The sequence below is a fragment of the Artemia sp. Qi Xiang Cuo genome, chromosome 13 (assembly GCF_049724085.1).
Source record: "Artemia sp. Qi Xiang Cuo chromosome 13, ASM4972408v1, whole genome shotgun sequence".
Classification (NCBI taxonomy): domain Eukaryota; kingdom Metazoa; phylum Arthropoda; class Branchiopoda; order Anostraca; family Artemiidae; genus Artemia; species Artemia sp. Qi Xiang Cuo.
In genome coordinates this window covers 56,894,081-56,958,710 of record NC_142806.1, presented here as the reverse complement: position 1 = coordinate 56,958,710, position 64,630 = coordinate 56,894,081, and the positions used below count along the sequence as shown (strand labels likewise).

Genomic DNA, 64,630 nt, shown 5'->3' with positions numbered 1-64,630 from the left:
ATTATAACGACCACAGAGTTTCACCCTCAAATCCTCTTCCAAAATCCTCTTTTAAAATTTCTCTAACTGTTTCACCGAAATAATTCCATAACCTGTCTAAAACAGTTTCGCCCAAATAATCCCTAAATGTAATTCAGCGTGTTCCTTTTGTTTTTGGCATCTCTGCGCTAACGCATTTCAAATTATTTGGAAACCTGATTCCCGCGCTAAAACAATTCATCGCTAAGATATTTCTTGGAGAATTGTTTCCATGGCAATGTTTATTAATATCTTTTGGAGTTCGACCAGTAGAATTGTTTCCGAGGCAAAGACATTAATGACTTGGATCTATTCCTGGAGAATCGTTTCTAGGCTAAAATTTTTAAAGTCTGACAGATGATGTCATTGGTTGATTGATCTGTCAAGAAAGGGGAATTAATTTGTTGTTTTTAAAGGGAATTATTGATTCACGATAGGGGAATTGAGGTCGACAGCACAGGTGTTCCAAATTTCTGGAAACTCATAACATCCACTGAGAGCCTGCACTTACAACAACAACAACATATAAATCGACCTTGACATTCGCTGAGAGCGTGCACTTACAACAACAACAACAACAACATCGACCTTGACATTCGCTGAGAGCGTGCACTTACAACATCAACAACATCGACACCTTTGGAAATTTAGGTCATTGACACACTTTGATTACGCAATCAATTTCTCAGAAATCCATTTCCCCTAGGGACTCTATGCCCATATTTGGTGTGCAAAAAGTTGTAGGTGGCAGCAGGGGTGAGGGGTCGCGCTGGTACCCCCCTTTCTACTTATATATCTCCCAGACATAGCCTATAACGTCTACCCCAGGCCCTGAAGGATTGTGTCAACCCCGGAGTTTTTGTTATATGATCTTTGAACCATTTTGAAAAAAATACCTCTCTCAAAGTTCTTATCGGATGGGTTTGAGGAAAATAGGGCATGGAAGGGGAAGGCTAGTTGCCCTCCGATCTCTTTTGACTCTTAAAAATTAAACGACAACTTTCAATATAACAAAGCCCTCCGCGAAGTTTGTGCGAGCATCCCTTCCATAAGAACCATATATGTCCCCAGAGCATTACTTACAACGCTTGCCCCGGGCCCTGGGGAGTTGCGTCGACACAGGAGTTTTTCTTATCTAACCTTTGAACTATTTTTAACGAAATAGCTTTCTCAAAATACTTATAGGGCTTGGGAAAAAAGGATTTGTGGGGGAGGGCTAGTTGCCCTCGGATATCTTTTGACTCTTAAAAAGTAAACTAAATTTTTCAATTTCCAATCACATAAGCCCTCTCTGAAGTTCATACGAGCATCCCTTTCCTAAAAACCATATTTAAAAAAACCGGAGTTTTTGTTATATGATCTTTGAATTATTTTTAACAAAATGGCTATCTCAAAATTTTTATCAGATGTATTTGAGAAGAAAGGGCGTGGGGGGGGGGCTGGCTACCCTCCGATCTCTTTTTACTCTTAAAAAGTGAACTAGAAATTTCAATTTCCAATCAAATGAGCCATCTCTCAGGTTCATACGAGCATTCCTTCCATAAGAACCATATATGCCCCCAAGGCATAAATTACAACGCCTACCCTCGGGCACTGGGGGCTTGTGTCGACACCGGAGTTTCTGTTATATGATCTTTGGACTATTTTTAACAAAATGGCGCAATTTCTATTCGAACGAGCCCCCTTTGAAGTTTATGCGACGACCCCTTTCATATGCAGTGCCTCTGGGGAAAAAAATAATAAGCAATAGTAATAAATATTGGAGCCGTATGGCTTTTACTATAGGCAACCCTATAGTGTTGCCTCTGATATTTTATCCCAATTCCCGAAGAACGACTGCTGAAACACAAGCACCGTTGAATTTGAACAGGAAACTTTTTTAAAGCACTAAACAACTTTAACGCAATTGGCAAGAGGGTGAACCGGCCCTCACACACTAACTAATTTCTGTTCGTTCTGGATTGTAATGTTGCTCCTTACTTTTAGTTGAAAAAACTTGTTTTGTTATAGTAATTTCGAAATGGTAGTTAAGTTAAACAAACCTAGTTAAGTAAACTTTCAAACTTTTGATGATTTTGATGTCAATCAAGTGTAATGCAATAAAGCCAATATCATCCCACAATGTAATCTTTATTAAATAGTTTTCGATTAAGTTGATAATTGATATGAACATACTTTTATTAATTTTGAGTCAAAAGCATGTACTACGATAGGGGAATTATGGGGTTCTTTTTGACCCCCCCCCCTGGTAGTCAGATAGTTCATGGTATTAAACGGTTGGCAAAAAATGATCATCGTCAATAGTTACCATAACTCAAAGACAGCAAAATATGAAACGCATCTCTTTTTCAAATTTTGGAGACAAGCGAGTAGAAAGTCTTACGAACCAAACTGTTATGCAGGATCTTATAATTGTACATTAAGTAGAAAATAGAGACATATTAGTCATTTTTTTAAATTTTCAATAGGTTTGAATTTAGTTTCAAATATTTCAGAAAGTTATAATTTATGGCTCACAATTTTAAATTTATCAGTTTTAGTTTTTCGTCTCTTTTAACCATTATACAATTTAAGTTGTCGTACTATACCCTACGATCCCAAATTCAATTATTATTTATTAAACCAAATTATATAATTCTGTTTTTTATTACAGCGCTTCCAGTTTATTCTGCAGTCACCTTAAGTTCCAATAATACAGCGTGGAGTCAGAGCATGTCCCGACATGCTATATGACATGCTTCAAAATACAACAGGATTTCTAATACTCGCAATTCCCTTGTACGCTAAACTCGTCATATGGTATCAAACAGTTCGGGGTAACAAACTGTGAGTAAGGAGTGATTCGGCTCAATAGTTACCAAAACTCTATAAAACGGAATTTTGACGTCAATAGATACATCAAAAGAATCAACTTATCATGCTGACTCTAAATATATAAGATTCATTAAGTTTAGTGTTACCCATCAAAAGTTACGGGCCTGAGGAAATTTACCTGATTTTCGAAATAGGGTAAAAACGCCCCCTAAAATTCAAGGAATCTCAATGACACCATCACACCATCAGATTCAGCGTACCAGAGAACCCTACTGTAGAAGTTTCAAGCTCCTATATACAAAGATGAGGAATTTTGCTATTTTTGAAAGAAGACAGATCAGGGATGCGTGTATTTGTTTTTTTGTTGTTGTTTTTTTTCCAGGGGTGATCATATTGAAATAATGGTCCTAAAAGATCGGTAGAGGGTTCTTTGGAACGGAAATTAAAAGTTCATGTGCCTTTTCTAAGTGACCAAAAAGACTGAAGGGCAACTGACCCCCTCCCACGCCCTTTTTCCCAATGTTATCTGATCAAAATTTTTAGAAAGTCATTTTGTTCAGTATGGTTTAAAGATCAAACAACTATGTCTTTAGGAGTAAGATGACCCCCACAATCCGTGGGTAGAGCCCCGTAAGTAATGAAATTTACTCATTGTTTACATATAGTATTTGTTATTGGGAAGCATACAGACATTTTTCAGGGGGAAATTTGTGCTTGGGGTGGATTTCCATCGGGAAAATCTTCCCTGCCGAGGGAAATTTGCAGGGGGAAGAATTTTGCGGGGGAAATTTTACACTGGGGGGACTGGACACAATTCATAAACAAAATTATTTTTCATTGTCTTATACTCTCTCTGCCAAATCAATTTTGCATGTGGAGATGTTCCGGGGGAAATATCCGGTGGTTATTTTCCGCGTCTTTTGATTTCCGGAAAAAAATTTCCACGGAAGGGGACATTTCCGGAGTTATCAAGGAATCGATCAGATTAAAGTCTTTTTCAAATGAAAGTATGCTAAGGACAATTTTTCAGGCTGAATCGTCCGCATTTTCAGTGAGGAGGGAACTGTCGGGAGGAAATTTTCGGGGGGGGGGGGACGAATACACTTTACGTTGGATGTAATTTCCACGGATGGGTTTCCCGTTAGGGAGGGGTATATCTCATGAAGAGTGAGTCAGATTTACCTGCATTATTTGAAAAACGACCAGAAATTAAATAAAAAAGCGTTTTTTTTTAACTGAAAGTTAGGCGCAACATAAAAACTCAAAACAATTGGAAATTATTCCGAATATGAAGGGTTGCCCCGTCCTCAATACCTTGCTCTCTGAGTTAAAGTTTGACTGTTCACAAAAATTTTTAAGAACGGCCACTGAAACACAGACCCGTTTTAATTAGAATAGGAAGCTTTTTTTAAAAGTGCTAACTGCTTTAGCGTAAAGAGCAAGGTATTGAGGAGGGGCAACCCTTCATATACGGGATAATTTATGCTTGTTTTGAGTTTTAATGTTGCTTCTTACTTTCAGTTAAAAAAACTTTTTTTTATTTAATTTAGTTAAAATGAACCACAGGCCATCTGGAGCTTCAACGAGTAAGAGAGAGATGACTGAATGGATAAGTAAAACATATTTAAAGTCAGACGGAAAGTTGATCCTCCCATCGGAACGTTTCCTAGTTACTTCGACGTGCAGACAGTGGATGGGGAGAACTGGTAATAGGGGAAACCCAAGTTTACCTCTGAAATAAACACCCTACATGATCTTACGTTATCCAGAGTATCCAGCGAAGACTAAAGTTAATTACAAAAACGTAAGTTAATTACGTATGCTAGGCTGGATTTAAAGCTTTGATACTTCTAGGCCCAAGCGTTAATGCTGCTCCATTTTTGCAACATTTTCTGGGAAAACCCCGGGAACTTGGGGATAGTGGAAATACTTAATAGAACGCAACTGATGAACCAAAAGTAACGAAAGAGAGAGGTGATACCAAACTCTCAACTGCCATACTTGGGAGACATCTCACAGTTTATAAGTGGTCACGGAGTTCCTGTGTTGTTTTAAAATCACTTTTCTGTGAATAGGCTGCGCGGCAACGGAGTGCATCTGGCACTTTGACGATAAATCATAGTAGTTTAGTTTTTGTTAAGAAAAATATCACTCAGTGATAATTTATTGTGCCCCCTGGAATTACATGCCCCTAGACGCGGGCCTATTTGTAAATCCTGGCCTGTCCATATTTGTGGATATACTTATTTGTGGATTTTTTTTCTTAAGCTAGCCCAGGTGATGCAAGCATTAGACAAATCTCAAGAAGAATCTGCATACCTTTTGGCGATTCGTTTGGAATGAAACTTGGTTTTTCAGTTACAAACGAAAAAGCCTTTAAATTTTCAGTAAATTCTAGGTTGTAAGGAAATAAACTTACTTAACATAGAATGCAAATTTTAATTAATCCAAATTATACTTTTTTTTTTTTTTTTTTTTTTTTTTTTTTTTTTTTTTTTTTACTAGGTAACGCTGCACTGTCAGTGGCCCTAGTAGTTTTAGTTCTATTTATTTTTTAATTAATTTTTCATTTTAAATTAAGAGCTTAAATTAAATGTTAATTAGTAATTTTGATAATAAACTAATGTTAAATCCTCAAAGTCCCATAGTATATTAAAGATCATAAACTTTGAGGACCTGACTAAAAGCTCGTAAGTATGTCATTTTTATGGTAATAATAAGTTTTTGGGTTAACCTCAATTTACAATTCCATCTTTTATTATTTTGCCTTTGTGAAACTAAGGGTGTTAAGATCGAAAAAAAATCCCTAAAACTTATGATAAATAAATAGGATAGCCAACTCTCCCCCCTCCCCAAACATTTAGACCCAGGGTATTTCCAATGGTTTACGCGGTTTATTTGACCCTCTTTCCACCCAAGCAGTAGAGGAACTGGATTTCCTAGGTCCCTTTTAATTTTTAATATTCTACTCCTGCTATGTTTAGAGGCTGTAATAGGGTTAAAAGCAGTTCAAAGCAGTGGTGATACTACATTACTTTGAAAGCTATGGAATATTCTACAAAAGCCAAAATAGTAGACTATAGTTAGTAGGCTATAGGCTATAATTATAAAACGTATTTTATTGCGTAACATTAATAACATAAAAACAGCATAACTTCATCATTTAATGCACGTTCCTGTTGCTAACTTGTAATAATTCAAATTTTATTCTTAGCAATTGTACTTCATTGTGTAAGCCATTCTTGAAAATATTTCTTACTAAACATATACATTATTCCCAAAAGAACGGTTCCTTACTTTAATGACTCTTACAGAGGGGTTCTCAAGGAAATATATAAATAAATCAGGCGCGCGCTGAGGATTTTCATAGAGTGAAGCATATTAAAAGGAAATTTTGAAAAAGGGATAAGCTATACAAAAATTTGAATTAGTAAAAATCACGTGATCTTGGGCAGAGACTTGGCTTGAAAACTCGTCCCTGCGTAAATGGACAAAATTAGCACTAATAGAAAACTGCTTTTAGAATACCCTACACCACCATGATAGAATTTGTTTAAATTTTAGTTGGTTGAGCTTATTTTTAAAAATAAGTTTAACATTATTCAGGAATAAATGCTGCATGGCTCACTTAAGAATGATTTATGATTATTCACATGAAAATGTGCGGTAGCTGGCTCCACCAAATATAATGCTGCCTGGAAATTAGTGGAAACCTAGAATTTAGTTGCAACGTAATGTGGCTGCTGGCTCCTATCAGGACAAAAACCTTGGAAAGTTTTCAAATAAGGATCCTGTTTCAAAACAGGATTATGAAATTTTAAAATGTTACATTCATAAAAAAAAATACAAAGAAGGCCTAGTAAATAGTGCAATTTGTATGTAAAGTGGCTGAAATAGCGTATCTAAAACACGGAAAACAACTGAAAGCAAACCATCCGCCATAACTTGTACTACTTTTAGGGATATATACCTTGAATGACCATTTACGAAAAAAGTTCTGTAATAGGGTATGGCTATATGTCCTCCCATTTTTTGTGCTGGTATTTTCATCACCAGAAAGATAGCTGGAATCTTTTAATTTAAGGTGCCCAGAATAATGAAACTCTAAGAAAAAGAAAAATTTATTAAATTGAATACTTTTTTACTTTTTAATAGATATGATAAATTTGTTTTTACGACAGCCGTTTTCTAAATATCTGTCCTATCGTGCCTTGTCCATGGGAAAAAGCGTATCTGGTCCCAACTTCTATAAGGACTTATATGGTCCCTCCTCAAACGGGCAATCAAAGATAAAAGATTAAAAATGTAAATATTTCTTATACCAATTGTGTAATTATTTTATTTGTTCTAAAGGCGTGATGATTTAACTTTAGCGGGCTATATCAGTTATTACAAGTTCTAAGCTGAAGTCAATATTTGAAAGATTAACAGGGAAGTTGTCTTAATGGGGAAAATACTTTGTATTAATCTTTTAAGGAGACATAGTAGAAGACATGAAGAGAGAAAATCTGAACGCATTGATATATTTCAAACTGTTGCTTCAATCTCCGATGGCAATTTAGTCACCTTACATCTGAATTTACGTTGTATTAATTCAACTACTTTTTGGTTGGAGGAAACTATCCTTAGATTTTTCTTTCTTTAGATTTTCAAAGAATAAAGGGGGTATTCAAGATGCCTTTGCTTTGGTAAATATAAGCTTTAGAAACGGACGGGGTGGAGATACAAAAGCAGACCCCCGTAGTTCCAGTTGGGAGACAGAAGTCTATTGGTAAAATTTCTTTTTTTTGTATTTAAAAATTGTTGTCTATTAGGTGATGACGCTCAGTATTTGTAACTGTAGGGTTGGTTGGATGTTAATAGTTCACCCACTGGTGATGGTGATGATGGGAAATATTGATGACTTATGTGTAAATGTAATGATTCCTAAGTTTCAAGAATCCTCCTAGCATTCTTACTTCCAGTCTTAAGTTGTAAAATAAAAAGTTAAAAAAAAAAATTAAATTGAGTTAATTTGTATTGAATGTTATGAAAAGAGTAGAAAGAGTTAATAAGTTTTTGTTTATGATAAAAGACTGTGTGACGCTGCTCAAGTCACAATAGTGGCTTAATAAAACGTCATACAGTCTTACCATTTCTACGTTTGCTGTTAATGTTATTTAAAAAATGTGTTGTAAGTGCCAGTTATGTATGATGTATTATTAGTTGAAAATAAAAGTCAAGTCAAGTCAAGTCCAGCCAAGCATATTAATTTATTCTATATAATTCTTAACTTTGCAAAGTAAACGTTCTTTATCGTTGGAACAGTGATCTTGAACAATATTCCAATTTGTTTTCTTGTATAATTCTTCACATGTTTTGAAACGACGTAAAATTTTCTCAATTTACACGCTGTTTTCTTAGCTTCAATACCTGTGGAAAGACTAAATTTCAGTTTTATCACAATTTTTGTCTAATATTGATTGAAACTTTGTCTAAAAGGATTTGTTTCTGTTCTTGCTGAATTGTTTGTACCGCCGTTATATTGTTGAAACTGGGGATCTCGTTCTGGCCCATTTAATACTGTATTATAATCTGGTGGATTATCAATATTTGTTTCCTGGTAAGTTATTCTGCTATTGTTTATCTCTTCATCTTGCATTTTAAATGCTTGGTAATTTTTATCAGGGGGATCAGACATCATAATTGATGTATCCCCAGCCATTGGTTTATAGTCATAAACGTGTCGAAGCATCAGTAAGGCTGGACAGTATACTAAATTGGATATGGCAATTCCTATATTAAGAGCGGTAAACCCAATAGATTCAACAACCCCACCAGCAATGAGTGGTCCAAAAGCGTAGGCCAATGAATAGGAAATGTCAGCTATTGCATAAATACTACCGTATACTGATACATGACGAACATCGACAAGATAACCGAGAGTAGGTAACAGTGCTGTGTCAATTAAAGCAATACCAAAACAAATTCCACTAATTGGTATCATAAGTCCCCAATAAGACGTGCAAAACGGAACTATAAAGCAGCAAAGCCCTTCAAGGGCCAATCCAACAGCGGCAAATAACCATTGATATTGTGGACAGGACTCTGCAAATCTAACAGTGATCACCACACCAAAGACATGTGGTATGAAAGCTGGAAGCCAAATCATGCCCATCTGCCATTGTTCAATATGAGGCATGGTGTCCATCATCCAGACAGATATCGTTGGTTCTAAGAATGCAAGGGAAACATTTGCCATAACTAAAGCTCCAGAACAACATGCAATATAAGGATCCATCAATAATTTCCAGATTGGTGTTCCCTTTTGATGCGGTCGAGGCTCAAAATCGTCTCCTTCTACTCTATGGAATCCTTTCGGTCTCATTACTAGTTTAAGCATACATCCATCAACCAAACAAACTAAAGAGAGAACAATGAACGGAAATTCTTTTCCACAGAATTGGTAAAGAAATGAACCAAAGGGAGGGGCCACTAAACAACCAAATGATATAAAGGCTAGAGCAATACCAAGAGCTCTTGTGCGCTCATGTTCTTCAGTAAATCGATCAGCTATCATTGCAAGTCCAGAAGTATCTGCGAAAGCAGACCCTACACCTTGTAAACTTCTGGCGAAGAAAAGAACACCATAGCTTTTTCCACAAGCGAAGACTGCTGTTGAGAAAAACATTATAGTGAGTCCAACCATCATTGGGGTCTCATACCCAATTCTATCTATTATTGCTCCTGAAAAAGGGTTTATACACAGTTGAACAAGTGCTTTAGAGGCAAAAAGAAGCCCAATTGCCGTATCTTCACCTTCATAAACAGTAACACCGTTGATAATTTTTGTTGTTATATTGCTAGGAACGTTATAGCTGCCAGATGAGTTGCTATAACTTAAAGGGGCTTCAGTGACCACCTCACCCCCTTCAATATGTGTCATCCACATACCTTGTTGTCTCAGGTAATCAGGGATTATCGGTACAATAACCATGTATAACATATTATCTAACAACAGAGCTATTGAAACAATTACAAGCACTAGTTTTCTTTGTGTCACAGGATCTTTAGTTCTTTCCATCAACATCTCCCTAATTTCGTTCAAGTCCATATTAATAATCGGAATAACTATGTGTATGCCCATGATGAGATAATCCACTTAACTCTCTCCTTGAAGTTTGTTTCTTTTGTAAACTCCCTCAAGTCACTCTCAATCAGCTTTTGTGAGGTTAAGATCTCTCTCTTTTGACTCAAGGGCTATTGACCTTAGTAAAGGAATTTCTAGTTTCCACTTCAACCTGGAGTTTCTGGTACTCGGCACGTTTCTCATTACATTTTCTAAGAAGAACAGATCGATCGTTCTTATTTTACCTCTAGGGCGTTGTTCAACCCTTCCTTGTTGAGCGAGGGACCTGAAATAAGGAACTCCATTAAGTTTGAAAAAATTAGAATTCAAAGCTTTAAAAAGGATTTTCAAGTCCCTCGCTCTCACAAAGGCTTAGGATAAAAAGGGATTTGTTATTTTCTTGACCTTTTATCATGGGTCGTAGTAATTCATAATCGAAGCGTAAAAAAATAAACAAAACGATATTTTACAAAATCCAGGTGTGTCTGCTACACCTGATTCATGTCAAAATTGTTTATCATATTTGTTTTCCTTTTCTTTCTTTAGTTTAGTTTCCATCATGGAGCTGTATTGGCGTGCTAAGGGTTCTTCTGCAGGGACCCGTATTAACATACACGAGTATTTCAAATCCGTTAAAACTCACTCTGTGACTAAGTTGGAAGGCGATGTTATACAATTAAAAAAAATATGGTTAATAAAATATAAAAATTACTAGACTTCATAAGTTATTCCTGTTTTATTTTGCTTTTCTTGCTCTTACTTCTGAGTTTGCGTTATATCTGCTATGTGGAAATAATTGTGTCTCATCAATCATAAATACAATAGTTGTGTGTGATCAAAACAGTGATAACCTCTAAGGAAATTTTGTTGTGTCGCAAATAGCTGTATTTGCCTAAAGATGCGATGTGAAACCCTAGGGCTAAGTACCGTTAACATAGATGTTCAACTTGAAAACGTAAAAACTAGATGACACTTCTACAGAGTTGGTGGGGTATATTTCTCAGTAAAATTGGCAGCAATCCTGGACTTATCGCCCCCAAGAACTGAGGAATACTCTTTGAAATCTAGAATAAATTGATTAACTGCTAGCCTCTTTACTACAGATAAGATACTTAGTAGGCCTATATCTAATATTTACCGTGCGCGATGCATGCTATTGTCTTGTTTACAATAATATCTCCATAAAAACTATATTTTCCCTTCCAGACATACTGAAGCTCAAGTTAAAAAAAAATGAAAAAGAATGATGAAAAAAACCCTAAAAGAATAAATAAATACAATACATATATATATATGTTTCTGTCTTTCTCTGTGTCTTGTAAAATATACTATATTGGCTATAACATATAGATTTGTTTAAGATACTGAAAAAAGCTGACATTTTCCTTCGATAGGAATTACATCTCCTTAGTTATTCCTGGGATAGGAATAACTTAGGAACTTCCTGATTCGATTTTTCTCCTACAGAAAAAAATTAGTCATGAAAAATAAGATATATTATTGGAAGCATTTTCATGTATTTATACCTAAGTGCGAAAAGAGCGGCTCCGATTCCCTTAGAAACAAAACTCTTTCTTTGGAGTGATTCGATTCTCCCTGCGGGATCATTACAGAGTTTTTACTAATTCCAATATTACAGTAGGATTTTTATTAGGGTTTTGGCAAGAGAAAGGATTATTAGGGTTTTGGCATCCAACAGAGAAAGGATGATTAAAACTATGATTAGATTAAAGGTAGTTCTTTAGATGACTGACTTGCTCACCAATTTACTAGGTATCAAACAGATCGCGGTAACGAATTGTCAGCAAGGAGCGACTCGGTCTAATAGTGACTGAAACTCTGAAAAACAGAATTTTGATAACAATAGACATATCAAAAGAATTCGCTTTTCATGCTGATTCCAAATATGTAAAACGTTAAGTTTAATCTCACTCATCACAAGCTACTAGCCTTAGAATATTCGCCTGATTTTTGGAAAGAGGGGGGAAGCACCCCCCAAAAATTCAATGGATCTTAATGAGAATCACACCATCAGATTCAGTATATCAGAGGACCGTAGTGTAGATGTTTCAAGGTCCTACCTAAGAAATGTTGAATTTAGTTGTGTTTTTTTTTTGTTTCTTTTTTTTTGCCTGAAGAAAGATCACGGATGCGTGTTTATTTGATTTGTTTCCCAGGTGTGATCGTTTCGAGCCATTGGTCTTCAAGAGAGAGGACTCGATCGAACGAAAATCGAAAGTTCTACTGACCTTCTCAAATGACCAAAAAGATTGTAGGGCAACTAGCCCCCCCTCCCACACGCCATTTTTCCCAAAGACGTCATACCAAAATTTTTAGACAACCAATTTGTTCAGTATGGTCAAAACGTCCTATAACTATGCCTTTGGGGATGACCCAAAAGGCATATGCCTTTGATGTTGTGCAATTTTCCCATTGTTCACATACAGTAATGATTATTGGAAAATATTCAGATTGACAAGGGGGGGGGAATAATTTCAAGGGAGATACTCTACGGCTAGAATTGTACGTGAAGTGGAAAGTTTCCGGAGGAAATTTTACACAGGGGAAGGGATGGGGATTTCCTGGCATGATTTGAAAAACAGTCAGAAATTAATTAAAAAATAAGTCTTTTAACTGAAAGTAAGGATCAATATTAAAGCTTAAGACGAACTGAAGTTATTATATATATGAGGGGGGCTGCCTCTTCCTCATCCTCACCCTCTTCCTTTACGCTAAAGTTTGACTTTTTGACACACTTATTTAAGAAAGACTGCTCAATCACAAGGGCCGTTGAATTGGAATTATAAGTATTTTTAATAGCTTTAAGACTCTAGCGTAGAGAGCTACGATTGAGGAAGGGGCAGCCCTCGTCATTTACGAAATAAGTTATGTTCGTTTTAAGTTTTAATGTTGCTCCTTACTTTCTAACGAAAAAACTTGTTTTTTCTTATTTAATACAAAGTAAGCATAACAATTTTTCTGTTAGGTATTTTGGTAAAAATGATGGAAATTGATAGTTTTACTGATTTTAGTCTTTTACGAGCTCTAATTCTTACAAGAAGTTTTGCTAGAGTTAAAAATTCCAACACACTCGAGGACATCCTGCGTTCTATTTGTGCGAATTTGGATTATGAAAAATAGATTTTTGACAGACTGTTATTTTCAACTGTAATTTTTGACCTAAGAAGAAGTAAAGCGAATTATTCCTCTATTTCTATTGATTTACGTCAAACTTAATAAGAAAAATAAGCATGGAAATGCCTTGATGTGGTGCTTTCAGACTTCACCGTAGCACCTTTCACTCTTGCATAACTTAAACTTTTATGTTAATAAGTTTCGTTAATAAAGTAATAAATTTTATTATTTTCTCATTCATTGTCCTTGTATTACAACTACTTTCTAGTTTGGCTGCTTTGTAGCAATCTTGGAGTAAATCTTTTTTATTTACTTTGTTCTTGTAGTGTTGAACTAAAACTCTGTTTTTTTTTTGTTTTTTTTTTCTTCTTCTTCAGTCGGCAGAGGCTGGGAAGGCATCATATACTTCTTCAATATAGTACCTCAAAGGCAACAAGGCCTCAATTCTGCTCTCCCACCATGTGTTACAGATTGGTTTTACTGTAAGATTTGAAACGTTATTAAGCAAAACGCTCCATCTGTGAGTAGAACTTGAAAATTTTTTTTAATATTTCTTGAATTCTGCTGAAACAATCTACTGCGGCATTACCAAAGAGAGCAGCATCGTTAATTACAAGGTTCAGTGAGTGGTTTCCACATGGTACGTAAAACGCTTGAAGATTTAAATCACAGATCCTCTTCTGAACTCCAACATGCTTTCCTTTCATTGCAGAACCATTACCTTATCCCTGGCCTCTCATGTTATTTAAAGGAATGCCTCGTATTCACAACTCTTTTAGTAATACTTCTTTGAGGCCTTCGCCAGAAGAATTGGCAATAGGAATAAAGTCCAAAAAATGTTCCCTAATGAACATAACCTCATCCGCTGCAATTTTGATGAATCTCACTACCAATGTCATTTGCTCTCTGTGTGGCTGACATCGGGAGTGGAGTCTAACAAAATAGAATAATATTTTGCATGCCGTAGCTGCTCTAAAATGTGGTCTTGTATCTTATTCGAAAGGAATTAAACAAATTCATTCTGTACATTTTTGGTCAAGTAGTGAATATTTGTTTCTTTTGAAGTAATCTTTCTGAAATGTTCGGCCATAAACTCATCGAACTTTGCAGCGTGTTCTACGAGCTTTAAAAATTCCCATTATTACGCATGAAAAGAGTATCATTTTCCCTTGAAACGCAAGCCCTTGAACTCCTAAAAACTGTATTATACATAATAAACGTTTGAGAACTTGGTTCCATTGTTCGGTTTCAGTACGGATAATTCTTTCATTCTCTTCATCAATACTTTTGTTCAAACGTAAGCATAGGGATAATTCTCGCCAAAACTGACAATTTTTATGTGGGCTGGGGACTTTCCGTGCTAGCAGCGCTTTTGATTTTTTTCCATCTTCTATCAAATGCTACAATTTTTATGTGGGCTGGGGACTTTCCGTGCTAGCAGCGCTTTTGATTTTTTTCCATCTTCTATCAAATGCTACAATTTTCATTTCCTGTTATATGCTCCCGAAGGCTTTTTACTACTCGACATAATGTATAACTTGTTTATAGTGGGGCTTAGCACTGATAAATCACTATACAGCAATACAATTCATGTTGGTCAATCAAGTCAATGTAACGAATGCAGTGTGAATCTGAGGTGAAACTCCGATTCAGGATCTTGTGGATCTTGTGTCAAACTAAAATGCTTCTTTTCAAAGGCAAAAACTGTTTTAGGTCGCTTCTAAACTTATTATTTTTAACATTGGCATATTTATTGACAGATTCTAAACTGCATATGTTTCGTTCAGATATGAAACAATCTGAACAATGCGTGTAGGCCTATACAACGATGTCTAAACGCGTCTGTGAATGTATGAGGCATATTTAACTGTTAAATTAACCATTAAAACTGATTCAAGTTGATAAGTAAGCTAAAGGTAAAGAATACGGCATTGGACTTTACAGTCCCTACCGGCGGTGCTGATCTTGTAAAGCTGGCCTGCTTTACAAGAACACGTATCTATACTAGTCTTCCCCCGTTCGCTTGAGTACAATGTGGTCATCAATCAATTTTGTGTCTGGGATATAATATCTACTAATTTTGTGTGAGCTTGTGCAAATCAGAACCAGAACCAATACACGATAAGAGTGACTTAATGTAAATTTAGTCGTCGGCGTTATGGAAGTGCTTCATTCGATCTATAATTAGGCCTACACTTGCCCTACATAAACAAGACTATCCTTGAAAATTTTGAAATTAGTGCCATAAAATCACAAGCAACTGACATGCGTTGCATCAAGAAGGGTTGTTCTTGCTGAGGCAATTTCATGCCTAAAAAATCACATTATTTTTTAGGTGATGTAGATCGGTTTTGGAGGCTCTGCAGTTATCTTATAATTCTTGTCTTGATTAAGTCACATGGCACCCGGCGGCAGTCATGGCACCCGGAGCGCAGGTTGTAGGATCCCAAGAAAAAAAAGAAAAGAAAACAACAACATGGCAATGAACAGTGTGTAAACATTGACCCTTCTAAATATAAAGCAAAAGTCCAAAAAACATATTTATTGTGCATCAAAAGAACTTAGTTTTTATACTGCTAAGAAATGCACAAAATTCTTGAGCTTAATTTACTAATTAAAAATTTTGTAGTTTAAGAAAATATGTATAATTTTAAAATAGGAAAAAAACGCCCAAAAAGGAGTTTAAACATGATGAAAATTACAAGATCAAACTTAAAATGCTAGAGGATCGTGTAAATCAATGGCTCCCAAACCTATATGCTTTACTGCCTTACTTTCAGAAAAATTATTGCTCAACAGCCCGTGTAAATTAATAATGTTGAAGTTTGAATAGCAATTAAACAGAAAGAAACGTCTATTAATCGTTCCGTCTTATTCCTAAAATATATTAAAGAAAGATATGAATGAGAAACATCAATGCTGGAAATTCTGAAGCTAATTATTGATCTCAGAATGAGAAAGGTAGAAATTATCTTATAGAGGAAGATGAGTCTGTTGCTCTGCTCATTCAGCAGTCCTTGGCTTTAATTTCTTCAGCAGTAATCTAAAATCACCGAGATTTACTATTTGCAATTCATCTGTGATGCACCTGTTGTAATCACCACTCCCTTGAATTACTCCAGTGCCCCCAGGGGCTAGTGACTCCAGTAATTCACTTTTAGAATCTCAGGTATAAAGTGAGCGTCTATCCCCTATCTATAGAAATGTGATATTTTGGTTTTTTTTTGAAGATAATGGTCATGAACTAAAATGGTCATAATGTATGATTTTATACATTAACCTAGTTCCCTGCTGCATTCAACTGTATTATAACTGATTAATTAGTGAGGAATCCCTAAAGATATTTTTAGGGGTAAAAATAATTTTTTAGGGGTAGTATACCTTACTACCCCAGTAAGGTATTCATTTTGTAACTAGCACAATAAAATCCTTAGAAAGAAGACAAAAACAAAAAGATTCTAAACTTTTTTGCTCGTTTATTATTGCTCTAAGATTTCGATCCCACTATCTGAAATATTAGCATCAGGGAAGTTTCTAACAGATGTCTGCCACCGCTACAGATTACAGGATAAGCGTCATCCTTACATCATGCATGCATTATGGTGATAGGTCTAGATGCCGAGGATATGTTTGAACAAAACTATGAGGTTAGACACGAGAAACTTCCTACGCGCTGTTTTTCTAGATACATAGAGCGGTAAACCAGCCCGATAGATTAGCTTATGCGATGACATTTTTCATGTTTAGTTAGATTTTGATCTGGCAACAAACTGAAAGCGATCTACTTGTAGTAAACAAATGAATTAAGTTCAAAAACTGCTCAGTCAAAAAGATACTAGTTAAGAAAGTGGTAAATACGCCATATATTATATAGGGAAGATGCTTAAGAAACTAGTAAAACGGTTTTTTTTTTTCAATGAACAATTAGATTGGAAACTATTGTTTTTTGGGGTTTAGGGGGGAAAAGGTACCTAGGTTGGGTTCGTTTAGGTTAGATTAGGTTACGTATTTAATATATGCTGTGCTTTACCCCTCCTTCCCCTATAATGTGCAAATATATAGCCGAAATTTGTTTCTAAACTATTATATTTTCATCCTATTTTATTTGATTTCATTAGCACTAGCGAAACTTCACTTATCACGTGTTTACCGCATTCTTAACCCGTACCGTCAAAGATTCCAAACCATTTCCTTTTTTTAGTTTTTTGCTCTGCATTGCAAATTGATTTTGTAACGTACTGCCTTTTGAATTAACACAACTGAGCTGTGTAAGTGGTACTAAACACCAGTATTTGATAACTTTTAAAAATGGATTTAATCTACTTTGATATTCAGTCATTCCCTTAACTTGTAGGCAAACTATAATCAACTTTGAATAATTAAGGAAAGCCTTGGATAAAAAAAAAAGTAAAGTAGAGAATACGGCATTGAACTTTGCAGTCCCTTTTAGATGTGCCGATCTCTGTTTTTGGGCCTTTCAGCCAGGAAGTGCAATGGGGGGAGGGCAGTCATCTTGTACTTTCGCATACCCTTCCTGTTTACCGTGCCCAATTTTTCCAGGTACCCATTTAGAGCTGGATCAACTCTGGCTGAGCTTGCACAGTCACGCCAAACACCCCAGTTCACCCCACACCCCAGACACAAAGACTCAAAACCTTTTCCTACCGGTAGAATTTCAAGTCTAGCGTGCTAATCACTCGGCTAGGAAGCCTTTGACACACATTGCGCAAATAAAGATGTATTACAAGTTTTACTGCTAAAGTACCAAGGGCAGTGAAAATGCAATCAGATTGTTTGAATGGAAACATACACACCCAAATGTATCTTCAAAATAAGGAAATATTGCGGAGTCGATTTTTAAAGAAAAAAACACCATGTGCAGTTATGCTGTTTTTGCTAATAGGGGGCACCGATTTATAAAAAGGACCCTGGTGGAACATTTTAAGCTAAAATATATGGCTCAAAACAGCTTAAGAAAGCGCTGATTCTATCTGAGGATGTGGTTGTATCTAGGAATCAATAGATTGTTAATGCTTGAATTTCTGCGACGGGAAGCAACGTCACATCAAACTAATTAATTCTGCTCACTTATTTTTTCAGGGAAAACGTGTCAACACTGACGAAAATGTGGTACTACTCTAAATTTTTCAATTTGAAATAGAAAAAATAAGAATCTTAAAAAATCACTGTTTTCCAGTAGGAATAGACCGCGTACGTGTCGATTAGGAAAAAAATGACGGAATAAAAAACACAGAAGAGAAAACAAACAAAAGGGGATTTATAAGGCCTAAAAGATATAGGTTTTTTATGTTGATATTCTTGTCACCCAAAAAGTGGCACATTTACATTAACAAGAAGAGAAAAATCCTAGCAATGATTACGCAACACAAAATTGTTCAGTTAGTTGGTCAGTTTCATAGCTCAGCAACAGCCATTCATCCTTCCGGCGGCATAGTTATTATTGATGTTTCAAAAGCGAAAGTATGGGTTTCTCGTGGGCCCATAAACGAAATTTAATTATAGTGCTTGTGGATAGAGATTGTGAATGAGAAGTAGTAAAAAATTAAAAGATGGCCTAGTTTTGTTTCAGTGTGATTATAAGCTTTAATCTTCTTTTAAATATTTCCTGTTTATTAAACATGTTGTTGTTGCTAAGAAAAAGTTCACCAGTGGTATCTTATGAAAAATCACAGGGTGAAGTCAAACCGATAAAATTTTGAGCTGCAATCGCGCCCATTAACGAAATCATGGGGGGAGATGAATTTACTTTTCAAGATCTCGCGGGGTTTATCTTTCAAGATCTCAAATTTCTTTATTTATGTTCAATATTCTCAGACAATATATTATCTGGGTGTTCAAGTCAAGGTCGTATCCAGGGGGAGGGTAAGGGGTTTGAACCCCCCCCCCCCCAAATGTTTGTCCGACTCGTAAAAACATAACAAAAATGAACATTAATCAACTTTTGATGCGTTTTTGTACCCCCCTCCCCCCTCTCGACCCGGAAAAATCCTGGATACGACCCTGGTCCAAGTATAAAAAAACAGAAGTTTCGAAGCTTATTTGTGGAAAATCTTATCAATGGGGGTGGGGGTCATACTTGTATTACCCATACTCTTCTCGTGGGGACCCATACAAGCTTAGCTGATGGGCTTTTATGTATGGGCATTATTATGTGCTTTACATATTGCAAATATTCAAATGAATGAATGTTTGCGTGTCCAGCATATAAGCTCAACAATTTATAGCCTTTTTACTATGTAAATTCTAGCTTCAGATTAGATTCCAAACTCGACAAAAATCTGAATCAGTTTCAAGCTGAAATTACATACACTCGGTCTTTATTGCTATCTCTTAGGAGGTCTTGAGCCAAGCAAAGCTCCATCTTCGAACTTCTTCTCTATTTGCCGGTCTTCAGCTAGTACACGGAGACTAAATTGGTGCAAGACTAATGTTTGATAGTGTGCATAGTTTAAAGACACTTACTAACTTCCTTTATTTGTGCTCTGTTGATAATTCCCCTTATGAGAAACCGAAAAAATCTCAGTTTTCTGAAGTGTAAGACCCTTGCTCATTCAAGGTCCCGATAGCAACCATCGACGACCTCAGAAGAACTTGTACTAACTTCTTTTGGATTTGGCGCATCTTGTTTTCTATTGGTTGAACTGAAATGTGACGTCGTTGTAACTCTCTTCTATTGATTCCCAAGGAAAAGTAAGGTTTAGAATTTGAATTTCGTGGAAGATTTTATCAGAACACGTAAATATGGAAATAGGTTTTCCTTTAAAGTAAACTTTTCTAAATTTTCAGTTCTTGCCTTGAACTGATTTTATGCTTGAATTGGACATATTTTTTTCCGATGTTGGTGTTGATCATAGAAAATAAAAACGTTTTACTAACTTTTATAACATTTCTACGTGACGTTATAATCTTTCTTATTTTGCTTAGTAGAATTTTCTAAGTTTCAAGCTTTTGTCTTAATAAATTTCATACTTGAATCTTTGTGAAAAATGTAGAATTAATCCCAACATTTTGAATTTGAAGACGCGTTATCGTCAGTGTTTTGATTCAAAATCACGTATTTAATTTATATTCAACTAACCCTTACAACTAGATTGATTTGACAATTATTGACAAATCATCTGAACCACCAATCGCATCCAGTTGCTAAATTACCACTTACTTGGCAATTATTTTTGTTAAAGTGTTAATACTGCTACCAAGATCCACTGCTTAGATTTTTTCTTACAGTCAATCCACTTGTTTAGGAATCAAATTAATATTAATTTTACATTATGATTGGACTGAAAACAAAAGCGAAGGGGGACGTTAAAACATTGATAGAGGAAAAATATCATATCTGAAGGTTACAAGTTAAAATAGACCAAAGCTAATACAAGGATAGGGGATTTATCCTCCATTAACATATTGTTCGTAACACTATAGTTAAACTTGTCCCTCCCTGAGTATCGAATACTATTCAATTAATCCAGCCAATTAGTAATTTTGATTACTGTGTAAATTTTGATATTTAATACGCTGATAAGAATTTTGCTGTATCAATCCAATTGAAAACGCGTCTTATTTTCAGAATTTCAGTACAATTTTTGTTTGCCTAGTCTTTAATCACTAGCAATTTGGGCACAGCTTTTTGTTTTTTTTGCACGGCTTTTTTATGCACAGCTTTTTGTTTTACAGTTAGTCAAACAGGTACCTAAAACCATTCTCAGTCAGTTCCACTGGAAGGCATTTAAGAGATTTTCTCCTTCCTAGCGAAGCACTCACATTTCAGAACTCGGAAATATTTCAGAACCCCAGAAATCCATATTTCCGAAACCATATTTCAGAACCACGGAAATATTACCGGGACCGTCAAATTTTCTTACCTTGATTTACAGGCTTATTTTCTTATTCTTTCAAACTTTTTTCAACTGAGAAAAAATAACACCTCGCTATTCTAATTTTTACATCTTTACTGCATCTGTCATCTTTACTAATATAACTACCCGGGTGTGTGAAGTTATCAACTTGATCAGTTTTTTTGTCACTCAACATCTAATCTTCACCTTTATTTATTCCTAGTTTAAGTGACTTAGACTTTTTAAAATTAATTTTCAAACCATTTACTGTATCCTGAGCCCTCAAAACCTTCAGACATGGATTCATTTTGCTTAGACTTTTATCTAGGACGCTTAAATTATCTATATATGCCAAATCTAGGAAACTTTTACCTCCCCATTTGATTCCAGACGCTTCCATATTCTTTGCTGGGCTACTTAGGACACAGTCCTTCAAAATTGTCCGTGTAAACGGAGATAGGACACATCCCTGCTGAAATCCTAACTAATCACCGAACCAACTACTAAAATAATTTTGTATATGTTTCAATCTTTTTTAGTTAAATAAATATTTTGATTTTCTGTATTAAATTATGATTTATCAATACAGAGCTCAGGCAGGGCCGAATCCAGGATTTTTTTAGGGGGGGGGGGAAAAATAGATTGATCCGACAAAAAAATTTAGGGCGGGGGGGGGGGTGCAAAATAGGTTGATCCGATAATCTTGCGTTAGGAGCAAGTTTAATTAACGCAAGCTTGAGTTAATTAAGTAAATTACACTACTTTAGACTGAGCTAGGGGGGCGCCCCCTCGCCCCCCTCCTGGATCCGCCACTGAGCTCAGGACATTATTTCTTTCAACCCATACAACACACTGTAATGAACAATTTATGCCCAAAACAACCCTCTTTCAAATATCAAATCGATTTTAGCAGCCCTCGTGGTCGTAGTTTTAGGGCGATATAGACAGGAAGAATGCATTGGGCCCTTCAATCAGGCAAGACCAAATTTGCTCTGAATCTTCAATTCAAAATGTTACAATATGCTCACCTTTCTCTTCAACTTTTGTCAATCAGCATCTGGGCCTGAAATATGGCATTTAGATGTGTGTATTTGCAAAGGCCCTTGGGGTTCTAAAATTGTTGCATGTGGAATTTTTATGTGGTTTAAGTTTCAGCCAGATTTTTTTGTCTATATAATTCCCGATTAACTTTTTCATTCTAGTTAGTCTTTTGCATAAGCCGTGTTTGTTTTAAAAATGTTTTTTTTTTATTAATATTCTTAATATTTTTTTAATATTCTTAACAAAATATTTGTGCGGTCCTATGTTAAAAGATTGTATAATAAGCCCATATTTCTTCGAAGTTGTATTGATGGATTATTTTATATAAAATCAACAACTTTTCATAAATTTGGGCCTCACTCAGGAAGTTGGATAGAGGTCATGCTGTCCTCAGGTTATAATATTCGGTTTAAAATTTTTGTGACTTTATTAGCTACCTTAAAATTTTAGCTTGATAATATGTTTGTCCTCGAGTGGTCTAGGAGGAGGAACATTGCGATGGAGGGGGCCTAGCTGAGTCTTAAAAAAAACCACCAACTCACTAGCGTTACGAAAAAACGGCATTTCATGTTTTCATAGGTAGAAGCTTAAATATATAGTGAAGGGGTTCTTAGGCATTCAAACTTTGATTAGACAATTTTTTCAACCATAATTCACCTTTTCGGAGGGTTTTATACTTTTTCTGAAACTATGCAAACTTTCTTTTGCTAATAACTTTTGATGATTTACGTTAAACTCTATAAAATTTGCATACTTAGAGTTGGAATCACCATGATAGGTCAATTTTGTCCTTTTTATTGTTTAAAAACGTCTGCTTTGAAAATCTCGGTTACTATTGGAACTAGTCGCTCTTTACTTACAGTTCGTTAAATCGAACCGCTTGATTAAATCCATTGGTTAATCTAGGAAAGATGTAAAAGAAAACAAAACCATTTGCAGTCTGAAAAAGTATGTATCTACTTTGTATATATTTTATATTCTTAGTACACAGATGACGTTTAAGGGTGTAGAGACCTATCAGTGTAATCTTGAAAATATTAGACAACACTCCAGCATAGACAGATCCAGCATATATAACACTCTAGGATGCAGATCCTGCATATTCTGCATCTTTCCTCTACTGGATAGCAATGTGATTGATGCGTGCCGCAACATTGAATAAAAGAGAGTATTCACTGAATTTTTTTAATTTATGTTATTTATGTGTGTTTAATCAAAAAAGAATGACACTGGTGCGTTATATGGTCGCTTTTATATACTAACGAGAGACGAAACCCGACAGACTGGTTATTTCTCAATAGCGGTCTCTTGAAATGGAATGCTAAGAGTAGTTTTAATTGCGTTTAGGATATTTAAACTGTTGTTTTTGGGGTTTAGGGGGGGAGATGCCTAGGCTAGGTTAGGTTACGTATTTAATATATGCTATGCTTTACCCCTCACCCCCACTAATGTACAAATATATAGCCCAAATTTGTTTCTAAACTATTGTATATTCATCCTATTTTATTTAATTTCATTAGCATTAATCAAATGTTTGTTATCGTTAGGGTTGACTCTGATTTAACTTATTTTCAAACTGATATGGACTATAAGTCTCTTGTTTTTGCTTTTTATATTTGGGAAAAAAAGAAATTATTTGGATAGTAGATTAAAAATAAAACAACATGAAAAAACTTCTTTAAAAAACACCAAACAATCACAAAACAATAAAATTACAATATAATAACTAAACGGATAATTCTTGTATATTTCTAGATAGCCGATTAGTTCTTTTAATCAGTCCTGTTCATTAATCCCTATTTGTTAATTACAGTTTTCCTCTTTCCTTAATACGATCAAATGACAGAACAAAATACTGTATGGCATATATCCAAATTAAGAAAATGGTAATAGTCTCCTCCACACCTTTCCTTTGTAACATTTCTGATTAGAAACACCCTCAATGTTCCCCCTTAATTGGCCGCTATTCAGAAAAGTCTTTTCAGCTAGTCAAGGCTAACTAGATAAGCATTACATCGTGACCTTAAAAATCGGGACTAAAGCAGATAGCTTTTCTATTACTTTCTCTTCTTCCTTGAAGTAATGCGTGCAGCGATAGCTGCAACCTAGTAAAGGCCGAACCACGGCCCATAGTAACCCAATGTTTAAGAATGCGTTTAAAAATAGAAAAAATCGTCTAATGAGAAAATTTTTAATTATCGTTAATAGTCTTAAATAAAAAAAAAAAAAAAAAAAAAACTAGTTGTTTCAACTGAAAGTAAGACGCAACGGTAAAACTTAAAACGAACAGAAATCATGCCTTATATGAAAGGGGCTACCCCCTCCTCAATACCTCGCTCGTCAGGCTAAAGTTTCTTAGTACTTAAAAAAGCTTCTTATTCTAATTAAACTGTCCTCGGGATTCAAGAGTCATTCTTAAAGAAGTGGGACAAAGAGTCAAACGTTAGCGCAAAGAGCAAGGTATTGAGGAGGGTAAAACCTCCAAACAAAAATTCCTCTATGGAAAGTTCCTCCTGGGTAAAACTCACCCCCAGAAAATTTCCCTCGAGAATTCCATCGCCACTGAAAATTACCCCGGAAATTTTCCCGTGGACGTTTCTGCCTGGAAAATGCTCTTAAGCCCACTTTCATTAAGAATAGATTTGCTTTTATTTAGTCCTGCCGAATATACTTCTTCCGTAGAATTTTTTCCTCGGAAACCTCTACTCCCTTATGGAAAGGTTATCCCGTGGAAAATTCCCCCATGGAGAATTTCTCCCGTGGAAAATACCCCCCCCCCCATCTAGAATTGAGAAAATTTTATATAGGAATTCCTGGTAAAATTTCCCCTGAAAAATTCACCCCTGGAGCCTCCCCAGGGGTCAGTTCCAGGAGAATATCCACTCACCCTGCAGAAATCCCCCCCCTGAAAAACATCCGTTTTCATCCCGATAACAAATACTATATGTAAATAATGGATAAATTAAATAACTTACATCCTTTTCCCCAGAAGCTTTGGGAGGGGGGAGATTGTGTCATCCCAGAGGCAAAATTATTGGACCTTTCAACTATGTCAAATAAAATGGCTATCTAAAAATTTTGATTGGACTACTTCGGGGGAAAGAGGCGTGGGAGGGGCACCAGTCCCCCTCCATTCTTTTCAGTCACTTAGAAAGGACACATGAGCTTTTGATTTTCGTTCGGTTGAGGTCTCTCCCGATGTTCTACGTTCGATGAGATCACCTCTTGAGAAAAAAAAATTAGAAAAACAAAAAGGATAATAAATACGCATCCGTGATCGATATTCTGGCAAAAAAAACGAAATTCCACATTAATGCAGATAGGGACTCGAAACCTCAGCAGTAGGGTTATCTGGTTCACTGAATCTAATGGTGTATATTTAGTAAGGTGTTTTCCCTTTCTCGGGGTATTTCCCACCTTTTTCGACAACCACACTAATTGCCAAGCTCGTACCTTTGATGAGGAACATTAAACTCAATGAATTTTATATATTTGGAATTAGTATAACAAGTAAATTCTTTTGATGTAGCTATTGTTATCAAAATTTAGTCTTTTAGAGTTTCGGTTACCATGAACTGTTTGAAAATGTTGTTTTGTGTAATTTTGACAAAGATCCTGAAACCCCTCGAAATTGTGTCAGATCTAAACAAAATTACACAATTTATATTATCATTGTCGAAAACCCTGTTCGGGATATTTACATACCCCTGAACTTGAACAGGAACCTTGAAGAACAAGAAAAATTGTTTTTCTTTAGCTGACGTGTCTTTTCTTTTCTTTTTTCTTCTCCACTAGCAGGGCACTGGAAAAGCAAAGAGACTAATAAGAGACTAAGAGACCAAAGAGACTAATAAGAGACTAATAACTCATTTAGAACCTAAGTTTTATCTCTAATAATTTTTTATAAAATAGACTTGATAACAACATCATAACGTACCATATGGGATCTGAAAAATAAAATTCGTGTGCCATTTTCACAATGGAAAAGCTGGGAAGCAGTGAAACATTATATACACATTAAGGGTTTATTTTAAAGCTAATTTTTATCTCTAATCGCTTTTTATAGATTTGACTTGATAACGCCGTCCTAAACTGTCATATGGCATTCGAAAATGTACAATGGGTGTCATTTATGGAATGAAAATACTTGGGAAAATTAAAAGGGTACTATCATTATTTCCATGGTTGAAAAACTTAACCCTAAGATTTACAATCCCACTCTTCTATATTCCCGCTCCCAGCCCCTTAATATTATTCATAAATGATCTACTGACTAACAGAGCTAGAAGACTACTGAAATATGATAGAGCTGTTTAAGGGCTCATTTAGAAGCTAACTTTTTAAACTAATCACTTTTTATAAAGTCGGCGTTATAACGCCAACAGAAAGTGCAATATGGCACCAAAAAGTGCGCATATAGCACAAAAAAGGGCTTTTTCCAATGAAAACACTCATAAAAAGAAATTGTTCTAAATCTAGACCCGAACAAAAAATAGGTTAGGACTTAAAGGGAGGCACCCCTCCCTTCAATTGTCGTTAATGGACAGGGTACGCAGGTAACATTGTAGAGATTCAAAGGCTCAATTCAAAGCTATTGAATTAAGGCTCAATATTCAATAAAGGCTCAATTCCAAGCTATTGATCATTTCAGCGAGCTTTTTTCAAATTTATAGTTGAAACTACATTAAAAAGCAGTAAAAAGCAGTGACAAAACGCCGTCCTAAGCTGTCATATGGCATTCGAAAATGTACAATGGGTGTCATTTATGGAATGAAAATACTTGGGAAAATTAAAAGGGCACTATCATTATTTCCATGGTTGAAAAACTTAACCCTAAGATTTACAATCCCACTCTTCTATATTCCCGCTCCCAGCCCCTTAATATTATTCATAAATGATCTACTGACTAACAGAGCTAGAAGACTACTGAAATATGATAGAGCTGTTTAAGGGCTCATTTAGAAGCTAACTTTTTAAACTAATCACTTTTTATAAAGTCGGCGTTATAACGCCAACAGAAAGTGCAATATGGCACCAAAAAGTGCGCATATAGCACAAAAAAGGGCTTTTTCCAATGAAAACACTCATAAAAAGAAATTGTTCTAAATCTAGACCCGAACAAAAAATAGGTTAGGACTTAAAGGGAGGCACCCCTCCCTTCAATTGCCGTTAATGGACAGGGCACGCAGGTAACATTGTAGAGATTCAAAGGCTCAATTCAAAGCTATTGAATTAAGGCTCAATATTCAATAAAGGCTCCATTCAAAGCTATTGATCATTTCAGCGAGCTTTTTTCAAATTTATAGGTGAAACTACATTAAAAAGCAGTAAAAAGCGGTGACAAAACTTTGAGGTCTAGGTTACCTTTGGTTACTGTCTTAAATTAAATAAAAAAATAAGTTTTTTTAACTGAAAGTAAGGAGCGACATTAAAACTTAAAACGATCAGAAATTACTCCGTATATGAAAGGGGCTGTCCCCTACTCAACGCCTCGCTCTTTACGCTAAAGTTGTTTATTGTTTTAAAAAATAAAGTTGTGAGACAGAGTCAAACTGTTGGGCTCAAAACCCCTTCGCCTTCCCAAGGCCAGAACATAATTTGCACTTTACTGAAAAAAATATAAGTGTTTTTACTTTTATAACTTTAATATATATAATAATATTAATACTTTGATTACTATTAAATTAAAAAAAACAAGTTTTTTTTAACTGAAAGTAAGGAGCGACATTAAAACTTAAAACGAACAGAAATTATTCTGTATATGAAAGGGGCTGTCCCCTCCTCAACGCCTCGCTCTTTACGCTAAAGTTTTTTATTGTTAAAAAAAATAGAGTTGTGAGAAAGTCAAGCTCCTATCTACAAAAATGTGGAATTTTGCATTTTTTGCCAGAAGAAAAATCACGGATGCGTGTTTATTTGTTTGTTTGTTTGTTTGTTGTTTTTTTCCCAGGAGTGATCGTATCGAACGGAAATTAAAAGTTCTAGTGCCCTTTTTAAGTGACCAAAAAAATGGAGGGCAACTAAGCCCCCTCCCACGCTCATTTTTTTCCCAAATTCACCCGATCAAAATTTTGAGATCGCCATTTTGTTCAGCATGGTCGAAAATATGATAACTATGTCTTTTAGAATGACTTAATCCCCCGAAGTCCCCGGGGGGAGGGCTGAAAGTTATGAACTTTACCTAATGTTAACATATAGTATTGGTTATTGGGAAGTATACATACATTTTCAGAGGCGATTTCTTCTGGTAGTGGCGGGGGAGTGGGTCGGGGGTTATGTGGGAGGATGTTACCATGAAGGAATTTTTCATGGGAGAAGGGACATTGCTATGAAGGGGGCGCCGAATTTCCCAGCATTATTTAAAAAAAGATGAGAAATGACATATAAAAAAACAAGTTTTTTAACTGAAAGTAAGGAGAAACATCAAAACTTAAAACGACAGAAAACATTACGTATATGATTGGGTTCATCCCCTAGTCAATACCTCGCTCTTTAAGCCAAAGATTATTTAATACTTTCATAAGAGCTATTTATTCTAATTAACGGCATTTGTGATTAAGGGGTCATTTTTAAAGAATTGGAACAAAATTCGAACTTTAGCTTAAAGAGCAAGGTATTGAATAGGGGGCGAACCCTCTAATATACGTATTAAAAATATAAGAATATAGAGGTTCGTTACGTAAGTTAATTCGTAAGTTAAGTATATTTATTGCTAATAAAAACGTTCGTAAATAAAATTAAACAGGTTGCGAGAAAGCCATTTAACCAAATAAAATTAAAATTAATATTCATTTTTTTTTTATTATTCATGTACGGTTAGCCAAAATCAAAACCTGCATTAATTCAAAAACGTTCAAAAATTAAACAAAAAAAAACAAGTTTTTTTTTAACTGAAAGTAAGAAATGACGTTAAAACTTAAAACGAACAGAAATTATTCTGCATGTGAAAGGGGCTGTCCCCTCCTCAACGCCTCGCTCTTTACGCCAAAGTTTGGCTTTCTCACAACTCTATTTTTTTTTAAACAATGAAAAACTTTACGAATATATGACTCCCCTTTCCTGGAAATGTCCCTTCCCCCAAGGAAACATCCCCCATGAAATATCCTCTGACGTACGAAAGGGGGCCATGTTGCCCTCCAATTTTTTCTGTTACTTAAAAAGGATACTAGAAATTTTAATTCCAGTTCGAATGAGCCCTCTCACGATATTCTACGAGTACTGGATCGATAAGATGACCCCTGGAAAAAAAAAGAAAATACGCATCCCTGATCTTTCTTCTGGCAAAAAATACAAAATTATAAATTTTTGCTGATAGGAGCTTAAAACATCTACTGTCGGGTTATGTACTATACTGAATCTGAAGATTTGATTTTCATTAAGTTAATCTTAAAAGCGATCCGGCTCAATGATGACCGAAACTCTATAAAACGAGATTTTGATACCAATAGATACATACAAGGAATCAGATTTTAATGCTGAATTCAAATATATAAGTTGCATCAAGTTTAATCCAACCCATCAAAAGTTACGCGCCTGAGAAAATTTGGCTGATTTTCAAAAAAAGGGGGAAAGACCCCCTAAACGTTATAGAACCTTAATGAAAATCATACCATCATATTCAGCGTATCATAGAACCATACTGTAGAGGTTTAAAGCTCCTATCTACAAAAATGTGGAATTTTGCATTTTTTACCAGAAGAAAGATCATGGATGTGTGTTTATTTGTTTGTTTGTCTGTTTTTTTTTTGTTTTTTTTCAGGGGTGATCGTATCAACCCAGTGGTCCTAGAATATTGCGCGAGGGTTCATTCAAACGAAAATTAAAAGCTCTAGTGCCCTTTTTAAGTGACCAAAAAAAATGGGGGGCAACTAGGCCCCCTCCCATGCTCATTTTTTTCCCAAAGTCATATGATCAAAATTTTGAGATAGCCATTTTGTTCAGCATGGTCAAAAATATGATAACTATGTCTTTTAGGATGACTTAGTCCCCCGAATTCTCCAGGGGGAGGGCTGAAAGTTATGAACTTTACCCAATGTTAACATATAGTATTGGTTATTGGGAAGTATATAGAAGTTTTCAGGAGGGTTTTTTTCTGGTAGTGGGGGGGGGGTCGGGGGTTATGTTGGAGGATCTGTCCATGAAGGAAGTTTTCATGGGGGATCAGAATTTAAATATAAAAAAAAACAAGTTTTTCAACTAAGAGTAAGCAGCAACATCGAAACTTAAAACGAACAGAAAATATTAGCTGTATGATTAGGTTCACCCCCCTAGTCAATACCTCGCTCTTTAAGCCAAACATTTTTAGTACTTTCATGAGAGCTATTTAGTCTAATTAACGGCCTTTGTGATTAAGAGGTCATTTTTAAAGAATTGGAACAAAATTCGAACTTTAGCTTAAAGAGCAAGGTATTGACTAGGGGGCAAACCCGCTAATATACGTATTAAAAATATATGAATATAGAAGTTCGATACGTAAGTTAATTCTTAAGTTACGTATATTTATTACTAATAAAAACGTCCGTAAATAAAATTAAACAAGTTTCGAGAAAGCCACTTAACCAAATAAAAGTAAAATTAATATGCAAATTTTGCTTTAATTATTCGGCCTTTGTGATTAAGGGGTCATTTTTAAGGAATTGGAATAAAAGTCAAACTTTAGCTTAAAGAGCAAGGTATTGACTTGGGGGTGAACTCCCTAATATACGTTTTAAAAATATATGAATATAGATGTTCGATACGTAAGTTAATTCGTAAGTTACATATATTTATTACTAATAAAAACGTTTGTAAATAAAATTAAACAAGTTTCGAGAAAGCCATTTAACCAAATAAAGTAAAAATAATACGCAAATTTTGTTTTAATTATTCATGTACGGCGAGCCAAAATCAAAACTTGCATTAATTCAAAAAAGTTCAAAAATTAAATAAAAAAACAAGTTTTTTTAGCTGAAAGTAAGGAACGACGTTAAAACTTAAAACGAACAGAAATTATTCCGTATATGAAAGGGGCTGTCCCCTCTTCAACGCCTCGCTCTTTACGCCAAAGTTTAACTTTCTCACAAATCAATTTTTTAAACAATAAAACTGTGTTTTAATTGCAAATTTTGTCTTAATTAACTTTAACGAAAATGACACCATCAGATTCAGCTTATCAAAGAACACTATTAAGGAAGTATCAAACTCCTATCTGCAAAAATGTGGAATTTTGCATTTTTGATTAACTTTAACGAAAATCACACCATCACATTCAGCTTATCAGAGAACACTATTAAAGAAGTTTCACGCTCCTATCTGCAAAAATTTGGAAATTTAGATTTTTTGCTCGAAAAAAGATCACGATGTGTGTTTTTTTTTTCAGGGGTAATCGTTTCGACCCAGTGGTCATAGAATATTGTGAGAGGGCTCATTCGAACGGATATTAAAAGTTCTAGTTGCCTTTTTAAGTGACCAGCCAAAATCAAAGCTGCATTAATTCAAAAACGTTCAGAAATTAACTAAAAAAAAAGTTTCTATAACTGAAAGTAAGGAGCGACATTAAAACTTAAAACGAACAGAAATTATTCCGTATATGGAAGGGGCTTTCCCCTCCTCAACACCTCGCTCTTTACTCTGAAGTTCGACTCTGTCTCACAACTTTATTTTTCAAAACGATAAAAAAAAACTTTAGTGTAAAGAGCGAGGTATTGAGGAGGGGAAAGTCCCTTTCATATATGGAATAATTTCTGTTCGTTTTAAGTTTTAATGTTGCTCCTTACTTTCAGTTAAAAAAAACTTATTTTTTAGTTAATAGCGTAAAAAGCGAGGTTTTGAGGAGGGTACAACCGCCCTCACATGCGTAATAATTTTCTGTTCGTCTTAAGTTTTAATGTTGCTCGTTGCTTTCAGTTGGAAAATTTTGTTTTTTATTATTTAATTTCTGATCGTTTTTTTTTAAATGCCAGGACATCTGCCCCCGGGGATTAATACTTCCCCTTCCCATGGAAATATCCTCTAGGCAATTCAATCACAATTAAAATTTACCTCGGAAAATTACCCTTAATATCTCTACGTGGAAAATTGAGTTGACAAAGATAAAACAAGACATATAAAAAGAATTTCGTATAGGAATTCGGGCAAACTCTTCCAGTGTGAAATTGCTCCCGAGAATTTCACCGACTGGAAACTTCCCCTCCCCCCTCCCCATAAAAAATCCCCCAAACAGAAAATTCGCCTCCCCCCTCGAAAACTGTATGCATACTTCCCAACAACAAATACTATGCGTAAACAATAGCCAAATTTTATAACACTTATAGACCTTTCCACAGTGGCTTTGGGGATCATGCTATCTCCAAAGGCAAAGGCTATGGCTATCTCAAAACTTTGATCAGGCGATCTTGTGAAAAAGTGACAAGGGACCTAGTTGCCCTAGTTGCCCTCCAATCGTTTTGCCCTCCAACCTCTACAGTAGGATTCTCTGATACGTTGACTCTGATTACGTGATTTTCATTAATATTCTTTGAATTTTTTTCAAAAAATTAAGCAAATGATCTCAGGATCGTAGCCTTTGATGTGTAAAACTAAACGTAATGAAACTTTTATTTTTGGAATCAGCATAATAAGCCGGGTGTTTTGGTATATCTATTGGTATCAAATTTCTGTTTTTTTTTAGATGTTTCGATAGCTATTGAGCAGGGTTGGTTCTTACTTACAGTTCATTATCACTAACTGTTTGATTTTTGAAATTCAAAAAACACAAAAACTTTATTTTTTTAAAAACAAAGCCTTCTTGATGAAAATAAAGAGCGAAGTTGAAACTTCAAACGAACAAAAATTACTGCTTCATGATTTATTACTGCTTTATAGCATAATAAGTCGGGTGTTTTGATATATCTATTGGCATCAAAATTCTGTTTTTTAAGAGTTTCGATTACTATTGAGCCGGGTTGGTCCTTACTTACAGTTCATTACCACGAGCTGTTTGATTTTGAAACTCAGAAAACGTGAAAAATTTATATACAAAACCAACAAAGCTTTATTGATGAAAGTGAAGAGCAAAGTTGAAACTTAAAAAAAGAAACAAACAAAATTACTGCTTCGCTGTTTATGCTAGATAAAAAAAAACTGTTAAAAAATAAACTGGCTTGTAATATTAAAACCTAAAAAAAAACATATCTAAACATATCTAATCATCAATAAAAAAAACATGTCTAAAAAAATGTTTAATATAAACAAGCTTGTAATAGTAAAACATAAAAAAATATATCTAAACATAACTGATCATCAATAAAAAACATATCTAAGAAAACTGTTTGAAATGAACTGGCTTGTAATATTAAAACATAAAAAGAACATATCTAAACATATCTAATCATCAATAAGAAAACATATCTAAAAAAAACTGTTTGAAATAAACTGGCTTGTAATATTAAAACATAAAAAATATATCTAAACATATCTACTCATCAATAAAAAAATATATAAAAAACTGTTTTAAATAAACTGGCTTGTATTATTAAAACATCAAAAACATATCTGAACATATCTAATCACCAATAAAAAAACAAATCTAAAAAAACTGTTTGAAATAAACTGGCTTGTAATATTAAAACATAAAAAAATATATTTAAACATATCTAATCATCAATAAAAAATATATCTAAAAAAATTGTTTGAAATAAACTGGCTTGTAATATTAAAACATAAAAAAAAAATATATAAACATATCTAATCATCAATAAAAAAAATATCTAAAAAAACTGTTTGAAATAAACTGGCTTGTAATATTAAAACATAAAAAAAATATCTAAACATATCTAATCATCAATAAAAACATATCTAAAAAAACTGTTTGAAATATACAGGCTTGCAATATTTTCCTATATTTATAGAATTTGGAAAAACTAACAACATATTGAAAACTAAGCATTTTTAAGTTTTAGATAGCTAAAATCGTGTTGTAAAAGTTATTGATTTCATTGCCGGTGTAAGAAGGCGATGACTGAAAGGCAATGACAAGACCAGCTAAACAACATCGATGCAATGGAGTAACCCTTAAGTTATTTCTAGACGACCTAATAAGCAGGTGAACAAAGGGGATATCTATGATTCTTAGTTCAGAGTCTGAGATGGAAAATATTATTTAATTTGCGTGTCACTTTTCAGGTTCTCCTAGCACGCAAGTATCTTTAGTATCAGGGGGGAGAAGATTCTCAAAGCTGAAGCTTACAAAAAAAAAATCCGGTCATTTTTGGCTCAAGAAAGATTGGTTGAACTGGCGTTAATTTCCATTGAAACAAGGCTTGCCAGTCTAGCTGGCTAAAATATAGATCTTTTGCTGCTGCGGTACCTTAAAGGATACAATTTTAGACATTTTTAAGTTTTAGAGCTGGCCAGTTAAGCCAGTTAGTTAAGTCTAGCTGGCCAAATTATAGATCTTTTGGTGCTGTGGATTAAATTTTAGACATTCTTAAGTTTTAGAGCTGGCCAGTTAGGCCAGTTAGTTAAGTCTAGCTGGCCAAATTATAGATCTTTTGGTGCTGCAGTACCTTAAAGGATTAAATTTTAGACATTCTTAAGTTTTAGAGCTGGCCAGTTAAGCCAGTTAGTTAAGTCTAGCTGGCCAAATTATAGATCTTTTGGTGCTGCTGTACCATAAAGGATTAAATTTTAGACATTCTTAAGTTTTAGAGCTGGCCAGTTAAGCCAGTTAGTTAAGTCTAGCTGGCCAAATTATAGATCTTTTGGTGCTGCGATACCATAAAGGATTAAATTTTAGACTTTCTTAAGTTTTAGTGCTGGCCAGTTAAGCCAGTTAGTTAAGTCTAGCTGGCCATATTATAGATCTTTTGGTGCTGCGATACCATAAAGGATTAAATTTTAGACATTCTTAAGTTTTAGAGCTGGCCAGTTAAGCCAGTTAGTTAAGTCTAGCTGGCCAAATTATAGATCTTTTGGTGCTGGGGTACCTTAAAGGATCAAATGTTAGACATTCTTAAGTTTTAGAGCTGGCCAGTTAAGCCAGTTAGTTAAGTCTAGCTGGCCAAATTATAGATCTTTTGGTGCTGAAGTACCATAAAGGATTAAATTTTAGACATTCTTAAGTTTCAGAGCTGGCCAGTTAAGCCAGTTAGTTAAGACTAGCTGGCCAAATTATAGATCTTTTGGTGCTGCGGTACCTTAAAGGATTAAATTTTAAACATTCTTAAGTTTTAGAGCTGGCCATTTAAGCCAGTTAGTTAAGTCTAGCTGGCCAAATTATAGATCTTTTGGTGCTGCAGTACCATAAAGGATTAAATTTTAAACATTCTTAAGTTTTAGAGCTGGCCATTTAAGCCAGTTAGTTAAGTCTAGCTGGACAAATTATAGATCTTTTGGTGCTGCGGTACCATAAAGGAATAAATTTTAGACATTCTTAAGTTTTAGAGCTGGCCAGTTAAGCCAGTTAGTTAAGTCTAGCTGGCCATATTATAGATCTTTTGGTGCTGCGATACCATAAAGGATTAAATTTTAGACATTCTTAAGTTTTAGAGCTGGCCAGTTAAGCCAGTTAGTTAAGTCTAGCTGCCCAAATTATAGATCTTTTGGTGCTGGGGTACCTTAAAGGATTAAATTTTAGACATTCTTAAGTTTTAGAGCTGGTCAGTTAAGCCAGTTAGTTAAGTCTAGCTGCCCAAATTATAGATCTTTTGGTGCTGCGATACCATAAAGGATTAAATTTTAGACATTCTTAAGTTTTAGAGCTGGCCAGTTAAGCCAGTTAGTTAAGTCTAGCTGCCCAAGTTATAGATCTTTTGGTGCTGCGATAACTTAAAGGATCAAATTTTAGACATTCTTAAGTTTTAGAGCTGGCCAGTTAAGCCAGTTAGTTAAGTCTAGCTGGCCAAATTATAGATCTTTTGGTCCTGCGATACCATAAAGGATTAAATTTTAGACATTCTTAAGTTTTAGAGCTGGCCAGTTAAGCCAGTTAGTTAAGTCTAGCTGCCCAAATTATAGATCTTTTGGTGCTGGGGTACCTTAAAGGATTAAATTTTAGACATTCTTAAGTTTTAGAGCTGGTCAGTTAAGCCAGTTAGTTAAGTCTAGCTGCCCAAATTATAGATCTTTTGGTGCTGCGATACCATAAAGGATTAAATTTTAGACATTCTTAAGTTTTAGAGCTGGCCAGTTAAGCCAGTTAGTTAAGTCTAGCTGCCCAAGTTATAGATCTTTTGGTGCTGCGATAACTTAAAGGATCAAATTTTAGACATTCTTAAGTTTTAGAGCTGGCCAGTTAAGCCAGTTAGTTAAGTCTAGCTGGCCAAATTATAGATCTTTTGGTGCTGAAGTATCATAAAGGATTAAATTTTAGACATTCTTAAGTTTCAGAGCTGGCCAGTTAAGCCAGTTAGTTAAGTCTAGCTGGCCAAATTATAGATCTTTTGGTGCTGCGGTACCTTAAAGGATTAAATTTTAAACATTCTTAAGTTTTAGAGCTGGCCATTTAAGCCAGTTAGTTAAGTCTAGCTGGCCAAATTATAGATCTTTTGGTGCTGCGGTACCTTAAAGGATTAAATTTTAGACATTCTTAAGTTTTAGAGCTGGCCAGTTAAGCCAGTTAGTTAAGTCTAGCTGGCCATATTATAGATCTTTTGGTGCTGCGATACCATAAAGGATTAAATTTTAGACATTCTTAAGTTTTAGAGCTGGCCAGTTAAGCCAGTTAGTTAAGTCTAGCTGCCCAAATTATAGATCTTTTGGTGCTGCGGTACCTTAAAGTATTAAATTTTAGACATTCTTAAGTTTTAGAGCTGGCCAGTTAAGCCAGTTAGTTAAGTCTAGCTGGCCAAATTATACATCTTTTGGTGCTGCGGTACCTTAAAGGATTAAATTTTAGACAGCTAAAATCAATTCAATTTTTTATTTCCTCTGAATACGAAGAGTAAAAATTAAAAAAAAAAAAAGCTAATCAACAGGCCATAAAATTCTTTTAAACTATATAACAACAAGTACGCAAAGGCCTTCAATCAAACTTACCACACAAATTAACACTTCATCTAATAAATAATAAATTAACACTTAAAATTAACACTTCACAAATTAACACTTCATTAAATAATTAATAAATCAAAAAAAAATAAGTGAACAAAAAATAAAATAAAATTAAATTAATTAAGCTTCATGCTCAGCTTTATATAAATTATGAGAAAAAAGAGGTAATTTAGATAAAAATTTTCTTTTGCTTTTTCTCCAAAACATCTCAGGGTTTTTTATTTTATATGTATTCATTAAAAAAGTATTTGATTTAGATTTAGAAAAGCGGCAAAGGAACTTAGCAAAATTAAAAAATGTGGTTTTTACAATCGCAAAATTACTAATTCTAAAAAACGGGAGAAGCGATGAAAAAAAAACCAACTAAAATCGTGTTATAAAAGTTATTGATTTCATTGCAGGTAAAAGACTTGAGAGCCTTTTGAATAATTCTTTTATTTTATGCTTGCCACTTACGGATTTTTTCTTAAAATTTAAAGATTTTTCCCTAAGACCGTAAGGATGTTTCTATTCCTGCTTTGTTGCGTTGATTTTGTGTTTCAAACAGTTCTTAGTAACGAACTGTAAGTTAGGAGCGACCCGGCTCAATAGTAACCGAAACTCTAGAAAACGGAATTTTGATACCAATAGATACATCAAAAGAATCAGATTTCAATGCTGAGTTCAAATATATAACTTTTATTTAGGTTTAGTCCTACCCATCAAAAGTTACGCGCCTGAGAAAATTTGGCTAATTTTCGAAAAAAGGGAGAAAGACCACCTAAAAGCTATAGAACCTTGATGAAAATCGCACCATCATATTTAGCGCATCAGAGAACCCTACTGTAGAGGTTTCCATCTCCTATCTAGAAAAATGTGGAATTATGCATTTTTTGCCAGAAGAAAGATCACGGATGCGTGTTTATTTGTTTGTTTGTTTTTTTCCCAGGGGTGATCTTATCGACCCAGTGGTCCTAGAATATCGTGGGAGGTCTCATTGGAACAGAAATTAAAAGTTCTAGTGCTCTTTTTAAGTTACCAAAAAATGGAGGGTAACTAGGCCCCCTCCCACGCTCATTTTGTTCCCAAAGTCACCCGATCAACATTTTGAGATAACCATTTTGTTCAACATGGTCAAAAATATATAAATATGTCTTTTAGGATGACTCAATCCCCCGAAGTCCTCGAGGGGAGGGCTGAAAGTTGTGAAATTTACCCAATGTTAACATATTGGTTATTGGGAAGTGTACAGACGTTTTCAGTGGGATTTTTTCTGGTAGGGGGGGTCGGGGGTTTTGTGGGAGGATCTTTCCTTGAAGGAAGTTTTCATGAGGGAAGAACATTGCTATGAAGAGGACGCCGGATTTCCCAGCATTATTTTAAAAAAAGATCAGAAACTAAATAAAAAAACAAATTTTTCAAATGAAAGTAAGCAGCAACATCAAAACTTCAAACGAACAGAAAATTTTACGTATATTATTGGGTTCACCCCCTAGTCAATACCTCAGTCTTTAAGCCAAAGATTTTTTAGTACTTTCATAAGAGCTATTTATTCTAATTAACGGCCTTTGTGATTAAGCGGTCATTTGAAAGAATGTGACAAAATTCGAGCTTTAGCTTAAAGAGCAAGGTATTGACTAGTGGGCGAATCCCCTAATATACGTATTAAAAATATATGAATATAGAAGTTCGTTATGTAAGTTATTTCGTAAGTTACGTATATTTATTACTAATAAAAACGTTCGTAAATAAAATTAAACAAGTTTCAAGAAAGCCATTTAACCAAATAAAATTAAAATTAATGTGCAAATTATGTTTTAATTATTCATGTACGGTGAGCCAAAATCAAAACCTGCATTAATTCAAAAACGTTCAAAAATTAAATAAAAAATAAACAAGTTTTTTTAACTTAAAGTAAGGAACAACGTTAAAACTTAAAACGTACAGAAATTATTCCATATATGAAAGGGGCTGTCCCCTCCTCAACGCCTCGCTCTGACGCTAAAGTTTGACTCTGTCTTACAACTTTATTTTTTGAAACGACAAAAAACTTTAGCGTAAAGAGCGAGGCGTTGAGGAGGGGACAGCCCCTTTCATATACGGAATAATTTCTGTTCGTTTTAAGTTTTAACGTTGTTCCTTACTTTCAGTTAAAAAAACTTGTTTTTTTAACTGAAAACCTCGTTATCAAATAAGTTTCAAAAAAGAAATGTTCTTGCTTAAGTAGTATATGCTATATCCAGGGGCTGAATTTACAGTATTTTCGTGGGGGGAGGCAAGAGCGGTCCATATCCGGATATTCAAGGAGCATGGGCTATATAATAAATTTTTCACCCCATTATTTCGCGACAACTACCCCCCCCTTGTCCCTTCCAAGCGACACCCCTGGCTGTATCCTAGTAATTTGGTCCTTTGAAAATTTGTTAGTCGAGTAAGTAGCATCAAAGCAGGGCTCATTATATTTAAATGCAAAAACCGCCTCTTATTTCGTCCAAACGGCGAAGTTTGAGGAGTTTTTGAGGTGTTTGGAGAAGTTTGAGGTGGAATATATTTTTTTGTATTCTCCCTTAAAATACTACAATTATGCTTAGTTCTAGAAGACTATGAGGTGTATCAAATTTAGATATAGTTAACGTTAAAAAAGAAATGGAATAAATGAGCTTGAAGCATAGATTATATTCCGATACATTTTGACCAGGGAACGGCGACAAAAAAAAATCGTTTTCCCAGGAAAGCAGCGAGTTTTCTATCGTAATTGGAGAATGCTGCATCTGGTGGATTTTGGTATTGTTGAAGATCAAGCAACACACTTTAGAATGGGTCCCTGTAAGCTTTTTTCTGGGAACGGAGGGCGAAAGTTTGTTGAAAAAGTGAGTTTCTACTAAATAATAAATGTTAGACAAATATTATTTATTTTGAAAAAATAAGCATTATATATAAAAGGTAATTTGATATCTTAGATTAATGTCAGACTTTACGATTTTCATTATTTGTTAAATGAGTGGGACAAATTCTCGTCCTGTTCCCCCTCATAAGGCTAAGACATTAAAAACGTTTCTGAGGTTGTCAGCAATTTTGGTTCAAAAGTGAACTTGGGCTTCGTTAGTAAAAGATTAGTAAAATATTCTTAGCCATAAGGTAAACTTGGTTCAGGGGGGATCACAAGGCCGTATCCAGGGGGGGGGGTTACCCGGTTTGAAACCCCCCCCCCCGAAATTTTTGGCTGAGTCGAAAATAAGTCGAAAATTAGTAAAACCCAGGTAAAAATCAGTAAAATTAGTCGAAAACTGAGTCAAAAATTAGTAAAAACCCCCCCAAAAGTCAAAAATTAGTAACCCACCCCCCGAAAAAATAATCCTGGATCCGCTCCTGGGGGATCATTATCAGGGGGGATCCTTTTAATGACTTTAGATTGGTGCCAAGAAAAATGTTATAAAACTTTTTTTCATCTTTTCCCATTTTTAGAATCAAACAATTTATTCGAATATGGATGATTTTGGATTAAAAACTCTCGGTGAAAGTTTGCTGAGTTCCTAAAAGATTTGGCTATATGATTCTACGAAGCGCAATTGGCTCATCAATATTTCTACGATAAGAAAAAATATATAGAAAACAGAATATGTAATTTATCTCTTATATTTAAGAGAAAAAATAGTCCTTCACAGTTTTTGTTTTATGTTAATTGAAAGAAAACTGTTTCCCAGCTACATTTCATCTTAAGTTTCCATAAGTTGGAAAACACAGATGGCTTTGTTCCCACAAGGTTTTCCTCCCTCTTATTGCAACCGCAAATTATTAGTAAGACAAACAATGGAAGAGCTTTTACTAATGGGATATGGAACGATAGGGCCAAGGGGGATGATGTTATGTTAGTCATTAATAAAGGTGTGGTGGCGGTTGACTTTTGAAAGCATAAAAAATATGAAGTAGGGGCTCCATTCAAACGCCTATGAGGGAACTATTTAGCCCTTGACTGGTCAAGGGGGTCAAAGCGATCACTGGAAATTCGTAATCAAACAGTTCATGGTAACGAATTGTAAGTAAGGAGCGACCCTTTTCAATAGTAACCGAAACTCTAAAAACCAGAATTTTGATACCAATAAATACATCAATAGAATCAGATTTTTATGCTGATTTCAAATATATTAGTTTTAGTCTTACCCATCAAAGTTACGCTCTGTCAGCTATGCTAAAGTTTGACTCTGTCACACAACTTTTTTTTTAACAATAAAAATCTTTAGCGTAAAGAGCGAGGCGTTGAGGAGGGGACAGTCCCTTTCATATACGGAATAATTTCTGTTCGTTTTAAGTTTTAATGTCGCTCCTTACTTTCAGTTAAAAAAAAATTTTTATTTAATATTCTTATAGGAGATCTACAGTTCACTGTTCAGTGATGTATTACCAGGAGTTATCAGTAAAATAAAACAAATAGAAAACAACAGAGAAATGTTAGTTGGTGTTTCGAAGGTAAGACAGGAGGCATAAGCGTATATAATTTTATTTTTTTCAATAAGATGGGAGGGGATGGCCCTTTTTGGGTCCTCTAACCCCTTTCTTCTTCCAATAAAGATGTATGGCTCCTTCGGCCCAGGAAAAACCCCTAAAATTTTCAAGTTGACCCGACGGCCAATATTAAACACCTCTTCCGTATTTTTACACCATGGAAACTAAATATAAACTATGGGCAATCTGGAAAATTTAGGGTCCTAACTCCTGCGTCAAAGTGGGTCATGTCATCTCCGGATGCGTCTTTATTGAGTGATTCAACCAGTTTGAGAAAAATATTTGTCCAAAATTTTGATGCCATGCGATACAACAGGAGTTCCCAGAGGCAGAACGGGCATGGGGAGGAGATGGTTGACCTAGAATAACATTCTATCCTCAAAAACGGAACTGAAGCCTTTAATTTCCAATCAATGAGGCTTCTTTCAAGTTTCTACGACCACCCATCCTTTACCAGGAAAAATAGCGATTTTAATAATACTAAGGAAACGTTTTGATCTTTATTATCTCAACGGTAGTTAGTAGACTATGATGTAATGATGACAGAGGAACTGGCCTTCCGAGTCATATCCCTCTCTACTAAATCAGCTAAGTCCTTACTAATTTTATTACTGTGTTGAAGTATGAATGCTTGATAACAGTAACTTAATGAGCGTGTGACTATAGGACAATGGTCATAAAACAGTTTTCTCCTTGATATTCATGCCACAGTCAGTGATATGATAAAATTAGTGACTTCATCAAAATCGGGGTTGACCAAATTGGGGTTAACATACACAGAAGGGGAGTAAATCACAAAACCTAATGATTTTTATATTGTTTATTTAGTATTATTTATAATAATATATTATATTATTTTATATATTATATTGTAATATTATATATTATATTATATATTATAATAGAATATATTATGTAATATATTATTTAATGATTGTTTCGCATTTTCCTGAAAGTCGCTAATTCAAAAATATTTAGGTAGGTTTTCCTATATCTCAGCATAAGACTTGCCAGTTTTAAAGCTCGAACTATGGACAATTTGTTTCTCAGTAGGTCAAACCATAAACAATAGCATGTGGGCAACCTTGTGGGTCCTTAGAAAAGTCCTTGATTTTGATTTTTATTAATTTTTGTCTAATGCCGAACCTGTTATTTCTAAGCATAAAGGTCGGATTAGCTTTTGGATCCGTATAATTAAGATTCAGCGGAAATAATTGACGAAGGAAAAAACACGGGAAAATAGTGGTTTTGCGTATCATCAAACACTGAGTCCGGTTTCTTTAGCTGAACTGAATGCCGGTCTTAAGGATTTGAATTTATAGGCTGTAAAATCTTAAGGTGTATTTTAGTCGTTCTTCCACACTTTAAACAGGTGGTTACAATGTTTGGGGGTAGGGTCTTCCAGAAGATTAAATCAATGTGTATTCGTGGCTAGTACTGGTTGATGTTTGACATTTATTTTGATGCACTAGATTATATACCGTTAGAAAATTTTTGTCTCTTGTCCAAAAACCTAATAGTAAAGCGACTTATTTAGCTGTAGTGTTTTTGCTAATGAAAAGTTTTACTCTACTATCAACCTATACTATCTACTATCTATAACCACCAGAAAAAATGTTTTTTGCTTATAATTTATAGTCTACAAGACCTCCAAGGACCAGTAACAAATAAGTTTGCGTTTTTCAGTAAAGCTGCTCCCCTTCTGCAGACACTCAGCTACCAAGTAAACTGTTATTTCAAACATGGTAATGGTACTTACACTTTTGTGGGTCACAAACAAAACATCTTTCCAAAGAAACCCTTTTAACTCGACAGGAAATCATAGAAATTACAGGACGTTGAATCGGACATTGCTGAGAGCAGCCAAAAGCTTTGCTGGAGAAACTGCACTTCCCAAACTTTAAGGTTTTTTTCAAAAACTTAAAAACTTTAATGTTTTTACTGGAAAAACAATCAAATATCACTGCTAGACCACAGAAAATCAAGAACTGAGTGAATCCCAAAACCACAATCTTTCTCGCAAAAAAGATTATCATAAATGCATAAAAAATAAATGAAAATTACATTTGGGTTATTACTGCATCATTAGCTAATTCATATTGTTAACGGACTGCCGATTCTGTTATACGGGTCATGCCTCCATAGTCCAGATTCATGACGTAAAATTATTTTTATCAGGTTACGCTTGTCGCATCTAAAAAGGAATCCTTTCGGCAGGAGACTTATATTTGTAACTTGCTGAGCTAGGAGGACCCTAATGCAAAAGAATCTTTCGGTACGGGCCCTACAAAACTGAGGAAGAAAAGTGCCAAAAACCTTTTATTCTGTTCGGCTTGAAACTTATACCCTTAAGTACTTGGGTCAAAAAGACCCTAATGTACAAGAAGGCAAGGCCATGTCCAGGAGGAATTAGGGGGTTTAACCCCCTCCCCGAAATGTTTGTTTGACTCGTAAAAACGTAACAAAAATGGATATAAACAAATTTTTTATGAGTTTTTGAGGTTTTGTGTGTGCAAACCCACCCCTCACCCCCCTCGAAGAAAAAACCTTGTGTAAAAAATCCTTAAAAAAAAGAGAAAAATCCTGGATACGGCCCTGCAAGCAGATTTCGGAAAGAAAATAGGTTTCCCCTGGAATTAGACCCAAAATAACAAAACAACTTTTTTTATGATAACTTTGTAATTTCAACCTTAATATCCGAGGCCAAGGAGACCTTAATGTACCAAAAACAAATTAGGGGGGGGGCATGTTTCCCAGAATAACTGTCCAAATTTTTGAGGGCTCAAAATTTGTATCTGCAAATTCTTGGGACTTCAATACAGAAAAATATATGTTGGCTTAGGCCAGCTTTTGGGACCGGATAGGTAAGAAAATTGGTCCCAATTTTTTTTCTCGACTTAGCCAGAACACTTTCAATGAGCCCGGACCAAAAATTGCTACTGGAATATTTTTTATCAGCCCGGGCTAAAATACTAAAATATTCGTGACACTTATAAACAGACAGGGACCATGAGGTCCCTGTCGGTTTAGGGACAAGGAGCTCATAAACAATCATAAACTTCTTGACAGGGACTAGGGACTGGCTTAAAATAAATATATTTATGAGCTCCTACGCATAAGTGGACACCATTGCAGAAAAAAAAAAATTTGAGACGAATTTTGACTTAACCTATTTATGACACAAGGAAATGGGCCGGATTTAGTTCCCTGTCTGACCAGTGGAATATTTATATGCCACTTAGATAGGGCTATGTTAAATCTAAATGAAGACACCTCAAAAAAAGATACAAACCTACATCATCATATATCGTCACAACATATATCGTCATAACTTACAACAAATATATATCGTCAGAAGTCGGTATGTCAGTTAGTGCCTCCAGGAGCTAGTGTAGGAGATTTTTTTTCCGATTGACTTTAATATACAAGGAAACTAAATTGAAACAAGGAAAATCCCTTCAGGTTAGTGAACAAAGGGAAAAAAAACTTGAAGAAGAATTTGTGTCTTTTTTTAAGGCAACGGAATGAAACTCTTTTTACGGTGGTCAGCGTTTACCTCCATCCCCCGGCTATTACTCCCCCCATAAAATCCCCCCATCCCACGGAAAATATCCCCTAGAAAATATCCCCCGAAAAATACCCCTTGCAGAAAATACCACCCACGAAAAAATACCCCCCCCCCCAAATAAAACAAAATACCGCCCCGCGGAAAATACACCCCGGAAAATACCCCTCCCCCGAGGAATATACCCCCTGCGAAAAATTACCCCCAAAAATTCCCCCTTTTCGGAAAATACCCCCTGTGGAAAAACCCCCCGTAGAAACTCCCATGCGCGGTAAATACCCCTTGTTTTTGAATTAAATCTGTTTAATTAAAAACAAGACATAGCTCTCGTGGGCAAAGCCCAAATATGATGTTTCTTAACTTACAGTTCGTTACCACGAACTGTTTGATTAGCAAAATAAAGTTGTCTGATAAAACTTGGTCAGAATAAATAAACTAAAGGATAAAAACACTTGAGATTGAGGATAAAGTTGTATGATAAAACTTTGTCAGGATAAAATAAACTGAAGAATAAAAACACTAGAGAACATTGCAATATTTCACTAAACTTGGCACAAACTTTTACTGTACTGCATTGTGTTACAGTCGACTGTGGTTAGTTTCGGAACCTTCTCAGCCACTTCCCCGGGGGGAAGGGATCTTATAGGGACAAAAGGTGGGGGAAGGAATGATCGGTAGATGGTATGCTGGAAGAGGGAGGGTCCAACTCTTTGGCATAATTTTCCTCGGCGGGAAGACATAAGGAGGGGGGATAAAGTATTTGGACAATGTGAAGTCAGAAGACAATTCTTTCTAGGTATATGGCCACTAAAAAAATACAGAAGAAAGCGAGGTATCTGGAAATTTTTATTAACTAATTAAAAAAAAAAAAAAAAAAAAAAAAAAAAAAAAAAAAAAAAATCTCAGTATAAAGTAAGTGCACTGTTTCATTTAAGTGTTTTTTTTCTATGACCGTTTTTCCAAGTATTAAGTACTATTATTAGGTTAATGTAGTGTTTTATTTAAGTGTTTTATGATGATCGCTCATCAAAGTTTATTATTTGTGCCTTACATTTATGTTATTTTATCGTGTTCATGGCCGTATATTTGGTTTTAAAATACACTTATTTATCTATCTATCTAATATGCAGAATAATTGTACCAAACCCATTTTGCATGCAGACCCACTATAATTTACCCCCCCCCCCCGAATTTGTAAATCTATAGCCCAAATTTAATTCTAAAATAACGAAGAAACTGACGGAAAAACCGGTTTGTTCTCGAATGCTACACGGCGTAAACTTGAGTGAGTGGCGCATAATACACAAGCACCAGAATTCCTTCCCCCTACAGAAATTAAAAAAAAATAAAACTCTAATAGCACAAATTTTTGAAAGCCCTATTTTCCACTAAAGGGCATTTTCTGGGGGGGGGCATTTACCGGGGGTATTTTCCGCGGCGAGTATTTTTCAGGGGACATTTTCCACGAATTGGTATTTTCCACGGGGGGAGGGATGGTATTTTCCGGGGGGGGGGGAGTATTTTAATGTGGCGGTGTTTTCCAGGAGGCATTGTCTTGGGGGAGGGGTATTTACCGGAGGATATTGTCCGTGGGGGGGGGATGGTATTTTCCGTGGGGGTTATTTTCCACGGGGAGTATTTTTCAGGGGCATTTGTCACGGGGGGTATTTTCCGCGGGGGAGGGGGTATTTTTTTGGAGGGTATTTCCAGAGGCGAGGGGGGTATTTCCCGGGGTGTAATTGCTGGGGGGGGGGGTAAATGCCTAGAACCCTTTTTATATATAACCTAGACATGCATTTATTGAAGTGCACTAGCAGTTATAATGGAACAAAACACAATAGGTTTTACAATGGTCTAGATATTCAAGGTTATCTAAAGGAAATCCCCCTCTCCTTTTGCCCCCAGTTTTTAAACAAAAGCACTAATAAAATACTATTTTACAAAATTACGGCAGATCAAATATTTGTGCTGAATGCACTCAAATAGTGTCTAATTTTTTTTTATAGCAATCCAACATTTTAATTGTTGAGTAGAAATACTGGCAAAAAACTTGAAAACATTCCTGCAATTCACCCGCAAAAGAGCTATGATAAATAGAAAACAAACAAAACTAATTGCAAAAAAACCCTTTTCAAAACAAAACAATCAAATTTTTTTGCAGAAAGAAAAAGAAGCAAAGAAAACGAAAGAAACAGAAATCTGCAAGAAACAGAAATAAAGAAAACGGAAACCTGAAAATAAGCTTAAATAAAATCGAAGCCTGTCACTCAAATGTAACAATAAATATGCCTAAAAGAAAAGGAATTAAAGTCAGTGATTAGGGCAAATTCGAAAGAGCAGAAAAAAAACAAACAAAAGTAGAGGTACTGCCCTTTCTGTGAGCTGAGAGCTAGAGTGTTATTTATGCTCAGAGTTTTGAATTTTCACGCATTACACATTTACGACTTGTGTAATTTGAGCACCAAAGTGAGCCAGTAGCTTGACCAAAACTCTAGAGGTCTCCTAAAGGCAGGGGGACATAAAAATTATTTCCGAGATCCTGTCTGGTCCTCATAAATCATGCTAATTAGTCATGCCAGTTGCATAAACCCCTAAATATACGCAAGCTTGCTTCTTTTTGATTTCATTTCAGTCAAAGTCACAAGTACCCTAAATGCACAAGCGGTATATAGCTAGCTGTCTTTTGCCCCTCTGCTGCACGTGAAGCAAGCTAGTTTATAGTACCCTTAAGATTCTTCGTCCCTAAAAAGCAAGTCGTTCGCGGTTGGTGTGAGAGGATCTCGTAAGGAAAGATTTAAGTGAAATGGCAACTTCGTGGGAGGGTGAAAAGAGGGAGGCTTTGAATAGATTAGGATGGAAGAGGAACGTGCGTAACTGTGCAGGCCTAAGTCGGCTTGGTGCTACAATGAGCTGTTAGTAGTAGTGGTGGTAGTAGTAGTAGTAATAGTTTCCGTTCAACCCAAAACTTGTAGATGTAAATTAATTTATATAAATTATATAATCATAATTACTTTCAGTCATTGCTTAAAATCAGTCATTATACATAGGTTAAAACTCCAAAAGATAGGCTAACTCTAGGTACAGATTTCACCTAGCCCTCTAAAGGCTCATTCAGAATTAGATTTTACTCACAGCAAGATTTATATACCGCTAGTTTGAATTAATCAGATTTACTATAAAAATTTTGATTGGCCAAAAAGTTGAATGAACAATTCTAATTGGGCTAAATTAGCACTAGCCAAATTTCAGTATTAGAAAAATCTCATTCTGAGTTGGCCTTAACCAATCCTAACACGCAACTTTCACAGCTATAAATAACTCTCGCTTTAGTTCTCCAACGTCTTTCGGAAACCAACGTTTGAGATTTTCGCTTTGCTGCTCTTCCTGGTCTATCATTAAATTCGTGAGAACGTCTAGCAGGGCAGAAAGTGAAAGGAAATAACTAGTTTTTACCCATATGTTAAGCGCGGAATGTCAATGTCAGGTGCTATGGACACTAAACAATTTTTCTTTCCTTAAAAAAAAAAAAAAAAAAAAAAAATCCAAGAAAAGTGTTTCTCATTACTGCATTCAATTAGCTGCGGTGACAAATATAGTTTTTGGTTACCTTTATGCTCCGCATAATGACCGGGAGCTTAGACTTAAATCAATAGTCCAGCATTCAGGACCGGATTTAAAGCTTTGACGCTTCTAGACCCAAGCGTTTTTGCCACTCCGTTAATGCGAGATCATCAGGGGAATCCCTTAAAATTCAGGGGTAGTGGAAGCACTTAACAGAACGCAACTGATGAGCCAAAAGTGATGAAATGGAAAGGTGATAAGGAACTCAGCTGCCTTTCTTGGGAGACGTCTGACAGTTTATAAGTGACCACGGAATTCCTGTGATGTTTGAAAGTCACTTTTCTGTGTATAGGCATTGCGGCAGCTGAATGCACTTGGCATTTTGACAATAAATCACATCAGTCCAGTTTTTGTTAAGAAAAAATCACTCAGTGATAATTTATCGCACCCCTGATATTGTGCGCCCCTAGGCCTGGGCCCAGTGGACCTATGAGTTGTCGAATGTATATTTCAAACGTGGTAGATCACAGTGTGGAAAACAGGCAAGTTTTTGTTTCTGCAAATAAAAAAAAAATCGCTAGAAAAATGGTTTATGTTGTCAGCAGTAACAAACATAGCATATTTACGATACCGTACTAGTATATTAAATACCATTTACGATCACGGGTACAGCAATAGCTAAAACCTAGCAAAAAGTGCACGACAGGCAAAATAACCGAAAATTTAAAAACGTGTTCTGAAAGGTATCAAGTGGGGAAAAATTCTGCTTTGAAGATTTTTCAGGAATTATAACATAACTATTGTATAGGTTTAGATAAACGATAATGGTCAATTGCGTAAAATAGGCTCAGGAATTCTGAAGAAGAGCTTGCAAACCCTCAAAACATGAAACAGATCGAAAAGAAAAGTGCACCATCGGAATGGTCATTGTCGATAACCCGGTTTAAGCCTACAAACGACCTGTAGAAAAGGAGACATAACAATTAATATTAAGAAAACAATTCATACTTTATAAAATGCAGAATAACTGCAGCTAACACACTTTGTATGCAACCCCGCTATACTTTACACCCAACCCCTCCCCCTAATGCGTAAATATATAGACCATATCGTATATCTCCAATGCATTTGTTTTTCTGGTTCTGGTGTCGTCACAATTGATATTCACAGTTGCACGGGTTGAAACAAGAGAGACTCATTGAGAGAATAAATGGGAAATAAGTTGGGCTATATGTCTCCACATTAGGGAGAGGGGAGATTAAGTACAGAGGGGCTACATGCAAAATGTGTTAGCTACATTTATTTTGCCTATTATAAAGTATGAATGGTTTTCTTAATATGTTTCCTTCTCTAGGCTAATATCCTTTACTTATATTTTCCTTCCTAGGTGTGATCGTATAGAACCATTGGTCGTAGAAGGGCTCAGCTAAAAGGAAGTCATAATCCTTTTTTTAAATAATAAAAGATATCACGCTACATCAAAGTGCCATTTTCTGCCATTTTGTCTATAAAAAAAAATTATTTTTTGCCCAATGAAGACCATAATTTCTAAGATAATCAATAATTATATCAGCCTCCAATCTTGAAAGACTAGTTAAACCATATTATATTTGTATTGGTAACAGTGATGCGTCTTTGTGTTTTTGTTTCCGCCAAGGCTATGTAGGTACCACGTAGTACCAAAAAGGCACTTTTCGGCGGGCACCATTATACTCATAGTGGCCAAAAACCTTAATCGGAGGTTTACAATTTCCAATCTTGAATAATCTTCCTCACTCCTCTTTAATAAGTGAAAATTAAAATACCTATTTTGAAAAAAAAAACTGCCTGAAGAAAAATTGATCTATTTGTTTTCATTTTCATAAAAATAAGTTAATTTTTATTTATCTACAACCTTTCAATGGACAACAGTGATGATATACCCCTCATACCCTTAAGGGCTTTGCACATGTAGCTGATTCCGGGAACCGATTTCAGAATCAGTGAAAAAACGATAGCAGCAGGAAAAATTTGTTGAAAGGAAAATTTATTAAGCGAGAGATTTTCAAAAGAAAAAATCATGGACACAAATAGTCAACTGCAGTTTATTAATAGTTGCATTATTTATCTCAGGTTAGTTCTCAGTATAGTTCTCAGCTCAGTAGCGGGGTCTTTCACCAGAGACATCTTAGCTGACTATTTATTTGTATCCCTATTTTTTTGTGATGATCATGATGAAAATCAGCGCTGATTTTGTAAATTGGCGCCAAAAACTAGAAAATTTTTCAAGCTCAAGTCGACGCTGGTTTTAAAATCGGCGCTGATTTGGAAATCAGTTCCCGAAATCTGCTACGTGTGCCGAGCCCTTTAGTATGATAAAAAAAAATCGAACAAAAGTCAACCTAAAAAGTAAGTTTTTTAACATAGAAGATGCTAAGCTGAAACTAAAATAAAAAAAAAATGCTTCGTAGATAATACAACACATGTCTACAAAATAAGCTCGAATAAACCGACTTGTGATAATTCCCTATGTTTGCTGAATTCTGGAAAACTTTGCACTTATATATATATATATATATATATATATATATATATATATATATATATATATATATATATATATATATATATATATATATATATATATATATATATATATATATATATATATATATATATATATATATATATATATATATATATATATATATATATATATATATATATATATATATATATATATATATATATGTATATATATTGTAGGTCGTGCTTATATTTTGTACAAGTGGATCTGGTAAACAGCTCTATGTAATAAACCTTCTTTCGTTCTTCTTCTTCAAAATTTTGCTGATGACGCCCAGTTTCTAATGAAGGTTAGCGCTTATGAAGAAACTTGATTTGCAAAACCATGAACTATCATCAATAGACTCTGCGAATCAGTCACACAGAACTAACTAAATTCACATTTGGTTGATTTCTTTTCTCAATAATGGGCAAAGTTTGATGCTCCTAATCGAACTAATTAAAATATCAAATTTGGACATATGGTCATTTGTAAATAAAATAAATAATTCTGCAGCAATGAATTCAAAGTTGTTATTTGATATTTTTTGGCAAGCAGGTATCACCCTATGCTCTTAAGTTCAGAACATTCTGCTAATCAATGGAGTCTGTTTACTTAATATTACACTTAATTTTCAGGATACCGAGAAGTTCTTATTTTGAAATTTTTTAGTTTAAAAATTGTTAAAAACACTGTTCAGGATATCAACATTGCTTTATCTATCTTTGACTGTGGTAGATCTTTTCGATAATCATACCTTTCATTGCAATAAAAGGTAAGTAAAGAGTGACCCTTGTCAATATAAACCAAAACTCTGAATGTGAAAATATCAACACTATATATATATATATATATATATATATATATATATATATATATATATATATATATATATATATATATATATATATATATATATGTATATATATGTATATATATATATATATATATATATATATATATATATATATATATATATATATATATATATATATATATATATATATATATATATATATACACCAGGAAACTTGCGTCTTAAGCTGATACCAAATGTGTAAAATTCATTAATTTATATCCACAAAGTTACTAGCCTGGGTGAATTTACATAGTTTTAAAAAAGTGAAGAAATTCCTTCAAAACAGGGGTCTTTGTAAAAATTGTTCTCCCAAATTTAACAGGTCTGAAAATCCTAGGGCAAAGTTTTAAAACCACATCTATCAAAACCAAAACTATCTTATTTTTCGTAAGAAAGATGGTATACGGATGCATCAATTTCCTTTGGATTTATTTTATTTGTTATTATTGGGTTTTTTTTCCAAGGGCAACGATATGAAAGTATCAATTGTGGAATGTTAGGAGGAATATCATTCCAATAGAAACGGTGATGCCATTGCTGATTCCAAGTAAAAGGAAAAAAGAAGATCGTGACCCAAGACACTGCTGATTTCCACCCTTACTTGCTGCAAAGCAGCAACTGGATCAATTATAGCCAAAATTCTGGGTATTCACAAATCCTTTTGTTAAGCAAAAGCGAAATTTAAGCGTAAAGCTGTCTTAATGCTAACGTTTAAATGACCTTGAATATGATACAAAAAATACATAAATTGGATCCTGAACAACCATTTCTACAAATAAAAGTAAAGAGGGACATTAAAATTAAAACAAACATTGATTCTTCATAAAATAACATTAACTTACTTCAATCCTCTTTACATACATGAAATGCACTTAGAGTAGTACAAAAATACAGAAAAATAAAGAAAAATTGAAACAATAAATTAGAAAAAACTAAACGAAACAAAAAAAGACAAATCAGCTACTTAAGCAACACAATTAAGCTATACAGTTAAGTGGAATGTCGACAATATTTTCTCAACGCTTACGGAACCTGTCCACAAGCTGGTCCATTTTTGAAAAATATGTCAAAAACGCCATATATACTTGAAATGTACCGGTTATGAGTCCAAAGTGGCGACTGCAGAAGTTGTTTACAAAAACGGAAGAATAGAGATCTATTTCTTTTCCCACTCAGATATTGTGAAAAAAATCCACAAAGGGTCCAAGAAGGAGACATGCGGAGCGAAAAAAGTGTTGTAAAGCCTGCCCAGGGTCATTTGGTGAAACTGGCCTTTATCTCGAGCAAGCAGCCCGTAAGATATTCTAAGCTTTTCTTTCAATGGCGAGATAACAAGTATTTTAGTAGTGTTAACATTTGATCCCAATGGGAGACTTAAATAATTCAGAGAAGACGATGCAGAAGTAGTGTCTGGCCCAACATTGATAGTAACGGAAGGTTCTTGAGACGAACCGTGAACGAGAAACTCAGTTTTAGAGAAACCTACTTGAAGCCCAATCTTATTGAGATCAGAGCAAACTGTATAAACTGTATTTTGGAGCACTTGGACAACATCGGGTAATAGAAAAATATCATCTGCGCAACAGAGGTGACTGCCTTCAATATGACGTTCAATTCGAAATGGAGGAATATTTTTAGTAACGACTCAAATGACTTTAGTCAAAAGGGCTGGACTAAGCACAGAGCCTTGTTTCACGCCTTTCCAAACAGTGATGGATTTCCTCAGCTGGCTACCTAGCCGCACTCGTATGGACGCATTACCATACCAATTCCATAAGAGACGGCAGAGAGGGTTTATTCCATTTCTCAATAGAGAATGAATAGGTTCTGAGTGGATAGTGGAATCGAATGCCTTTGAAATTTAGATTACATACACATACAGGTTCTTCTTCAAAAACCTATAGTGGTCTAAAATAGTCAAAAAAGTTGCATTTGCGTTTCGCCTGTATATATATATATATATATATATATATATATATATATATATATATATATATATATATATATATATATATATATATATATATATATATATATATATATATATATATATATATATATATATATATATATATATATATATATATATATAAATATATATATATATATATATATATATATATATATATATATATATATATATATATATATATATATATATATATATATATATATATATATATATATATATATATATACATTCCCTCAGACTTACCTGTAGTTGGTAAGCAATTAAAATTTCAACCCTTTATCTGTTTCATTCAATCCAACTAAAAATATTCTTATTATTGTCACCTAGTTTTATCCGAATATCCTAGGTTAAGATCATTTAATGTCTTGAGATTCTGTGCGTGCATCGTAATTTGGATCATTGACCTACATGAAGACAGGTATCAAAAAGATATCTCATTTGCATAATTTACACATGTTCGCCCAGTATTGTATACAACTTTCGGCTCGAATGTAACGTGTGGTAGGTTTATATGATGTTTTCCCCGCATATATATATATATATATATATATATATATATATATATATATATATATATATATATATATATATATATATATATATATATATATATATAGCACACTACTTAGGTAGCTTCGACTGGAGGAGGATCATCGGTGAAAAGCGAGAGAAAATGTCTATCCCACGAAGCATCATCAATAGAGTTACACTGTGAGGAGGAACTTGATGTTAGCTTTAAAACTCTTCTCCAAAGCTGCTGGGGATTATTTTTTACGTCACGTGTTGCCGTTTAAACTTTTTTCTATTTTTCCAAGAGTGGAGTGCTGAAATCCTTCCTTTCACCTTCTCCCTACCGTTTCTGCTTAAGTTAGAGTGGTTGAAAAAATGATCCTCTAAGACAGGGGTAATATAATAAAAAAGTTCAAATTTTCATCAAAATAATTAAAGAACAAAAGGCGGTACTAGCAATACGGTGGTACAAAAGGCGGTACTACTAAAACATAACACTTTAGTAACAAAATTGGGCACTGGTGCATTATGCGGGCCCACCGCTATAAATTGTATCAAGGAAACCAGTCACAAAACCCGTCAAATGGGCTATTTGCAAGAGAACGCTATAGATAAATGATTGCAAAGGGATGTTTCTCGATGAGTTACAATATTTAAACGATTGTATTTTGGGGTTTAGGAGGGGGGGGGCAAGTTACCTATATAGTTAATATATGCTATGCTTTATCCCCCCCCCTAATATGCAAATACATAGCCTAAATTTGTTTCTAAACTATTATATATTCATCCTATTATATTTTATTTCATTAGCATTAACCAAACTTGACTTCTTCGTGGTGCCTGCATAATGCACCAGTGCCAATAATTGTTAAAACTACAACAAAGAATTATGTAAATCAGGCCAGCTAGAATGCACTATATTAAAAACCTAGCCACGTCTGTATATTAAATATTTAATTAAAATAAAACTGCATCGTAGTTTATTCCACGATCGAATAAGCTTATAATCGACTGCGAGAGAAGAACCGGTTTACTCAGATCAAACATAGCAAACTTTTCGAGTGCGTTCTGAATGATACAGATGTACCCAGAAGGCTAAGTACTTTAGATTTTTCGCTGTTTTGCAAAATATTGCCTGGGACAAATTAACTAGATAGATTTCCTTGTAAAAGAGCCTGGACATATATCTTCATTAAATAAAAAAAACAAGTTTTTTTAACTGAAAGTAAGGAACGACGTTAAAACTTAAAACGAACAGAAATTATTCTGTATATGAAGGGGGCTGTCCCCTCCTCAACGCCTCGCTCTTTACGCTAAAGTTTTTTTATTGTTTAAAAAAATAGAGCTTCTATATTCATAAATTTTTAACACGTATATTAGGGGGTTCGCCCCCTAGTCAATACCCTGCTCTTTAAACTATAGTTCGAATTTTTTTTCCAGTTCTTTAAAAATGACCTCTTAATCACAATCAGTTGATCAGTTGAAAAACTTGTTTTTTTTTTATTTAATTCCTGATCTTTTTCTTTAATAATGCTGGGAAATCCGGCGCCTCCTTCATAGCAATGTCCCTTCCCCCATGAAAACTTCCTTCATGGAAAGATCCTTCCATATAGCCCCCGACCCTCTCCTTCCCCCACCTACCAGAAAAAATATCCTCTGAAAAAGTCTAAATACTTCCCAATAACCAATACTATATGTTAACATTGAGTAAAGTTCATAACTTTCAGCCCTCCCCCTGGGAACTTTGGGGGATCAAGTCATCCTAAAAGACATTTTTATCATATTTTCGACCATTCTGAACAAAATGGCAATCTCAAAATTTTGATTGAATGATTTTGGGAAAAAATGAGCGTGTGAAGGGGGCCTAGTTCCCCTCCATTTTTTGGTCACTTAAAAAGGGCACTATAAATTTTAATTTCCTTTCGATAGAACCCTCCTGGTCTATTATTGTCCTACTGGTTTGAAACGATCACCCCTGGGAAAAAAAAAAAAAAAAAAAAAAAAAAATAAACACGCATACCGTTTCTTTCTTCTGGCAAAAATGGAAAATTACAAATTTTTTTTTATTGGTGCTTTAAAACACTACAGTAGGGTTATATGATACGCTGAATATGATGGTTTGATTTTCATTAAGGTTCTATAACTTTTAGGGGGTCTTTCCCCCTTTTTTCGAAAATCAGCCAAATTTTCTCAGACACGTAACTTTTGATGGGTAAAATTAAACTTAATGAAACTTATATATTTGAAATCAGAATTAAAATCTGATTCTTTTGATGTATCTATTGGTATCAAAATCCCGTTTTTAGAGTTTCGGTTACCATTGAGCCGGGTCGCTCCTTACTTACAGTTCGTTACCACGAACTGTTTGATAAGAAGAACGCTTGCTTTGGCACGCAAGTCTCAACAAATGAACTAAACGCGTCTTCTAGCTTTCTCTTTAAATATGCTATGTCAAACAGGTATGAAAATTGTCAGTGCAAATAAGAATTACCATATAATATGGCAATTATATGGCAATAATATGGCAATAATATGACAATATGAGCACGAAACTCACGAATTCCTGTGGTTTGTATATAAGATATAAAAACAGCAGTTTTCAGCCTTTGCCATAAGCTATCAATCGTATTATAAGTTGTGTTGCATTTACAGCGCCGTTAACTGTTAAATCATGTTCATGTTAGTTTTTTCAGATAGCGAGAGGGCCAAAAAAAGATAAAAAGACATAATGTGATAAACTGATTATTAATCGTCAAAACAGATAATATGTATGTTCTGCAGGCAAGAAGACGAAAAATACCATTGTTACATAAACATCAAAGGGAATTTGTAAGCCTCAAGGCCCTGATTTGAACCAGATAGCCCTGCTCTACGCCCTTGGAAGAGTCTTCCGTATAGTGTATTATACTTTGCCATATAATGTTGGTCATTTCGTGCATATTATTACTACTCCTACTACTCACAACTGACCAGTGTTACAAACACCTCAAAACAAAATGTACCACAAATTGCATGAAAAATGTACCAAAGACAAAAAAATGTACCATGTCCCAAATTTTTTTCCGTATGTAACGTTTCGGATCATCGGTGACGTAAAGTACTATCTACGAAAATTTTGAGTAATACATTTTCATTCATTTTCTTTCTCCATTCCTTTGCTTTTCTTTCTCTTCTCATACAGTAAATTATTCCTGACAGTACTTGAAGAAATTGTTCGGAGTAACATATCATAGGCAGCATTTTTTTTCCTCCATACCCTGGCACTTCGTATCGAAGGAGTTGTCACAAAATTTTGAGATAGCCATTTTGTTCAACGTAGTTGACTTCTTAATAGAAAATATGTTTTTGAGGAGGACACTCCCCCAAAACCCTCGGGGCAAGGGTTTTAATTTATGCCCTGAGGTCATATAAGAACGATGTTGGCACAATGTATCATTTATTATTTTTTTTTTCCTTTAGAGCAGGACACTTCGTATTGAAGAAGTTGTCGTAGAAACTTCGAAAAGGGCTCATTCAATTGGAAATTCGAGTGGCTTGTGCCTTTTTAATAGACGAAAGTGATTGTAAGGCAACTAACATCCCTTCCACGCTTATCATTTCCCGAAACACATCCAATCAAAATTTGGAGATAGCGATTTTGTTCAGCCTAGTTGATTTTCAGACAGAAATTATGTTTTTGAGGAGGACACTCCCCCACAGCCTTTGGGGCAAGGGTTGTAAGTTATGTCCTAGGGGCATATGAGGTTTTTATAGAACGCGTTGCCGTAGAAACTTCAAAAAAGGCTCATTCAATTGGAAATTCAAAGGGCTAGTGACCTTTTTAATATTCGAAAATGATTGGAGGGCAACTAGCCCCCTCCCACGCCCATCATTCCCCCAAACACACCCAGTTATGCCCTGAGGGCTTATAAGAACGATGTTGGCCCAATGTATCATTTATTATTTTTTTCCTTTAGAGCAGGGCACTTCGTATTGAAGAAGTTGTCGCAGAAACTTCAAAAAGGGCTCATTCAATTGGAATTTGGAATGGCTTCTGCCCTTTTTAATGATCTGATCTCAGATCTCATTGAAATCTCATTAAGTAAACTGGATATGTTTGAGGAAATGGTGGGCGTGGAAAGGGTTTTAGTTGCCTTCCAATCCCTTTCGACTATTAAAAAGGGCACTAGTCATTTCAATTTCCAATCGAATGAGCCCTTTTTTAGGTTTCTACCACGACGTGTTCTGTAAAAATCTTATGTGCCCCCAGGGCATAACTCACAACCCTTGCCCTGATGGCTGTGGGGGAGTGTCCTCTTCAAAAACATAATTTATATATGGAAATCCACAACACTGAACAAAATGGCTATCTAAAAATTTTGATTGGACGTGTCTGGGGAAAAGGTGGGCGAGAAAGGGGGGCTAGTTACCCTCAAATCACTTTCGATATTAAAAAGGGCACTAGAACTTTGAATTTTCAACTGATGAGCCCTTTTTCCAGTTCCTACGATAAAGATTTCAATAAAAATTTGTATTCCCCCAGTATATAACTTATAACCCTTGCCCTAAAGACTGTGGGGGGAGTGTCCTGCTCAAAGGTATAATTTCCTGAACTTTAACTGCGTGGAACAAAATGGCTATCTCAAAATTTTATTTGGATGTGTTTGGAGAAATGGTGGGAGTGGAAGGGGTGTTAGTTGCCTTCTAATTACTTTTGACTATTAAAAAGGGCCCTAGCCAGTTCAATTTCTAATCGAATGAGCCCTTTTTGAAGTTTCTAAAACAACGCGTTCTATAAAAACTTTATATCCCCCAGGGTATAACTTACAACCCATACCCTGAGGGCTGTGAGGGGGTTGTCATCCTCAAACACCTAATTTACTGAACTTAAAACTACGTTGAATAAAATGGCTATCTAAAAATTTTGATTGGATTTGTTTGGGGAAAAGGTGGGCCTGAGAGGGGGTTTATTTGCCCTCCAATAACTTTCGACTATCAAAAAGGGAAATAGCCCTTTGAATTTCCAATCGAATGAGGCTTTTTTAAAGTTTCTACGGCCACGCCTTCTATAAAAACCATATATACCCCCAGCGCATAACTTACAACCCTCGCCCTGAAGGCTGTGGGGGAGTGTCCTCCTCAAACAATTAATTTCTATGTGGAAATCAACTATGCTGAACAAAATGGCTATCTCAATGTTTTGATTGGATGTGTTTGGGGGAATAATGGTCGTGGGGGGGGGGCTAGTTGCCCTCCAATTACTTTCGACTATTAATAAGGGCACTAGCCCTTTGAATTTTCAATCGAATAAGCATTTTTTGAAGTTTCTACGATAACAACTTCTATAAAATCCTTATATGCCCCCAGGGCATAACTTAAAACCCTTGCCCTGAAGGCAAGGGTGTAACATCAAAATTTTTAGATAGCCATTTTGTTCCCCGCAGTTTAAAGTTCAGGAAATTATACCTTTCAGCAGGAGACTCCTCCTACAGTCTTCAGGGCATGGGTTATAAGTTATTCCCTGGGGGCATATAAGTTTTTTATTGAAATCTTTGTCGTAGAAATTTGAAAAAGGGCTCATTCGATTGGAAATTCAAAGATCTAGTGCCCTTTTTAATAGTCAAAAGTTATTTGAGGGTAGCTAACCCCCCTCTCACGCCAACCTTTTCCCCAAACACATCCAATCAAAATTTTTAGATAGACATTTTATTCAACGTAGTTCAAAGTTTTGGAAATTAGGTCTTTAAGGATGACAACCCATCCCCTCACAACCCTGTGGGCAAGGGTTGTAAGTTATGCCCTGGGGGCATGTAAAGTTTTTATAGAAAGCGATGTTGGAAAAACTTCAAAAAGAGCTCATTCAATTGGAAATTGAAAGGGCTAGTGCCCTTTTAATAGCCGGAAGTGATTGAAGGGCAACTAACCCCCCTCTCACGCCCACCGTATCCCCAAACACATCCAATCAAAATTTTTAGATATCTATTTTGTTCAACGTAGTCAAACGTTCTGGAAAATAGGTCTTTTAGGATGATAACCACATCAGAGCCCTCAGTGCAAGGGTTTTAAGTTATGCCCTGGGAGCATATTAGGTTTATATAGAAAGTTGTTGTAGAAATTTCAAAAGGGGCTCATTTGATTGGAAACTGAAAGGGCTAGTGCCTTTTTTAATAGTTGAAAGGGATTGGAGAGTAAGTAACTCCCCTCTCATACCAACCGTTTCCCCAAACACATTCAATCAAAGTTTAGAGATAGCCATATTGTTCCACGCAGTAGAAAGTTCCAGAAATTAGGTCTTTGAGGATGAAACCCCTCCCCCCCCCAGCCCTCAGGGCGAGGGTTGTAAGTTATCCCCTGGGGGCATATAAGGTTTTTATTGAAAGCTTTGTCGTAGAAATTTCAAAAGGGGCTCATTTGAATGGAAATTGAAATTGCCCTTTTTAATAGTCGAAAGGGAGTGGAGAGTAATTAACTCCCCTCGCAGACCCACCATGTCCCCAACCACAGTCTATCAAAGTTTAGAGATAGCCATATTGTTCCACGCAGTTGAAAGTTCCAGAAATTAGGTCTTTGAGGTTGAAACCCCTCCCCCCCAGCCCTCAGGGCGAGGGTTGTAAGTTATCCCCTGGGGGCATATAAGGTTTTTATTGAAAGATTTGTCGTAGAAATTTCAAAAGGGGCTCATTTGATCGGAAATTGAAATTGCCCTTTTTAATAGTCGAAAGGGAGTGGAGAGTAATTAACTCCCCTCTCATACCCACCATTTCCCCAAACACATTCAATCAAAGTTTAGAGATAGCCATATTGTTCCACGCAGTAGAAAGTTCCAGAAATTAGGTCTTTGAGGATGAAACCCCTCCCCCCAGCCCTCAGGGCGAGGGTTGTAAGTTATCCCCTGGGGGCATATAAGGTTTTTATTGAAAGATTTGTCGTAGAAATTTCAAAAGGGGCTCATTTGATTGGAAATTGAAATTGCCCTTTTTAATAGTCGAAAGGGAGTGGAGAGTAATTAACTCCCCTCTCATACCCACCATTTCCCCAAACACATTCAATCAAAGTTTAGAGATAGCCATATTGTTCCACGCAGTTGAAAGTTCCAGAAATTAGGTCTGTGAGGATGAAACCCCTCCCCCCAGCACTCAGGACAAGGTTTGTAAGTTATGCCCTAGGGGTCTAAAAGGTTTTTATTGAAAACGTTGTCGTAGAAACTTCAAAAGGGCTCATGTGATTGGACATTGAAAGGATTAGTGCTTTTTTTAATAGTTGAAAGGGAGTGGAGAGTAATTAACTCCCCTCTCATACCCACCGTTTCCCCAAACACATTCAATCAAAGTTTAGAGATAGCCATATTGTTCCACGCAGTAGAAAGTTCCAGAAATTAGGTCTTTGAGGATGAAACCCTCCCCCCCCCGCACTAAGGAAAAGGGTTGTAAGTTATGCCCTGGGGGCATATAAGGTTTTTATTGAACACTTTGTCGTAGAAACTTCAAAAGGGCTCATTTGATTGGAAATTGAAAGGACTAGCGCCTGTTTTAATAGTTGAAAGTGTATAAAGTTGAATAGTTGAAAGTATAATAAATGAAACCCAAAACGAACAGAAATTACAACAAATAACCGAGTCAAACTCAAAGCGAGCAGAAATTAACATAAGTTGGGCTCAAAACCCCTAGGCCTTCCCAAGGCCAGAACATAATTTGCACTTTACTGAAAAAAATACAAATGAATATGCATAATCAGTTTAATATACATATACCGATATTTAGTAATCAAAATGTTAATATTATTTGATTTATTAAAGTTATAAAAGTAAAAACATTTATATTTTTTTCAGGCTTCTGACTTGTCACTAGTATTTTTCAGACTTCCCACTTCATTTGCATTTTTTTAGTAAAGTGTAAATTATGTTCTGGCCTTGGAAAGGCATAGGGGTTTTGAGCCCTACTCATGTTAATTTCTGCTCGCTTTGAGTTTGACTCGCTTATTTATTGTAATTTCTGTTCGTTTTGGGTTTCATTTATTTATCGATGCTGATTTGTGGTAGTTTCACGCTTGGTAGATTATTTGATTTTAGTTTGGCTCATTTTTTGTTTAATGGAGTTCTCTACTTTTCTTTGAAAACTTATTTTGTAAAAAAAGTTTTTTTAAATAATTACAACCAACAACGGAATATTCACGATTGAAACAGCCCAAGATCACACGTCATGAATTCTCTTCCCATTGATTGGTGCAAATATCTAAAGAGTTATGTTGTTTATGCATATAACGCATGAACGTAACTCATGAACGTAATATCATGCATGTAACGAAATGAATTCGTCAATAATTTAGTTGTGAAACTAACTTATATCACGCAAAATTATAATAGATTTTAGTTGTGAAACACTTAACTAAGAGATTAAAAAAGATTAACATGGATAGAAGATTTGCAAAAACGGAAAGTGATGGGGTTACTTTCGAGAGAGCTATATTACGTGAAATGGCAGCAAGAAAGAAAAGAGAAAGTGTATACACTATGACGGAGGTCCAACCAGTGGGAGCAGTTTTTTTAGGGAAAATAAAAGGCTTTTATTAATTGAGCTTGAACTGGAAAAACGGAAGCGGGAGCCAGGCCAGTTGGTAGGAGAACACCTGTTGGAAAAACAGACAGAGTCTATGAGACATGCCCCAAAGCCAATCTCAGTATGTACGAAACCAGTATTTATTAGACCGAAAATAGCTAGGATCCAAGACAGCGAATTATGCAACGCATGTATGCGAAAAAAGACAAGACCAATGAATTTAGCAAAAGTATTTAAAAAGTGGCAATAGCCCTGAGCTGCTAAACTACAGGGATAGCTCACGGTTTTCAAGATATAGGAGAGAAGGCAGTTATGATGGAGCTAGGAAATACAAGGCTTCAAAATCATTCTGGAGGAGCTCCTAGGTTTTATAAGAATTTTCTCCTTTCGATGCTGACATGCTTATAAAAAACAATTCTCTTTTTAACTTCAACAAAATTTACAGGATTGATCTCTGGAAAATTTTTGTTTTCTGAATATCAAAATTACTTATTCTTCAAGCTAGTTCTAAATTTTTTGTAAGTTACCTTTTATATTATGCTTGTTTTTCTTGAAGATAATCTTTTTGCCTTAAATTTGGATATACATATATACAGAGAAAAGAACATCTTCCAAGTTCCATTTTGGCATAGAAAATGGTAATTTTAGCAAAACCAGGGAACATGAGCGAAGATAGTCTTCTTCGTGATACCCCTGTTAGCTGAGAAGATAATACTCGCTTCAAAGTAAGTAAGGGGGCCTTGGGAGCTAGCTAAAGCTACCAAAATATGAAGGCGTCTTCCTCTTCCGCAACCTTCGGTATTTATGCTGAAATCTTAATGTTCTCTAAAAATACAACCATTAAAATTCAACGGTCCTTTTGTTTGATGAATCTCTCTTAAAGAATGGTGACAAAAAGTAAAACTTAAAAAGGAGGATTAAGTAAGGGAGCAGTCACTCTCATATGCAGAATAATTTCTGTTTGTTTTAATTTCTAGCATTGCTCCTTACCCTTAAATCGATTTTTTTTTTATTTCTGATCCTTAGTCAAATCGTGCCAAGAAATACCCTTTCATTCCCCTGGAAACTTTTTCGCCACGAAAAATCCCCCACCCCCTCCCAAAAACATGTATATTTCCCAATAACAAATACTAACTAGCCAATATGAACTATGGGCAAATTACATTGTTTACATCCCTTTCCGCAGGGACTATTGGGGTCAATACCATCTCCAAAAGCATAGTTAAAGGACCTTTCAACTTAATGGACTCAAAAAGTTATCTCAACATTTTGACTGAACGCCTTCCGGGAAAAGAGGGTTTTTTGAGGGGGACTAGTTACCTTTAAATTTTTAATCTTTTTGGTCACTTAAAAAGGGTACTAAAGCTTTTCAGTTCCGATTTTTGGGGATAATTTTTTTATAATTAATTTAAATCGAAAGGAAACTTGTTTCTGCATTAAATTTTAATCAAAAAGGAACAAAGATTAATTTATAAAAAACAAAGTTTTTCCGAGTGAAGCAAAGAGCCAAGTTAAAACTTCAAACGGACAAAAAGTATTACTTCACAGCCTATTTAATATATATTAATATAACTAGTACAAATAAACCAACTAATTATGTTTCCCTATGCTTTTATGATTA

At 35.1% G+C, this 64,630-nt stretch overlaps 1 protein-coding gene across 3 annotated transcripts; it reads right to left on the bottom strand.

Annotated features, from left to right (window-relative positions):
* Window positions 1-5,938: 5,938 nt before the first annotated feature.
* Window positions 5,939-43,241, bottom strand: VAChT (Vesicular acetylcholine transporter). 3 transcript variants are annotated; one of them, XM_089099234.1, is made up of 2 exons: window positions 43,223-43,241; window positions 5,939-10,226 (listed from the first exon to the last, which is right to left on the bottom strand). In XM_089099234.1, the coding sequence occupies exon 2, from the start codon at window positions 9,956-9,958 to the stop codon at window positions 8,285-8,287; it is 1,674 nt and encodes a 557-aa protein (XP_088955360.1). In that variant the 5' UTR covers window positions 9,959-10,226; window positions 43,223-43,241; the 3' UTR covers window positions 5,939-8,284. The 3 variants fall into 3 exon arrangements, with proteins under 3 accessions (XP_088955360.1, XP_088955358.1, XP_088955359.1); XM_089099232.1 differs by lacking the exon at window positions 43,223-43,241 and adding an exon at window positions 19,559-19,725; XM_089099233.1 differs by lacking the exon at window positions 43,223-43,241 and adding an exon at window positions 19,563-19,725.
* Window positions 43,242-64,630: the final 21,389 nt, after the last annotated feature.

Excerpts from the sequence above, each read along its gene's own strand:
- VAChT (XM_089099234.1), bottom strand. The coding sequence starts at position 9,958 with ATGGGCATACACATAGTTATTCCGATTATTAATATGGACTTGAACGAA.